At 41.7% G+C, this 72,089-nt stretch overlaps 1 long non-coding RNA gene across 1 annotated transcript; it reads left to right on the top strand.

The window, feature by feature from the left end:
* Positions 1–21,294: 21,294 nt before the first annotated feature.
* Positions 21,295–29,892, top strand: LOC115088830. The gene is made up of 3 exons (XR_003855919.1): positions 21,295–21,343; positions 25,482–25,858; positions 29,646–29,892. It is a non-coding gene; the product is annotated as an uncharacterized LOC115088830 (long non-coding RNA).
* Positions 29,893–72,089: the final 42,197 nt, after the last annotated feature.

The raw sequence follows: 72,089 nt of genomic DNA on the forward strand, positions 1-72,089 counted from the left end.
TTTACACTGTCTTTCATGTATCACAACTCAAGCCAATGGTACTCTAATACCCCTCTAGGGCTCCACCCAAAATGAAAAATGTGGCTATCAATGAAGATCCTATATAAGAAGTTAATGAGATGTTGGATTCCCTCTATCGGGGCAAAAATATTGAATATCTCCTTTCTTGGAAGAACAATGGCCCAGAAGAAAATTCTTGGGAACCACCCTTCAACATTTTAGATCTCAAACTCTTGAGAGACTTCCATCGTCGGTGCCCCAAGAAACCCAAAGCCTCAGAGAGGTGGCTTAAGAGAGGGAGAACTGTTATGATTGGCAGGCTGAGGACTAATCCCGTGAACCACCATTGCCTGGCTGAGCATTCTGTGTTGGCTTCTGATGTGGCACAGTCTCTCTGGGTTTCTTTGTGGTGGCTATCATGCTCCTACATGGCAAAACAACGCCAATAAACCAAGTGGCAGAAGGCTACAGATGCTTGTTGGTCCAGCTCCTCCTAAGGTACACATGCCCAACATCAGCATATTTAAAGGGCCCATAGTGGGAAAAGGCTCAAGGAGCCTCCTGATGGTATCACGTACTCAGGCCTATAAAAGGTCCTTGTTGACACTACTTCAGCGCTTCAGCAACAGGTACCACTATCCTGGTATAGAGCATGTTGCTACAGTGTCCTGTCCAACCTTATCCTCAGTGTCTTATCTTCAGCCCAGCCTTATTAATTTATTTAAAATGTATATACCACAAACCATAATTTCTAACCGGTGTTCATTAGACATTCATAAAATTGATTATACATAAATTATTAATACTAAAAACAAAACACATAAAACAGGACAATAAAACTAGACAAAATTCATTAGTACATATAATAAAACACCTTCTTTCTCTATAAATTTAGCCCATCGATTCCAACACACTCATGACTGTCTAATATCTTTGCCTTCATATTACTACTAAAACAAGATATTCACATTTTAATTTAAATGTGTCTACTTGTCAATAATTTTATGTGTTAAAAATTTTAAAACCGATTTAGTCCCAAATAAAAAATAATGTTAGTCGTACTTGTCTCTTCTTACTCATTCACATGTTATTCAGAAAAGGCTTGGGAAAACAGAAAACTTTTTACCATTTTTCAGAATTTAAAAGAAATTTCCTCCTTTAATCCATGAGGCAGCTTATTCCAGCGTTCAGGACCTTGAACATAATGAGATTCATCCAGCCTTACAAGAAGGCACATCCAATGAATTCTGGCTCAAAGACCTTACGGACCTGACTGGATGATAAAATTTTAAAGCAGCATTAAAACTTGCAGGTACAATGCCATTCAGGCCTTTAAATACCAGCAATATAATTTTAAATATGACCCTCCATTTAATTGGTAACCAATGATATTCCTTCAAGATTGGCATGATATACTGACAAATTAAGAGTCCCAGCCACAATTTTGGCTGCTGTGTTTTTGACAAATTTCAAGGATTTAATATAATTTGGAGGAAGCCCAAGATAAAGAGCATTACAGTAATCCAAGGATGTTAATACAAGTGAATGCATTTGTGTCTTTAGATCTGATTCACATCAAAAAGGACTTAGTCTCCTCAACATGTGAAGTTTAAAATAAGCTCCTTTTACCTCCTTACTAAAGTGTGGCTTCAAAGACAAAGTAGAATCCATAATAACCCAATGATTCTGCACCTGAGTGGCAATTGGAATTGACACACCATCTACAATCAAGGACTTAGGGACATCAGGCTCTGGATATCTAGATGAATAAAGAATTTCTGTCTTTGTCATATTCAATAATAGCTTGTTATTTGTCAACCACCCTTTTAAAGTAGCCAAACATTCAGCAATTCTATCAAGAGAAGAGTGAAAGGAATCCTTAATGGGGACAAAAAATTGAATATCGTCTGCAAAGAAACAATATCCCATATCCAAACTGGAAAGAATACGACAAATTGGAAACATATAAATATTAAATAATGAGGCCAATAGGGCTGATCCCTGTGGAACCCCTGTGATTAATTGAAAGCAAATATTTTTTTTTCCCTGAAAACTCTTTTAACTGCATTCAACCTTCTAAACAGGAAGAAAACCACTTCAAGATCATACTACTAATCTCAATGTCACTCAAGCGCTTTATAAGAATTGAGAGATAAATAGTATCAAATGCTGACAGTCACTCAGCAATGCAAGGCTCGGAGGGAGGTATCTTCGAAGAATACTAATGAAACATGAGAGTTAAGGCATCCCAACAGAGAGTTTCCAATAAAAGCAAAAGTAGTCCTTGTGCCTATAAGTAAAGAACCAACATAGTTAAAAGATTAAAAATTATCCCTGTCAATTCAAACAAAAAACATACTTTGAATTGTCTGTATGCCAATGCCAGAAGTCTAAAAAGTAAGATGGGAGAACTAGCGTGTATAGCACTGAATGAAAATAGGTATTGCAGCGACCTGATAATAGGAGGATAACCAATGGAACAGCACTATACCTGGTTATAAATTATACTGCCATAATAGGGTGGATCAACTTGGAGGTGGGGTGGCAAAAGATTAAATGCACAGTAGAATCTTTAAGGTAGAAATCCCATGTGTTGGGGAAGAGTACAGGGATAGGAGTACACTACTGTCCTCCTGGCCAAAATGATAAGATAGATGATGAAATGTTGAGAGAAATAAAGGAAGCTAACCAATTTGGCGATGCAGTAATAATGGGAGATTTCAATTACCCAACTAATAACAAAGAGAGTCAATCACTGTCCACCATAACCAAATACTGTCAAAAATCAAGGTGGGACCAAATCAAATTTCTTAATGATAGCTATAGAAAGTGTCAGCAAGCCTGACGTTGTGTGACTTTAACCAGGCACCAACCAGTCCTCTCAATCATTCACCTTCTTACTTTTTATTTTTGAAAAATATTTTTTGTTGAACTTTTTCTTTTTCTTAAAAATAAGTACTGCCTTTTCTACCTTCTATGTGCAAGATTTTACAAATGCTTTATTTATTGTCATTATAGGATAAAGACTCTGATATAGACATCTTTCATTTGCCCCTGAGGAAGCTTAAGGGTGAAACACTGGCCATGTTGGGCTATTATATGTTAAAGCAAAATTAATTAAGAGTCTACCTTTGATTGATGGAGGACTATTTTTAAGAAAAAGAAAAAATTCAACAAAAAATATTTTTCAAAAATAAAAAGTAAGAAGGTGAATGATTGAGAGGACCGGTTGGTGCCTGGTTAAAGTCACACAACATCAGGCTTGCTGACACCTTCTATAGCTATCATTAAGAAATTTGATTTGGTCCCACCTTGATTTTTGACAGATTTCAATTACCCCAATATTAACAGAGTAAATGTAACAACAAGAAATGCTAGAGAAATAAAGGTCTTGGATGGAATAAATAACTGCTTCATGAAGCAACTGGTTCAGGAACCAACAAGAGAGGGAGTTATTTTAGATCTAATTCTTAGTAGAATGCAGGATTTGGAGAGTGAGGTAATGGTGGTGGGTCCATTTGGCAATAGTGATCATAAATCTACAGATCTAGCACTAAACTTTCAAAAGGGAAACTTTGATAAAATGAGGAAGATAGTAAACAACTGAAAGGTGCAGTTACAATGGTTAACAGTGTCTGGAAAAATTCCAAGAAGGTGAACCCCATTCCTAGATAGAGGGGTTGGGGAATGGGGTAAAGGGTGAGAGAATGTAACTATTATGGTCCGATGAGATATCAGATGGGAGTTCCAACAGAGTTATGTGAAAAGGATGGAAGGCTGCCCCTAAAGCCTCATAAATGTAGCTATGGTGAATAAGATGTGATTCTGTTTGATTCCCATGGATTCTGAGATTTTCAGCAAATACCTTTTTTTACCCTATGCCTACCATTGAAAATAGTTGCTGGTTGGTTCACCCTGAAATAAAGTTAATAGTTTGAAGTTTAAAAGTGGTGTCTGCTACACTTTATTTATTTAAACAAATTTATAGCCCACCGATCTACAAATATAAGGGCTGGACTTTTAAACCTACACACACGGGATACATTTGTGTGCACTACCCGGTGTGCACAAATATACACCCGATTTTATAACAAGCGTACGCAGCCACACGCATGTTATAAAATCCGGGGTCGGCGCACGCAAGGAGGTGTACACTAGTGCACCTTGCGCGTGCCGAGCCCTAGGGGAGCCCCGATGGCTTTCCTCATTCCACCCCCCACCTTCCCCTACCTAACCCACCCCCCAGCCCTACCTAAAACCCCCCTAACCTTTATTTCATAAGTTGCGCCTGCCTCTGGGCAGGCGTAGGTTGCGCGCGCCGGCCAAGTGCCAGCACACGATTGCCCGGCATGGCCGCTGTGCCGGAGGCCTTGGTCCCACCCCACCCTGCCCCACCCCTTTCACAAATCGCTGGGACATACGTGTGTCCCAGACTTTGCGCGCGTTGCCGGGCCTATGCAAAATAGGCTCGGCGTGTGCAGGAGCATTTACGCACATAACCCTTTTAAAATCTGCCCCTAAGTGTTGCGGCCCCAGGCCGTGCCCCGGGTCCCCCACCTACCTCGAGGCCGGCCTGGGCTGCCGTGGACCCGATTAGGCCTGCTCGGGCCTCTGCCGTGGCTCTCCCTCCTCGAGGGAGACGCCGGCGTTTCGCCGTGGCTGGCCCCGCCCCCTAGGCGTGCGCACGCGCCTGGGGCTGGAGAATTAAAGAGGCCAGTGTGGGAAACCTCAGGACTGCCCCTGGATGACGTCAGACGCCTTAGCTTATTTAAGCCCAGCTTCTTGGTTCTTCCTTGCCTTGCAATGAGGTTCCTCAGGTGTTCCTGTCTTGCTAGTTGCTGTTTGCGCTTGGATTGCTTCTGTCTTTGACCTGGCTTGCTTCTGACCTGTCTCCTGCTTCCGTCCCTTGGTTTTGGCTTCGACGTCCGACTTCTGGCTTCTGACCCTGCTCCGTCCCACGACTTCGTCTTCGGCTTCTGTTCCTGGCTTGGCATTGTCTTCTGACTTTCTGGCTTCTGACCCGGCTCCGCTCCTGACTCCGTCTCCTGCTTCATCCCTGGCTCTGGTGTGGATCTCGGACTCCTGGCTCCTGACCCGGCTTCGCTCCTGGACTTCGACTTCAGCTTCTGCCTCATCTCAGGTATCCAGTACTTACTGGCCCAGAGGTTTTCTCCTAAGTCCCAGTGACTCGGGTTCTCACGGGCTCCTCCCGGGGGAGCTGCGGGCTTCCGAGGGTGAAGTCTCTTCATCTACCTGGGTCCAGTCATTGTCCGTCTCTTCAGCCGTTACCTGGGTCCTTGGTCGCATAGGACTCCACCTAAGTCCAAGAGGTCCGGGTCCCTACGGGCTCCTCCTGGGGGGGACCTTGGACTTCCGGTGGTGAAGCCTCCTCTGAGTCTCTTCCGAGCCACCTCCCGGCTGGGATGCTTGCTATGGCCTTCCATAGCATACCATCCTCTGTCCCAACCGGCCCAAGAGTCCACGACTGTAACACTAAGTGGGTTCAAGAAAGGTACATACATAGTTAAAACAGATACACAAAACAGCACATATACATGATGGGCCCAATATTCAAAGAGCATACAGCACTACTTAGCTGGATAAGTGGGATTTATTGAGCTAAGTAGCAGCTGCTGAATATGAATGTATGTTCAGCAGCCACTGCTTAGCTGTACAAGTCCCTTATATGGCTAAAATGTGCCCCTTCACTGTGGACCAATTTGAATGGGGATTATTTTCATCTTACCCAACTCCTCCATTCCTACTCCCTCAGAAGTCAAGTAAAAAGGTCTCTGATGAAACCAATTCCATCCCCACCTTACCTGATCCTTCTAGAAGACAAGTAAAGCATGTGGCAAAGTAATGTAAAAGGTCAGCCAGTGCCATTTTCAAAAGTGCAAACTGTGGAGCTCTCTCCTGCCCTATATGAGATAAATTAGGTTGGGGATATTTTCTGGGACTAAGTTGAGGGGATGTTGGGCCATAGAGGATCGTTACTTTCAGGCCTGAGTTGTGGAAAGAGAATCTGGGTTTAAGGCTTCTTACACTGTTTGTCTAGGGGTAGGGGAATCCCCATACTAACAGGCCTTTTCACTTTGGCATGTTCACATGAGGGATTTTGGCCATTAGATAGTATGCATGGCTTTTTTTTTTTTTTATTTCTGTGCATGCTACTACTGCTGCATTTGATTTACAACTAGTTAACATGCACAGGGTAAAATTTATTGTAATCTCATTAAGTGATGATTTACTGTGCTCTTGAAGTTTTACCAAGCTCTCTAGTTAACAAGTTGGCATGAGTTTCATTGCATATGCTTTTCAATCTTTGAAATTTACTCCATTCCTGTCATCTAAGTGTAGAGAACCCTATGAATTCCTAATAAGAGGAATTTTCCATTTTACCAGGGGGGACAGAAGTAACTTATTGTGGGTTTCAACTTCCCCATGTGGGAGCCTGGGATGGTGAGCCCTCAGAGTATATAAACCCCTGCTACCATCTTAGGTGTGGATTCCTTAGATATCCCTGGTAGGAGCAGTTTGCCACCATGCTGTCCCCTGTTTTTCTTAGTTTTATTAGGTTCTCTAGGGATGAGACCTGAACATGAAAAAATAGAAATGGTGCTTTTGCCTAAATTAACTTGCCCTTTTGGGAACTTTTTTTTTTCATAGAGGGAAGTTTATCCACCCTTCCTTTATCTATATTGTGCTTCCCTGTCTTAAGACTTTTTTTTCATCATGCCTGATTACTCTAGGGCCGAGAGGCTAGTGCGTGTCATGTAAAAGGAGTGTTGTCTCTCATCCAGAGCATGGGTGGACTGTGTTGTTAGTCCTTGTTGAGGAATGAACTCGGTTGGGTTCTTGGGTTCATTCTTTCTCCCCAGGAATGAACTTGGGAGAAGGAGGCAGTGAAGAAGCTTTGTGGCACCTATCCGGTGTTAACCATATCTATATCAACAGGATGTTGAAGAGAGGAGCATGAAGGTACCCTCCACATACCAACAAGGAAATAAAGAGAATGGCAAATGGATTAAGGTATGAAAAATGGGACTTAATTATACTTAAATAGGGAAAAAATGATCCTAGCCACCAAATTCTAGGAGGAAGCTCCAAAACTATCCCATTAATTGGAATGGATCAGGACTAAAACACATCCATTGGCATCAGTAACAAAAAAAAATAATTGGAAGTGTAAAGTCCCAAATTTATTATAAGAACAAGAGCTGTAAAATGGATTTCTAAATGACCCAATCTGTAATAAAACCTTTTTGTTAGTTTCCTTCTTTAATCAGTAAAAGTTACATTGGAAACCATTAATTGCTTTCAGTGTGATTATTAATGCTGCATACACAAGACTTTAATATTGGATTGACTGTTGACCAATGCTCAGGGTCTAGAAGATAATTTTCCCCCTGACTTTCAGAATATATTAACACTAGGAGAGGACTTTATCACTTTAACCCAAATTTGAGGTGTAGTCTTGGGGTCACATAAAATTAAACACCAAAATATAGTTTTAGACATACAACTTCATAGCTCTGAAAATGTTGACACCAGTATAAAATAATTTCTAACTATGTTGACATAATGACATGTTTTTCTTGATTAGTAGGAAGATGGAAGGCAATCTTAACATGAATGAGTTGTGTTTATATATGTGGAAAAAGCCATCATTCAGAATATCCACTTATCTTGACAGTAAGTAAAAATGTACTATACCTAATATACTGATCTACAACACACTAGAGGAAAAAGAACTGTGGGATACAATGTTTTTGCCAATCAAAAAATATGAATGAGTGTTTATAATTATTATAATTACTATAATAATTAACTGTTCTTATGGTAATAGATGTTCTCTTTAACATGTTTTGTCAAGTTATACTGATCTGTGATTATGCAAACCCTGCTATTTTTTTTAACTGATATAGACTTGAATATGCTGCATAAACTGGTCTCTGTGATTAACCCCTTGATACTGTGTGCTGAATCAGAATGGATCACCCTTGAAGTTTGGTATGGCACCATTTCATTTTTTAAATTCTTGGGTTGCTTTATCAGGGGGTTATTCATATTCTTAAAACTATGAAAACTTTCATTTTCAGTAACTCCATAATCTATCACAGCAGTCTCTTCACCTCCTCATGTGTAGTGTGCAACCACTGCAAGCCAAGTACCTAAAATATTAGGGTATGAAAGTATGTATGGTTTATTTTTCAACAGTTAAATAAAATGAAGTAGAATACCACATAAACCCATTGAAATTGTCACAAATATGTTTTATATCAAATGTATCCTTAACCACATTCATGAATTTACATAATACATTCTACTCGAATCACTAAAGAGGGCTTATTATACAAGGTTTTACCCATAAGTTTAAAACCAAATAAATCCCTCTGTGAATTATGCTATTTTTCCTGGAAAAAACAGTAAAACTAGATAGACAAGGTAGAAAGCAATATGACAAAGTATAGAATTTATTTGCCAAATGAGACCATATCTGACTAGCTAACACACAATATATAAGCTGAAATATAACCATAATAAAAGGAACAAGAGAAAAAGTGGAGTTTTGCATAATTGAGAACATAGAAAGAAGCAAGAAAAACAAATATACAATAAGAAAGATCAAAGGAAGAAGAATCACTAATAACATGAGCAACCTAAAAGATGATGCGATGAGGACAAAAAAAATGTGATATAAAAATATTTCTTGTGAAAAAAGAAACAAAAAAATGCAGAGTACAAAACTCTGTTTACCAAGGATAATCACATACTTGTATCTGAAATATTTTTAACACATAGATCTATAATCATTTTTCCCTAATGTGTTAGATACTGAAAATGTCCTTTCATGTTGCAAGCATCCAGTTTTAAAATATCAAAGTCCAAACTGTAAATGAGTGATTAAAAAACTGGGAGGGCAATATTCAAAGCCATTTTAGATATATAAGTAACAAATTATCCTTCTAAATGGCTAGTTTAGAATATTTCTCTTGCCTATCCGGTTAAAAGTTAGCCAGATAAATTGTTATCCAGTTAAGATTTAGCCAAATAAGAAATTACTATGTTGGGATTGTTCTGGGTCTGGGTTGAGTTAGTCAAATAACTTATCCAGCTAACTCTGATTTGAGTTAGCCTGAAAGTTCTATTGCTAACACTAGATGTGCCTAAGAGCAGGTGTAAAGTTATCTGGGAAAGTGTCCCCAGAAAACATTAGACTTAAACAGCTGGATTCAAAAGAATATAACTTTTTAAGTGGTAAGCTGTAGGGTACATAAAAAAACCAAGGGGGTTATTTTCTATCCGTATCGCAAGCGATAGCAAGCGGAGGATGGAGTTGGGGCAGGGAGGGGAGAAGTGTGGCGAGGAGGCGGAAGTGGCGGTATCTTCGCTGGTGGCAATAAGGTAAGTTACGTTATCATCGAAAGCCAGCAGTGATAACACCGTGGTGGTGTGATCGCTACCGGCTTTCGCAGGCCCATCCCCCCCCTTCGCTCCCTGCCCCCCGTTACCGCCGGGATTCACCATTCTCTGCGAGAATGGAAAATCCAGGCCCAATATTGCAGACCTAGTGCCCTATTAGAAGATCCCTCATACTCTCCGCTTGATCCAAATGATCAGTATTGCAGCATCAAACCTGCAGCCACCCTCCACCAAACTCCCTCCTTCTTCAGAAAATTAAAAATAAAAGGTGTCAGTCTGCTGTGCTTACAGCTTCCCCACCCCCCACCTGTCTGCTTCCAAGTCAAGCAATTTCTTTAAAAAAAAAAAGTTGCCTATGGATCCCCCCCTCCATCACCCAGTACCTTCTGGCTGAATGTTCTTCAGCCCAGATTATGGTAGCAGTCTACCATGACCTGAGCCCAGTGCTTGTACAATTGCTACAGGAAATACACTGGAAGCATACTATTCCAGCATATCGATCTAGCATGGGAATCAAATGAAGACCTCATAAAATTGGAGAAGAAACAGTGGAGTTCAGAATAAATGAAAGAGGAAGGACTTGGGACTGATTTAATAAAGCTGTTTTTCTCATTCTATATCTATGGGGAAAAACCTTAGTAAATTAGGTCCTAAGAAAGGATGCTCATTCAAAATGTTTGCTTTTATGCATTAGTCTAAGCAAGAATCAGAAGTGATATCAACAAAACTTATTGGGGTCTAAGAAGAGAAAATGATGTATTTGTGATAGGAAAAAATGAGAGATGACAATATTAATTTTTTAAAAAGCATAAGAACATAAGAGTTGCCATGCTGGGTCAGTCCAAGGTCCATTGAGCCCAGCATCCTATTTCCGACAGTGGCCAATCCAAGGGCCTCATTTTCCAAGCCGCTCGCACATGATACCAGGATGGGGGCGGAGTCGGGGCAGAGTCAGCCCCAGAAGAGGAGGAGTCGGGGCGTCACCGGTTCCGACTCTGCACCGACGCCGCGGACAGCAAAAAGGTAGGTGCCTTTTCGCTGCCTATTTTGCTCCCAATAGCTACACCTCCTATGGTGGCGCTATTGGGTGCGAAACCGGCAGCGATCGCACCACAACGGTGAGATCGCTGTCAGCTAGCGCAGGCCCGCCCCCCCCCCCCCCCCGTTTTGGCCCCCCGCCCCTCATCAGGTATAAAAACTTAGATTGTAAGCCCTCTGGGGATAGAGAAATACCTACAGTACCTGAATGTAAACCGGTGTGATATCTCAATTGAGATCAAAATGTCGGTATATAAAATAATAATAATAATAAAAAAAAAAAATAATAATAATAATAATAATAATAAATAATAATACATCTTCTAAAGTATAGCAGGCCTGCGATACTTTAGAAAATGAGGCCCCAAGTTTCAAGTACCTGGAATATCCCATAAAGCAGATCTAATTCCTATTACTCACTATCAGGGATAGAAAAGGCTTTTCTTTAGTCTACCTGGCTAATAATGTGTTAAGGACTTTTCTTCTACGAGCTTGTCTAAATATCTTTTAAACCCTGCTATGCTAGTTGCCTTGATCCCGTCCTCTGGCAACAGATTCAATTGTGAAAACGTACTTTCTATGATCTCTTTTGAATTTGTTGGTAGTTAGTTTCATGGAGTGTCCCTTGTTTTAGTATTATTTAAAAGGGTACATAACTGTCCATTATTATTTACCTGGTCTACCCCACTCATGATTTTATAAACTACTATCATGACCCCTTTATTATTAATACAAAGCTTGTTTCTAATGCTGCTCAAACTCAGATATATTTTCTTCCTTTTACCCTCTATTCTGTCATTCTGCTTTCTCAAGAAACCTTGACTCTGTAGCACTTTCCACTTCAGCTCACCTTTTGTGTGGTTTGCTTCATTAGAGCAAAATTTGCAGATTTTTCACTTTGGGGCAAAGATCGTGGAATCCTTTTCTTCATGGATGTTGCATCAATTTTTAAAGAGAAAGCAAATATATGCCTGTCCTTTGAAATTTACCATAAGTATGCATCTGCACTAGAGCACACCGTATACTTTTCTATCTGATTTTCGTGCAGGCACATGTTCTTTGGAAAATAATGTGCACAGATTTAAAAATACAATTTGCATGTGTTATTTTCCGACTCCATTCAAAGCATGGCCCTGGTAATGCTTCCCATGAATGTGAATAAACGTTATGCACTGTGAGAAGTATTGAGGGAGGATTCTTCTCAAACAGCAAAGTTTTGCATGTAAGTTGCTATTTACTCATGTAATACGTTTACAAATTGTCCTCTTGTTTTTTTGTATTTACACTAAAGAAACTATTGCTCCTCTTTGAAAAAAAAAAAAGGTTAAGGAGAAGATAGGAAGGAAACCAGTTTTTAATTGAAGGTTTCACAAGAGAGGGAATGATATTTCCAGTGATGGTTTATTTATTTATTTGAGGTTTTTTTATATACCGAGGTTTAGCAAAAAGCCTTCACCCCGGTTCACAATAGAACAACTTGTTACATAGAACGGTCAAAAAATTGTTGTATTAAGACTGCTAGAGGTAGAAAGTTGCTTAAAAGAATAAGGCAAGTGAAAAATTAGTAAGTGAAGAGATTAAAAATACTAGAGGCCAGATTTAAGTTTGTGGCAGATGTTAGCCAAAATATAGTGCTAACTTCAGTAAGTCATCTGTAAGTGTACATTTGTGAAATTACATTATGACCTTAAGCCCAGTAGGTGCAAGATGATCTGTGAGTATTTTGTAAACACTGACCTTGTACCTAATTTTCTAAGCAAAACCCACATGCAGAGTTTCCCTTTAAAAATTGCCCATAGCTGCATGACCCTATGGATTTTGCACCTGTTTTTGCTGCACCTAGATATTTATCTGCATTTATTTTCCAAACCCACCTTAACTCCTCCTCCATCCTACCTCCCCAGAAGCATCTCCCTTCAATCCGGTTGAAAGTACATGTGGTACAGAACCTTGTCTGTTACTCGTGGTATTATTTGCAGAGAGAAGAGAGCATATCAAAGAAGAAAGGAGCCAAGCACGTCTGGTGTTTTAGCTGTACCTCTGTTTTAGAAGATGATTTTAGAACCATTTACCCAGGTAAAACACCTCGGCAATGAATACGGATGGGCTTCCATAGTGCATGGATGTTTAGGCTGACAGTGAGGAGTCATTAACAGGGATTAGGGGGAGGAGAACAGCGCCAGTATTTGACATTTTCACAAGCAGAGATACGTGCTGTTTTCCCGCACAAAAGAGCAGGTGCAAAGTTCTCATCCATTTTTAACACACACACTTTACACTCATTTTTAAACTATCTGAGTGCTTCTCTGTGAAAATTATCCTAATGCACACTAAAAGCACTCAGACGCTTTACAGCTACATTCACAGTTTAAGTACCTTCTAGAAGAGGATCTACATTTTTTAGTCCCAGTGTTTCAGTTCCATAAATGGAATCTTCCTCGTGGATTCTCTGATACACAGATGACAGTGATAGTATATCATGTCCAGGGGAATAATCCCTGGCACTTTCCAGTTACAAACTGAGCAAAACATAACATGACGTGCCATGGTGACATCATTCCATTGCTAACAGAAAAGACAAACCATGAAACAACTTATGCAGCAAGATGGAAAAATTATAGCAATATACAGTCATATATATTTCTTTTATAATATGTCAAATTAGTTTTGGGTGAAATAACACAGCACAAGTCCCTGTCAACTCCTTTAGCTGTCATGATTTCTTGAAGCATAGCATAGCTGTGTGTAGATGTGCTATTTTGTCAGTTGTTGTTTGGTTTCTTGCATTTTTTTTTTTAAATCAGTATCACATGTTTTAAGGTATGGAGTGTAAAAATAGGATAGCAGTAGTTTGCCTTTGTATTAGTACTTCCTGAAGTATGAAATAATTATGTAACAGGCTCCCTTCCATCTAGTCTCAAATTTTTAACTGGCTTGTTAAATCTTTACCTGCTAATGAGACCTGCTCGGTTAATACGTTGGTGATATATTACTGTAGTACATTATATAATTGCAATTTTTATGAGTTATTTAAAGCTATGCTAAACTCACAGTACTTAATTTAGAATGAGAAAGAGCAGGAGAGAGGGAGAGGAGAAAAAAAAGACAAACCTTAGTAAACTGGACCCTGCAGGCTTTGAGGAGGCAAAAAGTGAAGAAAAAGAAATGAAAGGATAGAGATGCAATAAATAATTATCTAAAATTTCAGACCTTCTACCTTTGTTCCCAAGAAGCATGATTCCCATGTTCCTTCATTGCCATAAAATCCATAAGTCTAAGACTTCTGATTCTAGTCTAGCTAGAGGAGTTCTTCATTTTAATTTTCATCAAGAAAACCATTAGGCCACGAGATGCAGAAGAAACAGCAGGGTAAGCATGCTCTACCCACCCCTGTGGATCTACTGGAATGGGGTTAGCTCCATTTTTAAAAGGCTTAAGTAGAAACCTCTATTAGACACTCCTCCTCCCCCCTCACCACAAAAGGTACCTGAGAAAAGTGCCCTTTTTTCCCCATCCTTGCCATGGGAGAAAGGAAAAAAAAAAAATCTGTGTGTGGTAGTTTGGACCCTATGCATTTAGGGGTGGATTTTCAAAGGGTTACACGCGTAACCCTTTAAAACCCCTCCTGCGCACGCTGAGCCTATTTTGCACAGGCTCGGCAACGCATGCAAGCCCCGGGACGCGCGTATGTCCCAGGGCTTTGAAAAAGGGGCGAGAAGGGGGGGCGGGGTTAATGTCAGTAGGCTGTTTTAGGAAGCAGTGTGAGTCAAAGTAGATGTACAGGGCAGGAGTCCAGGTGGCTAATCATAGAAATCGGCACCAATAAGTCCCAGCATTCTGGTGGCATTAGCAAGGAATCTGGAAAGACTTGAGATTTAAAATTCTGGCCAATTGGGGATGGTTCTCCTGTTGGGCCAGTGGGAGCCTATACTTCCTTTTGCACCCGCAGGCTAAGCTACTGATCCCACTTCTACCACCTTCAGAAGTGTGGTGGCTTTTGGCTAAGTGCCCTGTCTCTGAACCTCTAGGATTGCCACTTCAAACCCAGACGGGCCTAATAGCAATATTCAGTGCTAACTAGATAAATTTGGCCAGACAAATGTAGATGTTACAGCAGCAGGCTTAAATCTGTCTTATCACCTTACTACTCTTCTAAAATAGAACATATTTGGCAGCTGATCCTTCCTCCTGAAAATAAAAAACTAAAGTGCTGGATACAGGGATGCTCCCTCTAGCTCTCAAAAAAAAAAGGTGTCAGATCTAAATCCCACCCCTCTGATATAGTGGCTTTCCTGCTTATGGTGGCTAAGGTGGCAATTCTGTATAATGGGGTTTCAGATGCTGCCAGCAGAGTCACTAAATTGAATAGTATCCCAGAGTGACGGCGAGAAAAAGAATTCTCCTTCCTGATGAGACTTCTGAGGGAAAAGGAGCCTGGAACCCACCTAGCCAGTCCCTCAGGGGTAGAGAGAGAAGGTAGAACCCATACATAGTAATAAGGTAGAATTAAAGTGATTAGAGTTCCAAAAATCAAAACATTCATATCTTTTTTCAATTTAGACAATTGCATATTTTTATTAACAAGTAATTATAAACACAATACCGTAAATATGATGCTAAACCAATACTTTAAAATGTTTTCCTTTCTTTCTAGAGGACCTTAAGTATCACAACCAGCTGCGAAACTGTGCTTATCAGATAAGTATAAAGTTTGGTAATTGAAAGTGATATAGAATGTGATGCCATTGGTCAGCGCTTTTAAGGAATTGATTGTTTAAACTTCTTTTCTACATATCTTCCTGGGTTGGCTGTTGAGGATGGCAGGCAAGTAGAAATTATTATTCTGTTGATGTATGACTTTATTCCTTTGTTTATTCTGTCTTTTTTTTGTTTTCTCTATTTGTCTCAGTGTATATTGGTCTTGTGTTGCAGTGGTGTGTGTCTAGCTAAAGCTTAACATTTTATTTTCTGTGTCTCAGTGAGTGTGCACACTTAGCTGTTATCAGACAATAGTGTAGTATTTTCCCTGTCGAGGTGTGCTGGTATAGATGGCTAGTATTCATGGCTAGTGCCTCTGGCAGACTTTCTGGAGATTTTCACTCTCTGTGCCTCTGACAGGCCAATGCAATGTTGGCACGTGTTAAAGGGGTGGTCTTGATTGAGTGTCCACCCCCTTAATGCGCACTGATCCACCTCTCCAGGGTGCCCAATGCAAATTGAAAATGGGCTGTCTCAGTAAAAAGGAGGCACTCGGGAAAATTGTGTGCCCCAGGTTAGGAATTGCAGCCATAGGTTAGGAAAATGGACACTCGTTAATTGAGTGTCCCTTTTCCAAACCTGACCTCCAGAACCCTTCTTTTTTTAATGTTTTTTTTCAGGACCTTATAATTTTCTGCTTTTTTGTACACATTTTGAGCTTCTTCAAAATTAATGCCTGCTCTGGGCAGGTGCTAATTTTGGAGGGTAAAAATGTGCACCTTGGGTGCCCATTTGTTTTTGCATGGAGGGGAATAGATATTTAATAGCCTCATCAACATGCATTTGCATGTGATGAACGCTATTACCTACGTGTGCGATTGGACACACATTTTAGATCCACCAATCCCTGTTTTGCATCAGGGGTTATGGATGTGCATCCAAAACGTGAGTCTAATCACAGGTTGAGCCATGCGCTGCAATCAGTTCACAGCATTGCATTGGCCTGTGATTGCACTATCTTCATCAGAGGTGGCCTTCTCCTCAAAAGAAATACTCCTTATCCTTTAAATAAAACAGCAGCGGGTATATCCTACACTGCATCCACTAGACTTCCAAATATTATACTATCTGGCTCAGTGTAGTCTTTGCTGGTTAATTGAATTTTCTTTATGTTTGTGAAAAAAAATATGATAATTATGGTAATCCCTAACTAAAATGTCACGAGGTATATGCGTAGGTTGGATACAGTGATGATCTAAAAGAAATTGACAGTGTCTCTTTTCTTTCATTCACTCTCTCTCTATTTTGGAGATGTTATACTCTTGCAGGCATAAATTAATGTTTTTCCTTTCAAAACAAACTTAAATACAATTTCATGCCAAGGTCCCTGGGTATAAGAATGAATGCTGTCACAGGCTTCTCTTATTGCAGCACAGCTCTCTTCTAAAATGATTGTTTCTTTTGTTCAGATTGCTGGGTTATTTCTTCTCCAATGTATTCATTAACAGTGGTAAAATATGTTAATAGATCTGAGTCCAACCCTATTGAAGACTCTTATTATTCACAGAAACTTTCAAAATCTTTCAATTGTTTCATAGTACTGAAATCTAATCCTGAATATGAGGTTACTCAATCAAGTTTAGCACAGTAATTGCAAGTAATTGTCCAAATTTAACTATAGCTCCGCTGTGAGTAGAGCTGTTCTCATTTAACTCAGATTCAGTGCAGAATCAATCTGGTACCATTCAATATTTTCCTTAATACTGTACAATTGTAGAAAAGTCCAGCAATATTATCATCTTCCTTTTAGAGGAAATATTTTTGGCTGACTTTAAGTCCAACTTCACAAAATTATATGTATCAATCACATATGCGCAACTTTTCCTTCATACTTTGCTATGCTGGGTCTAATCCTACATCTCACCAGTTTTTGTTAAACATTTGTCAGGATGCTGATAGCCCCTACTAATACTGGATCAGGATTTTACCAAGTGGTTTGGGGGTAGAAAGATTGATAGTTTGTTGGTGTTTGCAGCTCCCCTCCCTTGTGGCAGCTAGCAATGGTAGTGTCCTCGGTGCTTTCTAGATAGATCACCATTTTGCTCTCGTGGATCCTCTGCTTTTGAGGGGGTAGCATGTCCTATGCTGTGCTCTCATTTCTCTAACTCTTAACTTTAAGATCCATGGAGACTTTTATTTTGGATGAGAGTTTCTTTTCACCCTCTCATGCCACTTATAATTTATTTGAGTTTTGGAGTACCAAATCCTTTTGGACTCAAGTTAAGCTGTTTGGAGCTTTCTCTTCTAAAACAATGGAAGAGGTTCCCTTCTTTGAAGTAGAAGCTGAAATCATAGAATCCAAGAAGATGATGACTCCCCGCCACCCTGTGAGAAGGAGGAAGGAGACAAGGGGAGAGAAGGAGAGGAGATGGATCACATCCATGGCTCATGAATCTTTACTGACTCTGCTACCTCTTCATGGTTCCAAATCACTACTGACATAGCTCATAGACTCTGCCCTTCCCAAACTAAAGAAATCAACCTAGACAAAAATAATAAAAAACCATGGTATACAAATGATCTTAAAACCATGAAATTGGAACTCCGTAAAATAGAAAAAACCTGGCGAAGGAACCGTCTCCCAGCCACCCTATCTCTGTTTCGCACCCAATTACACAGCTACCGTAAGGCCACAGAGAAAGCAAAAAAAGATTTCTATGCCATAAGAATCCATCAATTCCAGTTCAACCCACAAGCCCTCTTCCAATATGTAACCAGCCTGATTACATTACCAGACAGATGCAACCCTGACAACGACGATGAAGCAAAATGTGAGAAACTAGCTTCATACTTCCTCTCCAAAGTGGAAACCATTATGGCACGCTTCACAGTTCACACTGACCCTACAAACCTATCAGCATCCAAAAATACTCCTATAGACTACACCACCCAGATCACGCAACTGTACCCTGCCACGCAAACCGCAAACACCTCTCTCTCGAACTTTGAAAACACATCTGCACTAGAAATTGAAACTACACTCAAAAAAATCAAACCTGCCTTCCACCCTTCAGACAATCTACCCACCAAAATGCTTCTCACAAGCCCCGCCACTATAGCCAAATACATCGCATACATCCTAAATAAATCCATAACACTAGGCCAGGTCCCAAAGCAACTTAAGCAGGCCATTATTAAACCTACCCTCAAAAAACCGAATTTAGATCCCAATGAACCAGCCAACTACCGCCCTGTATCTAACCTCCCTTTCCTCTCTAAAATACTTGAAAAGATTATCAACAGACAACTCACAGATTACATTGAAGAAAACAACATACTCTCCTCATCCCAATATGGTTTCCGTAAACACCATAGCACAGAAACGCTACTCATCACCCTCTCGGAAACTATACTTAAAGCTATGGACAAGGGACAATCCCACATACTTGCACTGCTGGATATCTCTGCAGCATTCGACACGGTCAACCATCTCACACTTATCAAACGACTCATGGAAATTGGCATCTCTGGCACCGCCCTACTTTGGTTCCAATCATACCTTAATGACAGGAGTTACAGTGTAAAAATTGGCTGTAACAAATCTAAACCTGTCAAACTATCACAAGGAGTACCACAAGGCTCATCCCTTTCTTCAACCCTTTTTAATATTTACCTCCTTCCCCTCTGCCAACTTCTTTCTAAACTGGGTATCCATCATTTCATATATGCTGACGACGTGCAGATACTCATCCCTATATCTGACTCCATCACAAATGCAATGAAGATCTGGAACTCTGCCCTTTCTGAAATAAACAAAGTACTCACTAACAATTTCCTAGCACTCAACACCAACAAAACAGAACTTCTCATTCTTTCTCCCCCTAACAACCCCTTGCACAATCTTCCCCCCACCCCCTCTCTACCCGGCCACCCTCCTACACAACAAGTCCGCAACCTTGGCATAATGATAGACAACCAATTCAACCTCAAAAATTCATCTCTGCCACTATAAAAAGCGGATTCTTTAAGCTCCACACCCTAAAGAGAATCAAACCTCTTCTCCACACCTCCGACTTCCGCACAGTGCTGCAAGCCATGATTCTGTCCAAACTCGACTACTGCAATTCCATCCTACTAGGCTTACCAAAAAGTACCTTACAACCGCTACAGTTACTACAAAACGCTGCTGCCCGCATCCTCACCAATACTCACCGTCATGAACATATTACTCCAGTTCTTCAGTCACTACACTGGCTCCCCGTAACCTCCAGGATAATATATAAATCACTCACACTCATACACAAAGCCATTCACAACCAAAACATGCAATGGTTCCCAGAATATTTCTCATTCCACATTCCGACTAGACCAACAAGAATGCAACACCAGGCCAAACTCCAAACACCCTCTCCTAAACTCATGAAGCATGTCACATTTAGAGAGCGCTCATTCATTATAGCAGGAACCTCCCACTGGAATAAAATGCCTCCCCATTTACGCCAGGAACCCTGCCACAAAAAATTCAAACACAATCTCAAAACCTGGCTGTTCAAACTAGCTTACCCTGACTAACTAACGGACTCCCCTCCAAAGCTACGATATGACCACCCGACTGATTAACGCCCAATTATATCATTTCTCCCTCCTCCCCACTTCTTGTGGGTCTCCCTCTCCTCCACCTTCTTACTCCTAATAACCCCCCCCCCCCGCCAATAACCTAACTGCTTTGATTAACTCTATTGTTTAAAAAAAAAAAAAATGTACATATGTATATAATCCATGTATTATTTCCTCCAGCCCCTGTTAACTGACTCCTTGTTAAAAAATTTATATTATTGTAAAGCTTGTTGCTAGGTTATGTTACATTGTGAACCGAGGTGATGTTTTGCAAACGTGCCTCGGTATATAAAAAACCCTTAAATAAATAAATAAATAAATAAATAAATACTGAAGATTGGGAGAAAGAGGAGAAAAAAAAAGGTATCACCCTTGATACTACAGGAGGAGGTAGGAGATAAAAGACTTAACACTTTAAAAGTACATTTTTTTGATACTTCACCTACATTGTGAAGGAAGTACCACACATGCTCTATATGCCAATGGGAGGAAAGAAATCAAGTAATTAAAAGAACTAATTCAATTGGAATTACATTTGAAATTAAGAAAAACTGTAAGAAGTCAAAAACTTGCTAAAAGCAAACATTTGTATCAACTTGAAACTGAAGTACACATCTGTAAAGACTTTAATTCATCATTGAATTATTCATCCTTGAAAAGTTGGAAACCACTAAACAATTCTCATGTGTTCTATTGAGTAGTGACTTCATTATTTTCTAGGCTGAGATTATCAGTGCTGTGTTCAAGAAACGTAACTATGGGAAAAGTAAAGAGCAATGTGAGATTCTTGAAAGGACACTTTCTCCCCATGCAGGAAGCCCTGGAGAGTAAATCTTATGAAATAGCTTCAGTGTCCATCTAACTAGAAATTTGAGATATAGCCTCTGGAATTGTTATCCGGGTTCAAGCATCATAGGTGTTATTCATTAATTGACACTATCATATGTCTCACTTTGGCAGATCCAATTTAAAAATGTAACACTTTAAAACACTTCACTTACACAACCACATTCACACATCAGTGTCCTAAAATGATCTCTCTGTGTTCTTAAGCTTTCAATTGGCACTAACAATCTCTGTGAAAGAGAAGCTGCCAAGCACATCTGTGGCTGAGCAGTCCCCAAGTGTGTGTCCCTCTCTAAACTCTTCTCAAACTGACTTTTTTTTTTCAAGAGATATCCCTACTCCCTAACTGACATCACTAGAAAATAGTCCAAGGGTGATGCTTCAGTCTGGTACTTAGGTTAAAATAAACTATTCAAAATCTTTCTGCTTTAGTTGGCAGTAAAGGATAATTAATTTTACTGGGTTTTAAACTAGTAGTTTGGGTCTCAAATGTTTTAATCTGGACTGTGAGGGAGTGTATAGTTGTCTCTCTCAATCTATCTTAAAGGACTGGACTCAGATATCCCGCCCAGTCCTCCTTAAGCTTAGGTTCCCCAAGGTATCCTGGCAGGAGGGAGGAGTCTAACCCCTGAGCTTAAAACCTGAAGGCCTAGACAGGGTAGAGGGCCCCAGGGAGTTGAAGGAGTCCCAGGGTACCGACTGTGGACTTATCTATAAGGTTGGTAAACTGCTTATACTTAAAGCTTAGAGACTGCCTGAGTTCAAGGAGTCTTCTATTGTCTGTTACCATTTGTGTGTCTGTAAGATTATTGTAAATAAAGAGCACTTTAAGCACAGACAGAGTTTCTATGTGCTTTTCTCTGACTAAACATGTCACTGTCTGCTAGAGTGCCACATATGGTGACCTATGTGGGATCCTATAAGTGGGGCACAGATGAAAAACCCAGGCTCTAGGGAGGACTATGAAGAGGAACAGTTTATTTGCTGTACTGCTTCTTAGCATCTAAAGAAAGGGTGTGGTTCTGCTGAGTACTAAAGAAAAAAAAATGTGCAGATTTTTTTTTTCTTATTCTCTTTTCCTGGGGCCCCTCCCAGCTCCAACCCAGCTTGTGTACAGGCCAAGGGGCCTATCCCAGTCTGGTTAGAGATGGGTCAAGCAGTAAGTAAGGGCCAGAGAGGCCAGCAGGTTTTTTTTGTTTGTTTGTTTGCTCTTCTACTCCTGGAAAATAATTTAAAATGGAGCAAGTGATACAAATTCTTGCTACTGGCTAACAGCAGCTGCAGAGTGCCCTGTAAGCACAAATTACACAGCAGGAAGTGTTACTAACACAGGTGATGGAGCAAATACCATGCTTATGCAGATAGCCCAGGTGGTACAAACTGCTGTGGCCTGTCCACCGCCAGTGTCACCAACCCTCCTCAAGATGATCCTGGGAGAGGATTCAGAGAGGTTCTTGAAGAACTCTGAGCATACTGCAAGGCTGGCAGGCTGGCCTGAAGATAGGTGGGCTATCTACCTGGGAAATGTACTTACCAGACTGTGTCCACGTGTTCTGGCTACATGGACTCCCTAAATACATTACCTCTGACCGTGGACCCTGTTGGGGATTTAAAGGAGCCGGGGTGGTAAAAGCTCCCGTGGCCCCTAATGATGATGTCAGCAGCTCTGGGTATATAAGGCAAGCTCTGGCAGTCAGAGAGGCCCACTTAAGACCAGCTGGCTTCGGCACCTAAGGGCTCAACCTGCGGGGAACATGGGCTGGTAGTGGCGAAGCTCCTGCTGGCCTCTGCTTCCTGTCTGGCCTCACCTCCTGACGGTGGGGGACCTGTGGGGGTTCTCCTTCCACAGTTAGCACCAATACCACCTCAGGCCAAGGGTCCATGCTCGCAACACTAAAGATGGAAAAAACCCTGGCGATAGTAGAAGTATCACAAACCTCTACCCTTTCACACACTGTATTCCAGCGTACCTTATATGTGAACCCACAAAACCAAAAACAATTGTTACACTGGTAATTAATTCATATGAATTAATCTCGCCAAATATATGTAGGCCCCTCACTCTAAGGGTCTGTCAAAGTCATACAGACTCCTAATTAGGTATAGGGCCACCTTGCTTTAATTGTAAACTATTTAAATTTTTGAACTTTTTTGCAGTTTTTTCTTTTTTTAAAATGTCAAGCAAAATGATCACTACTGGGCATTAAATCACCGCTGTTCATAGCACAAAAGATACGAGAGGAACCGCAATACTCATCTGTTGCCAAATTTTGGCTGGTCTCCAAAATTTGGCAACAGATGAGTATTGCGGTTCCTCTCGTATCTTTTGTGCTATGAACAGCGGTGATTTAATGCCCAGTAGTGATCATTTTGCTTGACATTTTAAAAAAAGAAAAAACTGCAAAAAAGTTCAAAAATTTAAATAGTTTACAATTAAAGCAAGGTGGCCCTATACCTAATTAGGAGTCTGTATGACTTTGACAGACCCTTAGAGTGAGGGGCCTACATATATTTGGCGAGATTAATTCATATGAATTAATTACCAGTGTAACAATTGTTTTTGGTTTTGATAGTAGAAGTATACCATCAGGCCCAGACTATGCCCGTACCACCATCCTGCTGAGAGAAACCCCTCAACAGAGAGGGAACAGCAGAGCCCGAAGCCTCCGGGTCAGGCCTGACTAAACTGGTCACTCCAGCGACAACCTTCAGTTGGGCTGACATGCTTCCATTGTGGGGAGCGAGGACACTTTGCAAGAGACTATTCCCACAGGGAACTGGAGACAATGGGCACTAATGTGGTAACTTCTTACTGTTACAGTTTAGTAGATGTCTCTAGCCAGGGAGCCTCTAAATGTGTGATACCAGTGGAGCTAAATGGGGTTCACACCCAAGTGTTAATGGACTCCAGTAGTGTAAAAACACTGGTGCAGATTAATTTGCTGAAACGGATCCATTTTGAAGTTGGAAAAGTAATGACATTGGCATGTGTTCATGGGGACCATCAATGATATCCCACTAGCCAGGTATACCTGAAGACCCTGGCCAGTCAAGGGATGATGGAAGTTGGAGTAATTCCCTGGTTACCTTACCTTGTGATTATTGGATGGGATTTCCCATGTTTCAAAGCCTATTTGGATTAGCATACAACAGTTCCACAAAGCTGTGACCTCGAAGAGCTGGCGGTTTAAGAGCCCTTTGCAAGGGAGGAACTGGAACTCGTTCATAAGGATGCTAAACCTCAAAAGCCACAGCGGTGACGCCATCAAGACAAATATATCCTGGGGAAGGGTAAGGTCCATTCACAGGTCTGGAGGGATGAGGTAATCACCCGGATACCACTCCCAACAAAGGGAGTCCAAACTACTCACAAGTCTATGACTGAAAAGTATGCTGGAGAAGATCTGAGGATCAGAAGAAGCCGAAAAGGTCATAATAACCCAGAAGAAATTTGGACAAAGATGTCCATTGACCGGGAGCTAATGCCACACGAGAGACAGTACTCTGCAGTTGATTCTCTGTCAAGGGAGGTTTCCCATGTACAAAGGGTTGCTCATCCCAGCAAGGCTGAGCTGAGAAGGGTGGGATATGTAAGGGAGTATATAGGCATCTCCCTAACTACCTTAAAGGACCAGGCTCAGATATCCTGCCTGGTCTTCCTTAAGCTTGTCTCCCCAAGATATCCTGGGAGGAGTCCAACCTAAGGACCTAGACAGGTTGGAGTGGCCTCAGGGAGCAGATGGAGTCCCAGCATACTGACTGAGGACATATCTGAAAGGTTGGTAAACTGCTTATACTCAAAGCTTAGAGACTACCTTAGTTCAAGGAGACTGTTCTATTGTCTTCTGCCACTTGTGGTCTTTAAGATCACTGTAAAAAAGTGCACCTTAAACTTCGCCAGATTTGCTGTATGCTTTTCACTGGCTGAACCACGCCACTGACTGCTCGAGTGCCTCATGGCAAATCACTGCTTGACTTGCAGTGTTCTTACCCATCCTCTTCACATTGTTTCCTCTCTCACCAGAACGCTTGGAAATCTGCCAACACTGCTTCAGAGTGGATCCTGGATTGGATTAGCAAAAATTACTGGAGTGGAGCCAAATTTTACAATAAATTTCAACTGACATTTTTCACACAGATTTGATAGAACAACTGTTTTTAAAGGCTTTTATGCAGCAATTCTGTTTAAAATTAAAATACAATTTTGGTTAAACTTTTTATCTTTCCTCTAACTCTAATCCCAGTTAGAATGACCCCCGTTTTATTGTAACTTTTTCTTCCATGCACTTGTTTTACTTTTTAATGTATACTCTTATGTTATTAGTTATTTACGTTATAATGTATTTCTCACCCCTTGTTTTATGTAAACCGACATGATACGAACTCCGTGAATGCCGGTATAGAAAAATACTAAATGAATAAATAAATAAATAAATAAATAAATAAATAAATAAATTTCACACAATTAAAGTTTACCATTTGGATTTTCAACTCTTCCATAGATGCCTTCTTGGCTCTTTAATCTTATTTTCCCTTTTTTTTTTATGATGTTTGAAACCTTTATTTAGGTGTTAAGGAATGCCACGAGTTTGAGCATTTAAATTCCCTAAAAACTCCATCTGATACCAGTCTTGGGGTTCAGAACACCCCCTTCCCCCCTCCCCAGATGTGTTTGGTTTATTTTGGTTTAGTGTATTTTTTTTTTTATGTGTAATCACTTTTATTGGTTCGGATGCCATTTTTAAAACTCAGCACTGAAATTTTCATGGTACCCTCCCAGGGATTCCCTGACCTCAGTTCAGGGTTTGCTTTTTTTTTTTAATTTAATTTTGACTTTCTTGATCTGTTTGTTTTAGACTTTTAATTTTGGCCATGACTGACACAAGGGAACTGGAAATGACCTCATCTGAGACAAGGGCAGCCTGGCCTTCACTTCCTGCAATTCCAGGGACTTGCGTGGGACCCCCAGCATTGGACATAACTCTCCCATAGCACCAGGAGCGCTTCCAGGGCGGCCTCTGCTAAAACTAGCACATCTACGGTAGTCTTTGTCTCTCCTGCAATCACGGTAGCAACAGCAAATTTTCCTCCAGTGCCGTGAGAGACAGCACAGATCCTGCAGCTATCCTGACCAGCACAGCACTGCTCACTGCTCTGTGGGGAAAAACATTCTTCAGCTTCCCATGTAGAACAGCAATTTCCCTGAGCTGAAGCAGAGCTGAAAACCACAGAGGTAACACCTTGCTTTTATTAAAATAAAATTTACTCTGAGGAGCCTCAAAAACACACAGCAAGCCAGGTAAACTAAGATATATTTTTAGAACTCCCTTTTTTACTGGTTAAACAGAAAGCACTTTTTTGACAGCTGAAGAGAGCAAGGGAGGGAGGTGAGATCTCTGTGGCTGGAACTTTTTTTTTTTTGCAGGAGGATTGGGAGGGAAGATTACTAGCTTGTGCAGGCTTTTTAATGAACTTAACCAGTTAGCACTGATTTTAAGCCCTAACCAGCTAAGGAGTCTATTTGCCAAATTGCACTAAGTGCATTAACATGTGTTGTTAGTCAATAGACCCAAATAATCTCACTGTGGCCTAATGGCTAATAATGTATGTTAATACATTGATTACATTTGATAATGTAAGGAGAGAAGAATGTAAATGGAGTCAGAAAAGGCTCATTTCCCCTGGTTTACAAAGGGGTTGGCAGAGATCAAAAGGAACCTTCAGCATTTGCAGCACCAGTGGAAAAAAATCAGGCAAGCCTGAGGATAGGCTAGGGTAGAGGAAAACTGCCAGTTTATTTTCCATATATTGAGGAAACTAAGAAAAAAAAATACAATTCTAGGGTGATACAAAAAGTGGATAATAATCTGAATGTATGTTTAAAGGGGTAGATATTCAAAACCCTGCAGGCTGAGTAACTTATCTGGATAACACTTCTCTGGCTAAGTTACACAGATATTTAGGGGCATGGCTATTAGGGATGTGAATCGTGTCTCGATCGTCTTAACGATCGATTTCGGCTGGGAGGGGGAGGGAATCGTATTGTTGCCGTTTGGGGGGTAAAATATCGTGAAAAATCGTGAAAAATCGTGAAAAATCGAAAAAATCGCAAAACCGGCACATTAAAACCCCCTAAAACCCACCCCCGACCCTTTAAATTAAATCCCCCACTCTCCCGACCCCCCCCCAAATGACTTAAATAACCTGCGGGTCCAGCGGCGGTCCGGAACGGCAGCGGTCCGGAACGGGCTCCTGCTCCTGAATCTTGTTGTCTTCAGCCGGCGCCATTTTCCAAAATGGCGCCGAAAAATGGCGGCGGCCATAGACGAACACGATTGGACGGCAGGAGGTCCTTCCGGACCCCCGCTGGACTTTTGGCAAGTCTCGTGGGGGTCAGGAGGCCCCCCACAAGCTGGCCAAAAGTTCCTGGAGGTCCAGCGGGGGTCAGGGAGCGATTTCCCGCCGCGAATCGTTTTCGTACGGAAAATGGCGCCGGCAGGAGATCGACTGCAGGAGGTCGTTCAGCGAGGGTTCCGGCGCCTTGCTGAACAACCTCCTGCAGTCGATCTCCTGCCGGCGCCATTTTCCGTACGAAAACGATTCGCGGCGGGAAATCGCTCCCTGACCCCCGCTGGACCTCCAGGAACTTTTGGCCAGCTTGTGGGGGGCCTCCTGACCCCCACGAGACTTGCCAAAAGTCCAGCGGGGGTCCGGAAGGACCTCCTGCCGTCCAATCGTGTTCGTCTATGGCCGCCGCCATTTTTCGGCGCCATTTTGGAAAATGGCGCCGGCTGAAGACAACAAGATTCAGGAGCAGGAGCCCGTTCCGGACCGCTGCCGTTCCGGACCGCCGCTGGACCCGCAGGTTATTTAAGTCATTTGGGGGGGGTTCGGGAGGGTGGGGGATTTAATTTAAAGGGTCGGGGGTGGGTTTTAGGGGGTTTTAGTGTGCCGGCTCACGATTCTAACGATTTATAACGATAAATCGTTAGAATCTCTATTGTATTGTGTTCCATAACGGTTTAAGACGATATTAAAATTATCGGACGATAATTTTAATCGTCCTAAAACGATTCACATCCCTAATGGCTATGCCACTGAATATCTGCATACAAAGCATTGCTTAGCCGGCTAAGTGTTATCAGGCTAAGTCTAGACATGATCAATTGCAGTTCTAGAATTGGCTGGTTAACTTATCGGGCTAAGCATCAATATCATTCCTTAGCTGGATAAATTATCCAGTAAGTAGCATTGCCCCGATCCGCCCATTGCCCACTCACTTTTCCTCCGGCTAAAAGATAGCAGGATAAATGACTTGTCTGGCTCACTAGCGGCTGCTGAGTTTACTCAGATATTCAGCAGCCACTAGATAGCTGGATAAATGCTACTTATCCAGCTATTTCCCATTTGAATATCGGGCCCAAAGTGGTTAAATCATTCTTAGGATGTGAAGTGGATGCTTCTATGAGTTTTGAAAATTTACCATACTAATAGATGATGGCTTCCTTCTTTGAAGAGAAGATTTAAGAGGAGGTATAGAGGAGGTGAAGATGCATGTGTTAGATGGGTTAAGACATGATATGATGGTGACATTTGACCTACCTTCCATGTTTGAACTCAAGCAAAATCTAACCCAGATTAAACCCTTTAAATTTTAGATTGGATTAAATAAAATGGGCATGGATCTAGACATTACCTGAAGAGGTTCTGCTGATCCTGTTAAGTTTGATCTTCTTTAAGTACAGGGGATATGCCAGCTATATTGAAGGAAACTGTAGTTTCACAAATTTTGAAAAGAAATAACTTGGATCCAGTGGTCTGCAGCAATTATAGACCAGTACCTAATTTACCTTTTGTTGCTAAATTGATAGAAAGGATCATGACTAAACAGGTATCCAGTTTTTGTGAGTCATATGATAAGTTGGACATGGCACAAGTGGGTTTCCTTTCAGGATGTAGAATGGAGATGGTTATTACTGCACTATTGATGACGTATTTCCACTTTTACATGTTGGGGAGACCTGTTATCTTGTATTATTGGACTTATCAAGTACATTTGACCTTGTGGACTACACTGTACTTGATTTCCAGAAGGGCCACTCCTGATCTTCACCTGCCTGTTTCCTATGTCCCAGAATGGAAACTCTGATTGGGGGTCTCTGGATGGTCTTCTTCTCCAATCTCCTCTTTGAAAGAATAGCTTGTGACCTTCCTGAAGGCACGGCCAGTTCCCGAACAGATATTACAGTCCAGATCTGGGCAAGGAAGAGGAAAGTAAAAATACTTCCTTCCCAAAGTTGGAAACTCAATTTTAGAAAATACTTAATCTAATTCACAGGTCTCTGCAACCTCCTCTTGAAGGGGCAAAGGGGTATACAGATTCCTTCCTGCACCTCTGAAGAGGGGTTTATAGCTGGATAGGTCAAAACCAGCAAAACTAGAAAAAAACTATCATCTCTCTAAATCCCTCTTCGCTCCAGTCTAATACCAAGACTGGTAGGACAGTGTCTCTCCTTTCATTTGCTAAGCTGAGGGCCAACTGTGGACAGCACACTGAGCACATGTCTTTTTTCTCTGAATTCAAAGCTACACTGCCTCCTTGTCACATGGTCTAATCCCTCCTAATTGCCTAACAGACTGCCTATTCCTCAGCCTCTGGGGGAGAGAAATTGAATGAAATAGCCTATAATATAGATGACTACAACATGAGGGATGGAGACTAGGGCCATCTGGTGAAGACCTCATAGTTTCTATACTCAACGTTACCAATTTAAGTGCTTGGTAATCACTTTTAAAATGCTGTGAAGTTACTGTGCCTCTGTTGAGGGGTTGGTTATGTTAGTATACAGTACTAGTGGATGTGTGGTAAGATCTAATCAGAAATTTCAGTTTCAGCTTTCTTCAACATAGGCATTTCATCATGTACATTTACAAAATAGAGCTTTTTCAGCAGCCACATTTGTGGAATTCTTTCCCAGTGGTGCTTAGTGTAGAACTCATTCTTTTGTGGTTTTTTATAGGATTAAAGACCTAGTTAATATCAAGATGATATTGAATAAGAAAAGTAGAGAAGAGAACTGAAATCAATAACAACTTATTCAACAGACGGCAACATAGTGTTTTATGTATGTATGTTTTTGTTTTATTTTAGTTGTGGATTGTTTTATTTTATTGTAATTTATTATGAATGGTTTTTATGTATTGTATAATTGCTAAGATTTGTACACTGCTTTGGGCTATTGTATCAGAGAAACAGTTTACAAATATAATAAATGAAATGAAAATTAAATAAATGGGCAACTAAGCAGGTCATTCATTAAGCCGCATTAGGGCGCACTAATTATCGAGTATGCAAAATCAAAATAATTTTGCAAATGAAGGACTCCCAATGCTTTTCATGGTAAAATATTGCATACTAACACTGGATTTAATGGGGGAAATAAAAATACTACTTTGATTTGTGATAGGGTGGCAAAAACGTTTTTATTGCTCCATAGCGGATGTTATCCAGGGATAGCAGGATTTAGCATGCACAATAAAATGAGGCCTTCTCTCTGACACACCTACCCAACAGCCCTGGTGAGCCAATAAAAACACTTTTTGTTACCTGCCCTGTCTTCCTAAAGTAAGAATGTTAGGCGGAGGTATACTATTAGTGGGACACTGGCTGCTTCAGAGTTCTTACCAATGACAACAATAACAACAACTATAACTCCTACAACAAGCAAGGGAGGTTCAAATACCTCCTAGGGAAGTACATGGACAAACGCTAGAGCTTCAAGGCCTGCTGTTGGAGCAGGATGGCCCACATCAGGCTTGCCATACATGAGGGTATGCAGGCGGCAGAGGTTTCATCCCCACACCATATTGCTGGGAATACCAGATGACCCCATGGTTATGAGATATCACCTGAGCTCCCAAGCTACCATGGAATTATATTGAAAATTCAGAGGGGACCTGGATCCAATCACAGAAAGATCCCACGCTATACCAGGCCTCACCAAGCTATTGTGCATCCTGAATGTTATGAAATTTGGTTCATTCCAAACAAATGTCGGGGGTCATCAGGGGAACTTTGCAAAAATCTTTTTCCTGCTGTCTGGGCCAGGTCATAAGAGCTCTATTAAGCTGCATTAATCATTATATAAGATTCCCTCATGAAAGACAAGACTTACTAGACTTGAAGAGAGGCATTTATGCCATAGCAAAATTTCCAAATGCACTCACATAGCCATGATCCCACCCCCTCACAGGGAAGAGATCTACATAAGTAGAAAGCTCTTCCACTACATCGATGTGCACGTGGTCTGTGACATTCGACTGCACATCCTTGATGCACTCGCCAGGTAGCTGGGAGCTATGGAGGATTCCTTTATATTTAGGAAATCTGGCCTGTTTGAATAATTTGAAGTTTGCCTTTATGGGGACAGGTGGCTAATAGATAAGAGCTGTACTTCTTTCTGTCATCCCTTTCCAGTTACAGAAAATGGCAGTGACTGGGGGGCTGTCAGGAATGTGACTGTATTGGTAACATGACAAGTGGCTTGCACATTTAGGTCAACAAGCCATGGTGGCAGGGCCCAGGTTTCTCTCTCCGTGCTGTAGAGGCCTGCTAATGTGGCATGCCTATAATATGTCCTTTCCACTAAGGTCAGTGTGTGACTGAGCATTACAGACTTTCAACTTGTCAGTTTTAAACAAGTGGCTGTTCAATTCCTCTCTCTTTGTGCTGTTGAAATGTCACTTGTCAACCAAACTCTTTTTGGGTCCACAGTGCAGAGACTCCCTAGATCAGGTGTAAGTTTACAAAGTGCTGGAGGAAGTCTATAAATAACAATTTCCTAACATATGTGCAGGGGATGATTGGCTTATCAGGGCTTCAGGCATACCCCAGTGGGCCAGTCAAGCCAGTCACGTGGTTATGGAGATAACTTGTGTTGGGCCGTATGGAGGAAAAGAAGAAGCCACTGTGGGCTGGGCTGTGTAAAAGGAGATCCCTGTCAGTGGGGCTGTGCGACAGAAAAGAAAGAGGCCCCTGTTGGCTGAGCCACCCAGCTGAAGAGAAGAGGCCCCTGTTGGCCAGGCCGCTTGGCTGAAGAGAAGAGGCCGCTGTCATTTGGGCTGTCTGGCCTTCTCTTTTTAGTCTCATGGCCCGGTGACAGGGGCCTCTTCTTTTCAGCCATGCGGCTCAGCTGACAGCGGCCTCTTTTCTTTAGCTGTGCAGCCCGGCTGACAGCAACCTCTTTTCTTTAGCCACACAACTGAAGTGAAGAGACCCCTGTCACAGGCTGATGTAATACTGGGATACAGCCTCTGCAAGAAGATGGCAGTGGCGGAATGGATTTATGATGCGTCCGTAGGGGTCCCAGGCCCCGCAGAAAAGAAGATACTGGTGACAGTTGAAATTATGATGTGCCCACAGGGATCAATGCCCCAAAAAGCAGATATATTTTATTTATTTATTTAGGTTCTTTTACTATACCGATGCTCAAGACCAAGTCTTATCGTACCAGTTTACAATGGAACAAGGGGAAACCATTTAACAACTGTATAGAAGATAAAGTTACATTAAACAGGGAGCAAAAAACATGGGCTTGGAAGACAGGAAAGATATTAAAATATTATAACTGTAGAGAACTGAAAGTAGCCATCAACAAAAACAGTTAAGTAGCGAGGCATTAGGGATGTGAATCGTTTTTTGACGATTTAAAATATCGTCCGATATATTTTAAATCGTCAAAAATCGTTAGGGCCACGATACAATACCAATTCCCCCGATTTATCGTTAAAAAATCGTAAATCGGGGGAAGGGGGAGGGCAGGAAAACCGGCACACTAAAACCCCCTAAAACCCACCCCCGACCCTTTAAATTAAATCCCCCACCCTCCCGAACCCCCCCCCCCAATGCTTTAAATTACCTGGGGATCCGGCGGTGGTCCAGAACGGCGGCGGTCCGGAACGGCCCCCTCAATAGAATCGTGTTGTCTTCAGCCGGCGCCATTTTTCAAAATGGCCGCCGCAAAATGGCGGCGGCCATAGACAAAAACGATTCGACGCAGGAGGTCATTCCGGACCCCCGCTGGACTTTTGGCAAGTCTTGTGGGGGTCAGGAGGCCCCCCCAAGCTGGCCAAAATTTTCCTGGGAGTCCAGCGGCGGTCCGGAACCCCCGCTGAACGACCTCCTGCAGTCGATCTCCTGCCGGCGCCATTTTCCGTACGAAAACGATTTGCGGCAAGAAATCGCTCCCGGAACCCCGCTGGACTCCCAGGAAAATTTTGGCCAGCTTGGGGGGGCCTCCTGACCCCCACAAGACTTGCCAAAAGTCCAGCGGGGGTCCGGAACGACCTCCTGCGTCGAATCATTTTTTTCTATGGCCGCCGCCATTTTGCGGCGGCCATTTTGAAAAATGGCGCCGGCTGAAGACAACACGATTCTATTGAGGGGGCCGTTCCGGACCGCCGCCGTTCTGGACCACCGCCGGATCCCCAGGTAATTTAAAGCATTGGGGGGGGGTTCGGGAGGGTGGGAGATTTAATTTAAAGGGTCGGGGTGGGTTTTAGGGGGGTTTAGTGTGCCGGCTCACGATTTTAACGATTTTTCACGATAGTTTACACACCCAAACGGCAACAATACGATTCCCTCCCCCTCCCAGCCGAAATCGATCGTTAAGACGATCGAGGACACGATTCACATCTCTACGAGGCATATAAAGGTTAACAAGGGTTAAAGAATTTGGCTGGTGATTTATCATAGGCACTTATTAGGAAAATATTTCCTGTGGAAGGGAGGAACAGGGGAGTTAAGCGGGGGGGGGGGGGGGGGGGGGGGGAGGGGGCAGGGCAGGGAACGGGGCGGGGGGGAGGGAGGAGATAGGGAATGGGTAGGAAGGTGAAAGAGACAATATTGGTTGATAGAGGCTCTATCAACCGTAAGCTTGGACGAACAGTCAGGTTTTCAGTTTCTTTCTGAAAGATAGGTGGCATTGTTCCTGACGTATGTCTGGGGGGAGAGAATTCCAATGGAGCGGACCCGCTGTCGAAAGTGCTCGTTTATGGATGGAGTTGTGGACCAAGAATTTGCTTGGGGGAGCCTGGAGAGAGCCTTTGTATGCGGATCTGATCGGCCTTATGGAAGCATGAAGTTCGAGGGGGATGGAGAGTTGGAGTGAGGATTGCTGGTAGACAGATTTGTGAATGATAGTGAGAGTCTTGAAGAGTATTCTATAGTGGATTGGTAGCCAGTGTAGGATTTTTAGAATTGGTGTGATATGGTCTTTGCGGCGCGAGTTAGTAAGAGTCCTAGCTGCTGTGTTTTGCAGCATCTGTAGAGGTTTAGTAGAAGAGGCGAGTAGACTGAGTAGTAATGCGTTGCAGTAGTCTATCTTTGAAAACAGTATGGCTTGAAGAACTGAACGGAAATCATGGAAGTAGAGTGGTCTTAGCTGTTTTAGGACCTGTAGCTTAAAGAAACATTCTTTTGTTGTGGTATTGATGAACTTTTTGAAGTTCAATCTGGAGTCTAGGGTGGCTCCAAGGTTTCTCACCTGGCTGGCTAGTGGTATAGTGGCGTTGTTGGCTACGGGGTTATTGTCACTGGGGGCGATGACGAGGAGTTCTGTTTTGGACGTATTGAGAACCAAGTTGAGACTCGATAGAAGGAGATTGATGGAATGCAGACAATTGTTCCAAAAGTTTAGAGTAGTGGAGATGGGGTCCGAGATTGGGATTAGTATCTGCACATCATCAGCATATATGTAGTGGGTGAGGTTGAGGGTATTGAGTAATTGGCATAACGGAAGTAGATAAATATTAAACAGGGTAGGAGAGAGTGAAGAGCCTTGTGGTACTCCTTGATTAGAAGGGTCTGGGTGGGATTCTTTGTCATTTATTTTAACTTTGTAGTGCCTGTTGGAAAGAGAGGATTTGAACCAGAGAAGTGCAGAGCCTGAAATGCCTATTTCCTTTAGACGGTTGATGAGAATTGAATGATTTACAGTGTCAAATGCAGCTGAGATGTCGAGGAGAGCTAAAAGGTAAGATTGGCCTTTGTCAAGGCCCATCAGGATGTTGTCTGTTAATGAAAGAAGGAGAGATTCTGTGTTTAGTCGTTTCCTGAATCCGAATTGAGAAGGGTAGAGAATATTGTGAGAGTCAAGGTGGTCTGTGAGTCTGATGTTAACTAGCTTTTCCATTAGCTTGGCTATGAAAGGTAAGTTTGCGATGGGGCGGAAATTTCCGGGGTTGGCTGGGTCCAGGTTGGGTTTCTTCAATAGAGGCTTCAGGGAAGCAATTTTTAATGAGTCAGGGACAGTACCATGAATGAGGGAGCAATAGGAATAGCCTAGTGGTTAGAGCAGTGGACTATGAACCAGGAGACCAAGGTTTAAGTCCCGCTGTCGCTCCTTGTGACCTTGGGCAAGTCACTTTACCCTACATTGCCTCAGGTACAAAAACTTAGATTGTAAGCCCTCTGGGGATAGAGAAATACCTACAGTACCTGAATATAAACCGGTGTGATATCTCAATTGAGATGAATGTCAGTATATAAAAAAATAATAAAATTAATGATGTTGGCCAGAGGTTTAGCAATGGTATTGGGAACAGTGAGAAGGAGTTTGGTGGGTATTTGGTCCAATGGGTGTGATGAAGACTTCATATTCTTGATTATCGATTTGATTTCCAAGGATGATGTGGGTTCGAAGGATTCTAGTTTCTGTATGTGGATAGTAGGGGAGTAATTAAGGCTAGGTGGTGGTAGGGTATTTGAAGAAGGGTTGGAAGTTGCCAGTGAAGCCAGTAAATTTTTAATTTTGTTATCGAAGAAGATTGCCAGTTCTGTTGATTTGTTTTGGGCTTCCTCTTCCGGGATTGAGGGGAGCAGGGGTGGTAAGAGAAGCAACGTATGAGAAAAGAGTTTTTGGGTCATAAAGGAAGCCGTGTATTTTTTTGGCGTAGAAGTCCCATTAAGTGCGAAGAATGGCGGTCCTATAATAGTTCATAGTGGATTTGTAGGAAGCAAGTGAGGTGGGGGAGGGATCCTTCTGCCATCGTTGTTCTTTGTGTTGCAAGTCTAGTTTGTTTTCTTAATTCTGTTGAATACCAGGGTTTTTTGTTAGAGCGGGCTGAATTGATGACTTTGGAGGACGTGGGACAGATTTTGTTTGCTATAGATTGTGTGATATTTTGCCAAGATTTAATGGCAGAGTCTGCATCGGAGAGGTCCAGGTTAGTTAGGTCCTTGGTAAGGCTATTGCTGAGGGTCTCCATGGAACAAGGTTTCCTGAATTGGATAGAGGATTTGGAGACGATGGGAGACTGTTTTTGTTTTATTGATAGTTCTGAAACTATCAGAGCGTGATCTGACCAGGGGATGGAGGTACAGGTAGGTGGGGAGAGGGGCGAGATGGTTTCGTTTATGAATATAAGGTCAAGCGTTTGGCCTGCCTTGTGCGTGGGATTGTTTATAATTTGTTTGAACCCCATGGCCTGGAATGAGGAGAGAAGAGCTTCACAATTAGATGAGGGAGAAGGGGAGTCAACATGGATGTTGAAGTCTCCTAGAATGATAGCTGGGGAGTTAGTGTTGATGTATTTGGCAATTATTTCGATGACCGGAGAGGGGTCTGATTCTAAGAGCCCGGGGTGGGGGGGGGGGGGGCGGCGTATATAAGGCAGATTTGAATCTGGGTGGATTTGAATATAGCAGTGAAGATAGCAGTGGTGGCAGCACAGATTTATGACATGCCCGCTCATCCCAGGCCCCATAGGCAAGAAGACGACTGCAACAGCAGCAGCGAGACATGCCTGTGGGGATCCCGGGCCGGCATTGGATTTTGACGTGACTGTGGGAATCCTACATCCCGTGGGCAGAAAAAAAGAAGAGACCTGGTGTGTGGGTTTAAGGGAAGGGGGCAGGTGAGTGTGAGTGAGAGGGAATGGAAGGGAAAAGATTGAGTGAAAAAAGTGGAGGGAGGGAAGAAGGAGGTAAGGAGTGTTTAAGAAGAGGGAGAGAAGGAAAGAAAAGGGGGCTGAGAGAGTTAGAGGATGAAAGGGGAAAAAGGGGGTAAGTGAGAAGGAAGAGAAAGGGCAGCATATGGAGAATAAGCACGTAAGTGAGCTTGTGTGAGAAAGTTTATATGAGTGAGTGAGTGTGTGTGTATGTGAGAGTGTGAGCAAGTTTGGTGTGAAAGAGCATGTGAGTGTGTGTGAGAGCATATGGGAATGTGAGTGAGTGTTTCAGAGCATGTGAGAGTGAGTGTGTGTGTGTATGAAAGCATGTGTAAATGTGAGCGAACTTATATGTGAAAATGAGTATATATGTGCTAGAAAGTGTGTGTATATGAGAGAGCATGGACAAAGTTTTGTGTAGCCCTCACTCCTTCCCCTGCTAATCCAGGACAGTTTCAGGGGTGACTGGAAATCAAAGCTCCCAGGTATGGAAAGCTGGAAATATTTTTATTCTTATTCATTTTAATTATTTTTGGATGTTACTTGAAGTGTCTGCTGTTTTGACATTTTATTGGTGTTTGGAAACTTTTAAACTTTAACATTCACATTCACAGACTGATATGACAAATCCTGGTTTATCCCACTTCTTGATTTCTGTAACAAGCCTTTTTCTATTTATTTAAGTTACATATTGCTTACTGATAACTTGTTCTACTCTGCCTTTTGCCGAGATGTTATATTTATTATCTGTAATTATCCTTAACATATAACTCGTTCTCTGTATGAAGTTGTATAACTCGTTCTCTGTATGAAGTTGTTTCAACTGTAAACCGGGGTAAAGGCACTCAGCTATACTTCGGTATATAAAAGAATATAAATAAATAAAATAAATAACTAAATAATGAATTAATATGAAATTAATTTTATAATGTTATTCTGTTCATAAGCTGTCTATAAATATTTTTATTAGTATTATTTTTATTATTATGAATGATGTTTTATATTTCATGATTTTATTGTTTTATGAGGAATGGAGATATTTCTGTTTTTCCATTACTGCGCTGCATACAGAGTCTGGCTTTTTTGCAATTTCCAATTCAGTTTTTGTCTGCATATTTCTATTTTTACTTTATGGTCACTTTATTCTGTATTTGGTGAATATCTGTGGTCTAATGTGTGATATAAGTGTATTCTGCTATTGTGTAATTTTTATTTAGGGATCTATAACAACCTGTCTTGTTCTGTTTTTTTAATAGGGGCCTGGTGTAAAACTTGGCATTTTCATGGGTAGGGTTCTTACTTTTAGAGTGCTGGATGTTAGAGCAATTTTGGTAAGGGAGGATTACTATATTATAACTGCAATTCAGTTTATTCATGGCTTTCTTGAGGACTAAGCCCAAACCAAACACATTTTTACTATAGGCCTAATACCATATGGGCTCCACGTATCTTTTTTTGCTGCATCTCCTCACTGGCATCACAGCAGTGCCATGTTGTTGTAAGTGATATTTTTATATAAGAAGACTGTACTTTGAAAATCCTTTTTCATTTAAATCTGTTGTTGTTATGCAAAGATTTTAATAACACAGGTACTCGAGACCGGTCGTTCCGGCATACCCTTAACTTCACTCCCCCTCTTTATACAAAATAGACAATACAACTGGATGGTATAAACAATTAAGGCCGCAGTTTATTAACCTAACCCGAGCCACAATTTAACATAATTCCAAAATAACTCCCCCACCTCCACCTCTTCTGCCGCATGCCTTCTTCGCTTACCACCGCGGCCCAATGGCAAGCAGCTTGGAGCCCCCCCCCCCCCCCGTCACTTACCCCGCCACGTCACCGGCGAGGGTAAGCTTGCGGCCTGAGCATTGCCCCCCCCCCCTTGCTCTTTAGGCCTTCCCGTGCAGCAGCCCCAAGCTGCACGAGCATTACCCCCCCCTCCAACGTGTCCTTCACAATTCCAAATAATACAATACCAAAATATGGCTCGGGTTTCCGCCTACTGCGACATTCCAACCACAGATACAAGTGCATGACATGGCATCAGGGAGGGAGGGAGGGAAGCAAAACCCTGCTATCTGCCTCACTGCCGAATTCCCAACTGCCTACTCCTGTCTCACCCTCCTCCTTTCTGGCTATCTGCTGTCCAATAGCAGCGCTGCCTTTCAAACTGCAGCGCTGCCATTGAGTCCTCATCCCTCGCTCGCTTTCCCTCTGCCGATCCTCCCCCCCACTCCCCCCCCTCCAGACCTACCCTCCCGCTCGATCCCGCGTTATCTTCGGCGTCCCGGGACAAGCCCGGTTCGCCTCCACTTGTGTGTGTGGTGAGAGTTTGGGGTGGGGCAGAGCAAGGCTGTAAGGTTCACCAAGCACCTAATACCCTTGCATTGGCCGTAAGACAGTGCACCATGCACAGACACACCATTCGTCCATCTCCCACTTCCCCAGGGTGCAAATGCTGGGGAATGGTAGGATGTAGATGGTAGGTTTAAGAAGTGTGGCAGGACTGCTAGTTTCTTAGAAATATCCCTGACACTCTTATCTGCTACACCTCTGGGAATTCTCATCCCTGCCTGTGCACTTCTCCACCATTTAAAATCATCGAGAGGACCAGACTCCAAGGGGGACACCACCTCCTTGCTATCTCAGTGATTTGACGTACACTGCACTGTGCCTCGGGGTGGGGGCAGTGCCATCTCTTCCCTTACCTCAGCCAGCAGATTGCCTTGAGCCACCCATGGTTGCACCTAAAGGGCTGCATGGCCAAAAGAGGCTTTTGTGTTCACAAGCTGTGCAGCAATGAGGCTATTGTGTCAGTGGAGACACACGGCTGAGGAAAGAAGGCTGTTGTTCCTTGGAAAGAGAGAGAGTATGAGTAAACTGAATGTAAGACAGAATGTGTATGTATATATGTGCGAGAGGCATTGCACAGGCCCAAGGAGCAGGTTTCTGTTATTGGTATGTTCTGGGGAGTGGAGAAAGCAAGAGTTTCTATGTGTGTGAGAAGATATGGGTGTGTGAGAGCATAAGTGTGAGCAAATAGCATGTAAGAGAGCTTGCTGGGTGAACATGTATAGAAGCTGCTTGTTGCCCAGGTAGAGTGTCCATCAAGCTAGGTGGAGAGAACTTTGCCCAAATCTCATCTTGGAGTGAGTTTCCTCACTCCAAAGGCCATCAAATCTTCACAAGAGACCACTGTTCTGTTCGTACGTCTCATGTTGAATGTGAAAGTGGCCCCCAACCCCCTACACGCCTACCTAATCCCCACCTCGAGTTACTAGGTGGGCCTCCCATAGGGATACAAATACCTGTCTAGGGAGGAGGCACTATAGCAAGTCTCTCTCTCTCTCATTAATTGGTCTTTTTCTGCCATTGTCTATTATGTTAAATGAAACATTTCAAACTCCATGATTCATGTTCCTTTGTATAGTAACCACTAGCTTTAAAGCAGAAATATAAGGCTGCAATGAGGTCCAATTATTCTTGATTTATTGAGTCAATAAATCTTAAATTTGAAGCCCCCTTTGATGTAGTAGCTAAGAATTGTTAGTTCCAGAGATGCTTAAAAATTAGCATACACAAAATATTTAATTCACTGGATAAGTCAAGATAAAGGACCCAAGTAATGCTCCACCCATACAGCACACCACCCCACTTTGCTAGAAAGTATACATCTAATATTTTCTTTCTAGCTGAATCAAAGTTGTCATGTAGCCATATTTGGTATATATATTTTTAGTTCTTACATCTTCCCTTGCTGTAAGTATTCAAACAGAGATCACTGAGATATAACACAAAGTAAATCCAACTCAGCATGAAATTGTCAGCTAATGTGACTGATCTGGTTTGCATGGTTCTCTGTATTGAGATGTTAGAAAAATACACTGTATCCCTTAAGGTTTACATATCAAATGATAAACATCAATAGCACAACATTAACAGTATCCTCTTAGCTCAAAACCACTGGTGTGCCTTTAGCTTTGCCTTTATTGCTTTTTCATTCAACAAAACTATGTAACAGTGATGTATTTTAAACTGTTCTGTCACCAAGTTCCTGAAGCAAAAACTCTTGTTTCATGAAGCATTGTTGATTCGATTAGTAAATACCTACTTGGCACTACTTATGTTATAGGTTTTCATGTTAGAAATTCACATTGTTCCATCAAAACATCTAAATAAACATCTGCTCTATCTCTTTCTAAAATATGGATGGATGGATAAGTGTGTACAATAACCAATGAATTGTATGAGTAGCCATATTGCTTTTGAATCTGAATCTATCAATTCTTGGAAACTAAATATGTTTTTTTGGTCACTGTATTTATGGAAAGCTTTTAAACAATCTCATGTGCTTTCAAGAAATAATGTGTGACTTTTTACCTTAATTAAATTATATTTATAGGTAGGAAGTTAAGCTTTTTGGAATTTTATTGTAGGATATGTTATTATATTTAGGACCTGATTTTCAAGGCAAGTTATGTGCATAAAATCTTGTTTTATGAGCCTAAGTGGTGCTTATACATAGGGGGGGAAAGTACCTGTGAAAGAGACTGTAAAAATAGGTGTTCCAGGGGCAGGGGTTGGTGGGGAAAGGATTTATAGCCATACTTTTAAGTCTCAAAATTGTGCACATGAATCGTCATGCACAAAGTTAAGGCTTCTTGGGAGCAGAGTGGTATGCAGATTGGGGACACCCACAAATTTTTAAAGTGGAGTTATGTGACAGGTTGGGCTAAAGTCAACAAGTAGAAAGCACCCATAGTCAAGCAGTTATAAAATAAACTTCCCTATTTTTGAACTAATTTTAGGTTTTACTTGTATGTGCTCCTATACTTTGAATTCTTTTTTTCTCTGTATTTTATAATCTCTTTCTTGTTGTAATCCACCTCAAGCTGAATATGGAAAGGCAGAATATATTTATTTTCTGCTTTTTGGCACTTCAAAGCAGATTACATTCAGGTACTGTAGTTATTTTCCTATCCCCAGAGGGCTCATTATCTAATGCCTAGATTCATGAAAATGCTATAAATATAGCAGAAATAGTGCCTGAAATAAAAAATTGGGTGTGGTTAGGCTAATTTCCTATCTTCTGTATTGCATAGGCAATTTCTGCAAAGTGTGATATGGTATCACAGTGCATGTCATTTTACACAGCATGCATTGATTTATGCATTGCATGCTATTTGGTTTATATATATACCAGCTGCCAAGAGAGAGAGAGAGAGAGGAAGGAAAGAAAGAGAGAGAGAGCACTGTAATATGGAGAATAGGACTCTATATATACTCAGGGTGGGTTTGGGGGGTGGTGTTACATACACAGTCAGAGGAATTAACTGCAAATTTGAAATCACTGAAGAATTTATATCATTTCAATCGATGAAAGGTAGAACAAGAGGAGTTGATATGTAAAATGCAGTCTCTGTGTATGAAACACCACCCCTCACCACACCGCTAAACCCACCCTGAGTTGAATGTGCCCATCTACAGTGCTACTTATATAGAGATAGAGAGTCCTATTCTCCCTCTTTTAGTGTTCTCTCTCTCTCTCTCTCTCTCTCTCCCTCCTGTGATAATGGCTGTGGAGCACCAATGGGATATGAACACTGGTATCGCTGGTTCATAGCCCACTGCTCTATCTACTAGGCTACTCCTTAATAGCATAAATAAGTCCTTATTTTCCAGATGGATCGCATGCAATAAAGGACCTTTCGCATGCAAAAAGTCTCTTATCGCGTGGGATACCAAGATGGGGGGCAGAGTCGGGGCCGACGCCGCGGACAATGAAAAGGTAAGGTCCTAGTTCACGCCCAATAGCTGCACTTTCTATGGTGGCATTATTGGGTGCGAAACCGGCAGCGATCACACCGCGGCGGTGCGATCGCTGCCAGCTAGTGCAGGACCACCCCCCGTTTCAAACCCCCGCCCCTCATTACCTAAAGTATCACAGGCCTGCAATACTTTAGAAAATGAGGCCCATAGATAGATATTTTATTTATTTATTTAAAGATTTTTATATACCGACATACACTTTGAATATCACATTGGTTTCCATAAAACATGAACTTGGCATATAAGTATATATATAAATATACAGAGAGAGAGAAAGCTACTGATATAAAGATCTAGATAGATAAATATAAAAAGCAGTAAGGCTAGAGATGAGCCAAAAAAAGTGGTCTATGACCTTGAAAAATGTCCACAATCTGATTATTAACCAGAGGCACATTTATACAACTGTAGCTCAAGATCAATATTTAAAGGAGAAAGAAAATCAGGAAAACCTGTCAAAGTCCTTGAGATGTTGACATCTTTTAAGACCTTTCTGGGATTGCATATTTGATAAGCAGCTGTCCTGCAGCATGCATTCAAGTGCAATTCAGTTACGCTCATGGAGAATGATTTTTCAGTCCATCTCTGGACAGAGCATGCTTTATCAGTATTGACCCCATACCAGTTTATTAATTCATAGTTGTATGTTTTCCCATTTGAAATCTTCAGATGAATTTCTGGCAAAAGTTGTGGAAGAACACTTATGCTCCGAACAACAGCTTTCTATCATTTTTACTGGCACAACAATTTGCATGTGTTGCTATCCATCTTTCCTTAATGGTTTAAAATATCTCATTCACTCAATGCCAATTAAAAATCATTTTAGAGTGTTGTTCTCAGAAATCTTGTGGCAAGAAAGAAATCATGTTAAACAGATTTTTAAGTTTAAAAAAATGTCCTTTTTCCCAAAGAGAAAATTTAAAACAAGACAGTAGACATTATTAGCTCAATAATAATTTAATAATGCTCTCCTGATTATTGCCTATCTCTACAATGTTCTATTTCTTTCAATTTAACTTTAACAATCACATTACAATTTATAGAAATGTTTGGAACAATGATTCTGCACTATATCATATAAGGTCTGAACTGACACTAAATGCTATGAGAGTTAAATACTACCCATCCCCAGCAGATCATTCTCTGACTTCTAGATCTCAGCTGTTTCAAATCAATTTTCTTTTTTTCAGAATGTTAACTGCAAAATGTCTGCTTCTGGGACTACAGCTGAATGAAAAATTCATTTGTTTAAAAGGATGTCTTTATTATTTTCCTTCAAAGTTTCCAAAAAGGCATCTGAAATCAATATAGAAAGCATTTTGAATTAAAATCCCAACCTGTTTAATGTACAAAAAATTGTATTATTTGGAGTTTACTAGTTGTGGGCCAAGTTTTTGAGTTGTGAGACAGCTGCCTTGCCTTATATGATCTACAGATAGAAAGTTGGTTATAAGCAGGTAGCAATCCTTTTTCTTTGGATAAATTCACAGGTGACCTAGGACTGAGTTTTTTGGCACTTGTAATCAAGTTTGGTTTCATTGAGATTCATCTTAAGTTATGTTCATGTATTGATTTTTTCATTAAATCTAATGATGTTTTACTATTAAATTACCAACTTTGATGTGTTTCTACTTTAGGAATTTGATTATAGGGACTATGCAATAAAACTCATGCAAAAATGGTTTTAGCATGAGATTACAAAAAAACATTAACATGCACACAAAAATTCTACTTAATGTGTTATGCAAAGTATTTTTGTATCAGCATGTTAAATTTTGTCCACAGTACTGTGTGGGCCCAGCAGTGTTGTACATGGTAAATACCCAATGCAGCTACTGTTTGAAATGCCCTATGTACCGTGCATGCTGCTCTCTGGCTAAAAGTGAATAGTTTGATTAGCAATGGGGATCACTTCCCTCCCACAGCAAGAAGATCCCCCTGCATTATTTGGGGTAGCCCCATCCTTCCTGAGGCAGTATCTCTTCCACTACATCAAACCCCTCCATACATAGTAGAGGATATTCCCCATGTCAAGGGTGGCCAACTCTGGTCCTCAAGAGCCACAAACATGCCAGGTTTTCAGGATATCCACAATGGATATACATGAGATAAATTTGCATACATTGTCTCAATTGTATGCAAATTTATCTCATGTATATTCATTGTGGATATCCTTAAAATCTAGCTTGTTTGTGGCTCTCATGGACTGGAGTAGGCCACCCCTGCCTTATCTGGTAGAGGAACCCCTATCCCCCTCAAAATTCACATAAACACCTCCAAGTCACAGGCCCACCCAATTCACTTTAACATCTCCCTCAATAACTACCCTACCTCCCACATTCACAATAAGATTCAGTTCCCTGAGTCACCTACCTCTCCACAGTACCCTAATCTCCCCAGCAATCCTCTGGAAGGTAAACTCACTTCTCTAAAATTGTAGGTCTTCACAGGCATGAGGAAAGACATTACAAACTGCCAGGAGGGAATTGGGGGAAGGAGGCAGTGAATCAGAGGAATTTTTATCTGTATCGCTCCAAGGTGAGACCGCACCTTGAATACTGTGTACAATTCTGGTCGCCGAATCTCAAAAAAGATATAATTGTGATGGAGAAGGTACAGAGAAGGGCTAACAAAATGATAAGGGGAATGGAACAGCTCCCCTATGAGGAAAGACTAAAGAGGTTAGGACTTTTCAGCTTGGAGAAGAGATGGCTGAGGGGGGATATGATAGAGGTGTTTAAAATCATGAGAGGTCTAGAACAGGTAGATGTGAATCAGTTATTTACTCTTATTTATTTATTTATGAACTTTTATATACTGACATTCGTAGGACACATCACGCCGGTTTACAATAAACTGAAGAAAACGTAAAGTTACAATGAACAGGGAGGGGGAGAGGGGAGCAGGCAAGAAAAGGGGGAAGAAGGGGGGAAGGGAGAGAGAAATGCTAAGGGAGAAAAAAAGGAGCAAAGATAAGAAGAAAGGTGGAGAAAAACCATGTTAAGAGACTAAAAAACATCATAAACTGAGTACATCAGAAACTATGTACATATAATAACTGTAGTGACCGAATGCAAATATACAAATGTACAAAATTACAAAGGCGAGTTCTAGGGGGAGAGGAGGGGGGGGTAGGGCTACAGTAGGGGGTGCAGGAAAGGCGAAGTGGCTAGGGGCAGGCAGATAGATGCAGGTCAGGGAAACTGGCTAGGTTTGGTTTGCATCGGGGTAGGCCTGCTTGAAGAGCCATGTCTTGATTCCTTTCTTAAAATTGTGTAAGGATGGCTCTAGATGGAGATCAGTAGGAAGGGAATTCCAGAGGGAAGTGCCAGCGATAGAAAAGGCTCTTTCTCTAGTGAGTGCAAAGTGTGCGGTTTTGAGGGACGGGGTGTGAAGGGTGCCTGCAAGGGCAATTCTGGTGGGGCGATTAGTGGAACGGAATCGTGGCATTTCCTCGAGCCAAGGAAGATTGTATTTGTACAAAGTATTGTGTAGGATGGTAAGGGTTTTGTATTGAATGTGGAAGGTAACGGGCAGCCAGTGCAGATCCTTTAATATGGGGGTGATGTGGTCCTTTTTACGATGTTGGTTATGATCCTGGACATGGCGTTTTGCAAGATTTGGAGGGGTTTAATAGTGGAGACAGGAAGGCCCAGGAGGATGGAGTTGCAGTAGTCCAGTTTAGTGAGAATGTTCGTCTGAAGTATTGTACGGAAATCTTGAGTGTGGAGAGGGGTTTGAGTGATTTAAGGATGTGTAATTTGTAGAAGCCTCCCTTTAGAAGAGACTTGATGTGGGGTTTGAAGTTTCGGATAATAGAAAGACTAGGGGGCACTCCATGAAGTTAGCATGTGGCACATTTAAAACTAATCGGAGAAAGTTCTTTTTTACTCAACGCACAATTAAACTCTGGAATCTGTTGCCAGAGGATGTGGTTAGTGCAGTTAGTATTAGGGGTGTGAATCGTGTGATCGATCGTCTTAACGATCGATTTTGGCTGGGGGGGGGAGGGAAATCTGATCGTCGTGTTTTTTATTTTTAAAAAATCGTTAAAAATCATAAATCGGGGGAGGGCAGGAAAACTGGCACACCAAAAAAACCCTAAAACCCACCCCGAACCTTTAAAACAAATCCCCCACCCTCCCGAACCCCCCGTATGACATAGTGAGGGCAAAGGTAGCGCCGGCGCCATTTTGAAGATTGGCAATACGGCCCGCGTGCAGGAGGTCGCTCCCGGACCCCTGCTGGACTTTTGGCAAGTCTTGTGGGGGTCAGGAGGCCCCCCCCCAAGCTGGCCAAAGGTCCCTGGGGGTCCAGCGGGGGTCCGGGGGCGATCTCCTGCACGCGTGACGTCGGGAGCCAGGAATCAAAATGGCGCCGGCGCTACCTTTGCCCTGTCACATGATAAGGGCAAAGGGCCACCGGCGCCATTTCTCAATGCAGCCGTGGCCAGAGAGAGAGGGATATCGTGCCGGGAGCCCCCCACTGGACCCCAGGTAATTTAAAACATTTTGGGGGGTTTTGGGAGGGTGGGGGATTTGTTTTAAAGGTTCGGGGTGGGTTTTAGGGTTTTTTTGGTGTGCCGGTTTTCCCGCGTCCTATTTAACGATACAATACAAATGCCTCTGACGATAAATCGGGGGCATTTGTATTGTATTGTGCACTCAAACGATTTTGGACGATTTTAAAATTATCTGATGATAATTTTAATCATTCAAAAACGATTCACATCCCTAGTTAGTTCAGCTGTGTTTAAAAAAGGATTGGATAAGTTCATGGAGAAGTCCATTACCTGCTATTAATTAAGTTGACTTAGAAAATAGCCACTGCTATTACTAGCAACAGTAACATGGGATAGACTTAGTTTTTGGGTACTTGCCAGGTTCTTATGGCCTGGATTGGCCACTGTTGGAAACAGGATGCTGGGCTTGATGGACCCTTGGTCTGACCCAGTATGGCATGTTCTTATGTTCTTATGTTCTTATGTGAATAGGGGATTCCTGTGCCAGAGGGGTGGAGAGGTGCCCTCTATTGTGAAGGTGGGTAATATCTTCTGCCTTGGGGAGGTGGGATGTTGCTGCAGAAGGGATAAGGATGCCCTAAAAGGGGCTTTACCTTGCCAAGCAAGGGAGGAAGGAATGGGGGTGCCCTGCATGGGACCTCTTGCCACTTTAGGCTAGTTAGAAGTAGAAATTTCAACTGGTACTGTGGACAGTAGCTCTTTATACTAGGTCTTAGCAGGTGATACTAGCAATCATTTATCAAGCACACAGGAAGTAGTATGGAGCCTGAGCACACCATAAGCATGCTATTAACTCACTATAGAGTAACCCCTCATTTACATATGGTATTCTTTCATTTGCATGCATGGGCTGGAAAAGTTTTGTGTGCTAGCGGTAACACCTTCTACTTTATTGTGCATTTTATGGCCATCCTGCATTGCATGTTATTTTTTGTGTGCACAAGGTGACCTTATTGTGCACATTAAAGTTTATTACTCAGGCCCCTACATCTTCTATAAGCTCTTGAGTTCTCATAGTTATTAGTTAATTGACATTAGGGTTAAAATTTCAAATTTGACCATAAGCAAATGCTATATATACTCAGATTCTTGGGAGTAAGCACAAAACAGGATGTGGATGGGGTAAATTAAAGCATAATATTTCAGCAGTTCCAGACCTACAGAATTTAATGACTGGAGCTGAAACAATGAAAAACACCCTCAATCCCCTTTTCCACATACTGAAAAAGAAGGGAACAATAACAGTTCTGTCCTGTGTCTCATCTCTGATCACCAAATCTCCATCTTTTTTAAATGTACCCTCTGTGCCTCCATTCTGTTCACATCCTCTATGCCCCTGCTTTTCAGGTCAGCTTGAAAAAAGATCCAATTATGCTGGTTTCATTTTGTGATAAATTGAACCAATGTAATGATGGGGAGAGGAAGAAGAAGATTTAATCTGAAACAGCTCGCCCTTTTCTGGTGTTCGTACAAGTCTGTGAAAATCAAGACTTCCAAAAGTAATAGCAGCTCCACCTTAGCTGTAGTGGTGCTGCATGCCTCGGAAAAGCCATCCTTACATCACACACCTTGACCTACATGACAGGTACCGTTTTTGCTCTGAGCACTTGCTTCAAATTATTGGCAGGTAATCTAAACTGGAAATAGTATCAGGAAAAAGATTATAGTAATTTCAGACACAAAGGAGACACCTTCAAGCTGTACAATGGGAGTGACATTTCAGTAGAGCATCCTGCTTGTTACACCATATCCAGTAATTATTTTGGAAAGGATGTCTCTTATTAAAATAATGATAGGGGTTATCAAATTATTCCAAGTACCATTTACCTGTATAAATGACCTTAAGCAATAGATGTACAGTTAAAACTCAGCAGCATTATAATTAATTTCCAAAAATGGTATTGTTCATGTGTGTGTGTGCATGCATTTATGTGTGTGCGTGTGTGTGTGTGTGTGTGTGTGTGTGTGTGTGGTATTCTTCCAGAATGAAAAGCTGCTGTATTTTCCCAGCTAGAAAAGAAGGAGATATCATGGGAATTTGTTGCATTTTATATTTTACCATATTGCTATATGCACATAGTGAAAGGCTTTCATCAGGCTAAGATAGTTTCAGAATCTTATGAGGCAAATCTGTGACCATATCTAGCAAATTAGGAGATGGCTGTTTTTGAAGCTATTTGGTATAAAGTAAAAAAATAAAATATAAACCTCCCCTGCTGCTCTAATGCCTGCTCACAGCACACTGCTGCTACTAAATCAAAACTATATCCAGAGGTGTTATAATAATTCAATGATATTTAATTCTTTACTAATCTGGGCATAAAGGATTTACCCAAATTAAGATGAAAAAAAAGTGATCTCCAGTGAGGGAGAATAGGGGACTTTATTTCCTTTCAATCAACAAACCAAAATTGAACTAATATTCCCAGTTTCAATCAAGTATTAAATAAAATAAAGATTGATGAAAGCATTAGTTCTGTTTTTGGCTATTATTTGGATGAAATGTTCCTGTTATTTGCAGCTAACAACAAACCAGCATCACACACTAATAAACTTGAATCTTCTGCATTCCTATCCAAGACCTAGAGCAGGGCTTCCCAAACCTGTCCTGGGGGCCTCCACAGCCATTCAGGTTTTCAGGATATGCACAATGAATATGCATGAGATGAATTTGCATACAGTACAATGAGACATGCAAAACCAGGTGCAGATTTCAGTGGATCAGCAGTTCCACTTTGGATTTCTGTGAATCCAGGTTGGATGGATATCCCTCCAGATTTGCAGGAAAAATCCAACTTATTTCCCTAGCAGTATTCAAAGAGATCCATGGATTTTTTTTTTGAAATCTAAAACCAGTCTGAAATCCATCTGCTTTGAGTTTTACTTTGGAAAGCCTGCAGATCCCTAGTCCTTGGCTAGGCTGCTAGGAAATTATCAATAGTGACAATCACTGGCAACCTCAAAACCACCACTGCAGAAATGTTCCTAGTTTATCACCAAATCAAAAGTTTGTAACAAGTCAGTCTTAAGTGGTTTATGTTTAAATTGTTACATTTCCTTTGGATGTGCAGTCATAATGTAAATAGCAAGATCTATGTATAATTTATCAGTATGTGCAGTCCAAGTGATCAGGAGGCATAGTCAAAAGTGTTTTAGAGTTTTATTGGGGGAGTTGAAGAAACAATAACTATTGTTTTGTTTTGCCTGCCTTTGACTCTCTTCTCTTTTAACTCCTGTGCTTTTCAGAAATAGCCAAGACTCAGGGCACCATTTCTGTTGAGCAACTCTGTGGAAAATATGACTGATTTTCAAATCATTAATGGTTCACACAGAAAAACTCTGGTATCCTAGAGAAAACCAAATTCCAACAAACTAAGAGAAAAAGGGTTTTCCAGTAAGTCCTACATTTTGAAATTTATGAGAAAAGAAAAGCAACTGACAATGAAGAAGTCCATATTGAGCCATGGGTTATCTTGTTATGGCTGTAAAATGGAAGGGCCGGAGGAGCGCAGTCTGGGAGGCCCGCGGTAATGTGGGCGCCAGGCTGTCTCCTCCGACCAGCGTGCACGATCGGGCATGGTGGTGGTGGTGGGGGGGGTCCGAGGCAGGACGGTTGGTCTTGCCTCTGCCCCCCCCCCCCCCCCCACGCCTCCTCCCTCTTCGTGGGGGCCGGCAATTTGATTTGATTGGTGCCCGAGGCCAACCCTGCAAGATCCTCTGATCAGGTTGGCCGGCCCTGGTGCACCAGAGGAAGTTACATCGTCATAGGGGGAGGGAAATAAAAAGGGGTGGCACTTTCTTCCCTACCTCTTTCCTCGGTGCTGCTGGCAATCGGTTCGTCCCCTTGCTGATCGGGTCCTCCTTCATTTCGGCTGAGTGCTCTCTTCCTTGCTGATTTAGTTGGTTGGTCTTTCAAAAAAAAATAAAAATTGTAGGAGAGCTTTCTCCTTTGCCTGCTGTGTTAGCATGCCTGCTCAGGGAAAAAGAGGAAAGCGGGCAGGCTTCCAGTTACCAGCCTTCTCATGCTCCTCCCCTTTCTCAAAGTTTTGCTGGTGTTCCCAGCCCCTCTGTTGTGAGAGCCTCTGCACCGATGGTTCCTGGGAGCAATCGTGTTCCTGGCTCTATTTTGCCTGTGGACTCCCTGGTCGACAGGAGGGTCTGAGTTTCTTTGCCTCCTGCCTCCCTCCCTCCTCCTTCCTCTTTTCATTCTGTTTCCAGTTTCCAACCCCCCCCCCCCCCCCCCCGTGCCTGCATATGATGGCAGCTTACTCCTTACATCTAAAACAAATTTTTTGTATTCTTCCATGCCACCTTCTGAGGTGGGTAGGGAGTACAACGTGCACAGCGGGTTAATGTCAGGGGTGCGGGTGCTTTCTGGCTGGTCTTCCCAGGCAGCGGACTCATTGCCTGTATCTCAAGCATGTGTTAATTCTATTATTTCCCCTCTTCCTTCTGATGTTTTTCCTCAACCTGCTAATTTGTCACAGGTGTATTCTACTGATTCCAGAGTGGGGTCTGTTGCAATTGTTAATCCTAGATACCTGAGGCCGTGTTGGATCCATTCAGAAGTTTTGAGTGTTCCCATAGTAGCTGCTGGCAATGTTCTGTCGGCCACCACGACTGCAATTCCAGTTTCAACAGCGGCATCAAGGAGTGCTGCACAAGGGGCTCAGGCAGCAATTTTACCTGGTCTCGATGTTTTGGGGCAGGCTCAAGTTTTCAGTGGTACAAGTGGGCTGGTGAGGAGGCCTTCGGTGGGATTGTCTTCTTTTTTGCAGCCTGGAGCATGGAGCGGATAGGAGTGGACACCAGTGACAAACCTGGCCCTTCCAGTCTTGAGAGTTGGAGGAATCAGCAAGCTTCTGCTAGCCTCGTCACTGGATCCATCTATCCAGGCTACAGCGCAGGGACTGGGATTGTGAAACCCTTCCATAGTGGTCCAGGCTCTTCACCCTGACCCTCTGGTTTCGCAGCCCATGGCTGTCCCTGGTGAGTTGGTGAATAGACCTAATTCTATGTGTCATGCCGTGGAGGTTGAGGGTCTTGGGTCTGTTAATACTCATGTTATTGATCTGTCTCTGTCCGCTAACGAGTTTATATCTCCCGGAGTATCAGCAGGTACGGTTGGGCAGAGCAATAGTTTGGAGATGCCTTGTACAAACCCCCCTGGGGTGAATGCAATGGATTCTTTGGAAATGGCAGTATTGGCAGTGCCCGGTGCGGTAAAGGATGGAGGTATTTCGGAGTCTGTTTCAGTGACTAAGGTCAGTGATAGTAAAGAGGGTGGTAAGCCAAAGAAACATAAACAGCATGGTTCAAGGCGGAGGTATAGCTCCTCTGACTCCAATTCCTCATCTGGATCTTCCTATTCCTCTTCGTCCGGTGATTCAGTGAGTGCAGGAGGTCAGTCTTCCCGAAAGGATGACAGAGGTGCGCCAGCATTAGTGGCTCTCATGGAACTGTGGGAGGAGGTTTCCCTCTCTAGGAGGAGGCAAATCAGAAAAAGGAAGTATATTAACATATTTAGTCTGTTGGAAGGTAGGCGGGATAAGCGTTCAAAAGGTAAGAGTAGAAAATCTGAAATCTGATTCAGTTGGTGGGGAGTGGAAGATTCCAAAAAATATTTTCAATTGGGTAAGGGCGTTTCTCAGAATGGCCAGTGTCATAGAGCATTATGATGCTTCCCAATATGGTCCATTGTTGACTTATGCTGACACTATCATTGGTGCGCATGAAGGTTATGAAGGTTGGGCGTGGCTTAATTATGATGAGCGCTTTCGGGATAGAATAGCGGGCAATAGGGCTATGGGCTGGGGCACTCAGGATGTGAGCCTCTGGCTTAAACAGATGACAAATAAGGCTGTTCCTGCTGGGTCTTTGGCTTCCAGTCTTCCCGGGAGGTCAGTCACTGGGACCCCTTCCCAGGGTTACCCGGCCCTGTGTTGGGCAAAGTAAGTCAGCTCCCGGACTTGAAGTTTGTTGGCGTTTCAACCAATTGGGGTGTCTCTTCCCGGACTGCAAATTCAAACACATTTGTTCCACATGTGCTGCCAGACACCCTGCTACAAAATGTCCCTGCAAGCCGAGTATGGGTGGACCCTCTGCTCCCAAGTAACCTTTCACTTGACAGGGCACCTACTCCTATTTCAGTGTTATGTATGGTCCCTTGGTTAAAGTTGTATCCTATGTGTCAGGTGGCAGTTACGATACGAGACAGCTTTACATATTGTTTTCGTATCCCGTGTGTTGGTACTGTGGAGGATTCAAGTTCTAATTCTTCCTTGGTTGGACGGTTGGAGTCTGTTGTTTGCCAGAAGCTGGTGGATGGGTTGGAGCTGGGAAGGATTGCCAGGTCTTTCCAGGAACCTCCTTTGGCAAACTTGATTCTTTCCCCCATTGGCAGTGGTCCCTAAGAAGGAAGCTGGAAAGTATCGCTTAATACACAACTTATCTTTTCCAGCTGGTTCCTCGGTCAATGATTTTATTCCTCGGGAATATTGTTCAGTGCGGTATGCCTCTTTTGATTTGGCTGTACAATTGTTGAAGTGGTGTGGGGCGGGGGCCTGGATGGCCAAGGTGGATATTGAATCCACTTTTCGTCTGCTCCCAGTACATCCTGATAGTTTTCCGTTGTTGGGCTTTAAGTTCAGAGGTCAATATTTCTTTGACAAATGTATGCCCATGGGTTGTTCAGTCTCTTTGTGTATTTTGAACTTTTTAGTTCCTTCATCCATTGGGTGATGGAGTGTTATGCAGGTGTGCGTGGAGTGGTGCATTATTTGGATGATTTCCTGTTTGTCGGTCCTTTGGACTCTAGTTCATGTTCCAGGCTTTTGCACTCCTTCTTTGCAATTGCTGGTCATTTTGGGATTCCAATTGCTGCAGGCAAGACTGAGGGTCCTGCCACTACTTTGGTATTTTTGGGGATAGAATTGGATTCCATGGAGATGGTGTCTCGGTTACCTGTGGTGAAGGTACAACATTTGTGTTTGCTCATTTCTCAGGTGCTGCAGGCTAGGAAACTCACTCTGCGACAGATGCAGGCTCTGGTGGGTAGCTTAAGTGTTGCTTGTCGGGTGATTCCTATTGGCATAATCTTTTTGCGACACTTATCTGTAGCGATGGCGGGGGTGAAGAAGTGTCATTATCGCATTCGGGTTACACGTCGTATTCGAGAGGATCTTAGAGTATGGAATACGTTTTTGAAAGGTTTTAATGGCGTATCTGTTTGGCAAACTGAGTTGTTCTCAAATCACGAATTAGAATTATTTTCTTGAGGGTGCATTGTATTGGTGGACATAACAGCAGGAAACCATTTTATATTCCATGTGAAAGTAACTACCATCTCTTCCTTATAGCAGTAAGACTTTAATCATTCCATATAAATGTGGCCTACTGTCTTTGTTACCTATTCGTTGTAGCTATGATCATCCAGTACAATAATCAGTACCATATACATACATACAAAACCAAAAAATATAATAATCTATGGGTGGCCACTGGCATTACCTGTCCTTCATCCCCCTCCTCCCAGTGCTCCCTTCTGTGGTAGTTTACATAACTGTAAACACATTCAACTTACAGCATGGCAGTGGGAGGCACGTTCATTGAATTTCCTCTGCAACTTGTGCCAGGCTGTCCCTAGCACATGAAAATGTGATTTTCTGCCCACAGTGGGGAACAGGTGGTGCTCATCATCCACCACAAGGGATGCCAGAAGAGCAATGTCCCTGGTGGTGAAATTGGACTGTCTCCCTCTCACAGCCATCTTACACGCATGCAGTGAAGAGGAACAGGAAGTCTTGCCCTTGATTTTCCATGCATGTACAAAAGCTCAGCACATACAGGGGCGCACTCAAGGCTGTGCACTATGCACAAGGGCCGCATGCAACTCACGGCCAAAATATACACATATTTTGCATTGCTCTTGTGCATATGCATGAGCATTGCAAAATACGTACACCTTTCGATGTGATGCACCATTCGCGTGTTTATGGCCATGTGTGTACATGTTTTAAAAACTGCCTTTAAGTTTCCCCCAATGCCTTCTGCAATGCTGAGTATTTCCTGCAAAAGTGATGCATGTTGTAAGCAATTTTCTCCATTATCAACTTTAGAGAAGCAGCAAATCATAGCCAGACTAAATTTATTTTACTGTATCTTTAATCCTATCTTGGCTAGTATCTTAAAAATACTAAAGTTGGAGAAATCACATTATTTGACCAATTTATCACTAAAAGGTAGACTTTAAAAGCTTTGCTCTTCCTGCCAAGAATAAGGAGATGGGGGCCAAAATTTGCATGTGTAACCCTGAATTTTTCAAAGGCTGATCATGGTGAGCGTTACTTTACTGCTGGTCCTGATGAGAAGCAAGTCTGGAGATTTTGGAGCTCAAGTGTGGGGCTTGTAAGATGAGGAACCAGAGGGGTCCTCAGAAAGAAAGAGAAAGTTAGAGAAAGAGAGAACTACTGTTAAATAGACCATATGAAACTCAATATATATCCCACTGTAAGAGGGGCACTTTCAACACAGGGCGGGTTTTGGGGTCTGCCTAGGGCACAAGTGTCTGAACATCCTTGTAACACTGCCTCCCCTCCCAAAAAACACCCAGAGTTGAAAGTGCCCCTCTTACAATAAAAGATATATAGAGTGTCATATTGTCTCTCTAACTGAGGCGTTCTCTCTCTCTCTCTGAGCATGTTATTAAAATATGCACATAAAGACTGCACACATATGTGCAGCATCTATATTTTAAATGATGTACGTATGCTTGCATGCACGATATAAAATTGTGTATCTCTGCTTGCATGCCAATATAAGAACATAAGAACATAAGAAAATGCCATACTGGGTCAGACCAAGGGTCCATCAAGCCCAGCATCCTGTTTCCAACAGTGGCCAATCCAGGCCATAAGAACCTGGCAAGTACCCAAAAACTAAGTCTATTCCATGTAACCATTACTAATGGCAGTGGCTATTCTCTAAGTGAACTTAATAGCAGGTAATGGACTTCTCCTCCAAAGAACTTATCCAATCCTTTTTTAAACACAGCTATACTAACTGCACGAACCACATTCTCTGGCAACAAATTCCAGAGTTTAATTGTGCGTTGAGTAAAAAAGAACTTTCTCCGATTAGTTTTAAATGTGCCCCATGCTAACTTCATGGAGTGCCCCCTAGTCTTTCTACTATCCGAAAGAGTAAATTACCGATTCACATCTACCAGTTCTAGACCTCTCATGATTTTAAACACCTCTATCATATCCCCCCTCAGTCGTCTCTTCTCCAAGCTGAAAAGTCCTAACCTCTTTAGTCTTTCCTCATAGGGGAGTTGTTCCATTCCCCTTATCATTTTGGTAGCCCTTCTCTGTACCTTCTCCATCGCAATTATATCTTTTTTGAGATGCGGCGACCAGAATTGTACACAGTATTCAAGGTGCGGTCTCACCATGGAGCGATACAGAGGCATTATGGCATTTTCCGTTTTATTCATCATTCCTTTTCTAATAATTCCCAACATTCTGTTTGCTTTTTTGACTACTGCAGCACACTGCACCGACAATTTCAATGTGTTATCCACCATGACACCTAGATCTCTTTCTTGGGTTGTAGCACCTAATATGGAACCCAACATTGTGTAAGTATAGCATGGGTTATTTTTCCCTATATGCATCACCTTGCACTTATCCACATTGAATTTCATCTGCCATTTGGATGCCCAATTTTCCAGTCTCACAAGGTCTTCCTGCAATTTATCACAATCTGCTTGTGATTTAACTACTCTGAACAATTTTGTGTCATCTGCAAATTTGATTATCTCACTCGTCGTATTTCTTTCCAGATCATTTATAAATATATTGAACAGTAAGGGTCCCAATACAGATCCCTGAGGCACTCCACTGTCCACTCCCTTCCACTGAGAAAATTGCCCATTCAATCCTACTCTCTGTTTCCTGTCTTTTAGCCAGTTTGCAATCCACGAAAGGACATCGCCACCTATCCCATAACTTTTTACTTTTCCTAGAAGCCTCTCATGAGGAACTTTGTCAAACGCCTTCTGAAAATCCAAGTATACTATATCTACCGGTTCACCTTTATCCACATGTTTATTAACTCCTTCAAAAAAGTGAAGCAGATTTGTGAGGCAAGACTTGCCCTGGGTAAAGCCATGCTGACTTTGTTCCATTAAACCATGTCTTTCTATATGTTCTGTGATTTTGATGTTTAGAACATTTTCCACTATTTTTCCTGGCACTGAGGTCAGGCTAACCGGTCTGTAGTTTCCCGGATCGCCCCTGGAGCCCTTTTTAAATATTGGGGTTACATTTGCTATCCTCCAGTCTTCAGGTACAATGGATGATTTTAATGATAAGTTACAAATTTTTACTAATAGGTCTGAAATTTCATTTTTTAGTTCCTTCAGAAGTCTGGGGTGTATACCATCCAGTCCAGGTGATTTGCTACTCTTCAGTTTGTCAATCAGGCCTACCACATCTTCTAGGTTCACCGTTCCTTTTAAAATGTACCTTTAAGTCAAGGCATGATACCAGATTCCATTAAAACAACCTCACTCCAACCAATACTTAAACATTTTTCCAAATGCTTTAGAAAGTTACAACCCGATACCTTCTGTACCATTTTTGGCCAAAGTTGTAGAAAATGCAGTCAATAAACAACTAAGTAACTGCTCGAAAGATAATATTTTATTAAATCTGTATTATGTTTTTCAGAGAAAAACATAGTACAGAAACACTACTCCTTTCCATAACAACCACTATCTGGCATAGATTTGATAGTGGGCATTCTGGTATTTCTAGACATATCCACCATTTTTGAAACGATCAATCATAAAATGTTAGCTACACTCCTGGAGGAGTTTGGTATTGCTGATTCAGTTATGAAATAGTTCAACTCATTCTTAACTGGTCAAACACAACAAGTACCGATAGGTAATAACACCTCAGAATGGGCATCAAATAAAATGGGTATCCCACAAGATCCTTCACTGTTGATCTCACTATTTAATATTTATTTATCCCCTTTGTGTAAGTTACTAGGTGTGATGGGATTGAATTTCTGCTTATACGCTGATGACATCCAATTATTTATCCCTGCCAGCTATCCTATTGCTAGCACATTCAAATATTTGAACATTTATCTTTCAGTGATACAAAGATGCCTATTTTACAATAGATTAACATTAAACATTTCAAAAACTGAAAGAATCTATCTAACTAGACAGACTGTCATGGATGAAGTAGCTCAATTTGAATTCAATGGAAACAAAATTGGTATTTCTTCATGCATCCATGATCTTGGAGCATTCCTGGATTTCAGGTTTAACATGAAAACACACATCCGTAATCTAATTAAGACTGAATACTACAAACTGTGGATATTCAAATGCCTAAAGCTGTTACTGGATCCTGAGGACTTTACACAGTGCTTCAGATTCCCTTATTTTCTGGAATTGATTACTGCAACTCTCTGTTACTTGATTTACCCACTTCAGCTATTTCAGAACTCTGCTGCCAGGGTGTTAACTGGGTCTGTAAAGTACAATAAAATTTCTCCCATACTATCATTGTTACATTAGCTACCAGTTCAATTTCAAGTTCAATACTAAGTCCTTACGTTGATACAAAACGTAATTAATAATAATGATGCCTGGTGCCTAGGGACAGTCATACACTGCAATCTGCAAATAAAAGTATTCTTTTGTTTCCAACTGTACCCCAGGCACACCTGGGGGAAGTAAGAAACTGTGCAATATTTGTTGCCAGTCCAATAATTTGGAACACCATGCCAGAGCGCCTCAGTCTTAACTGATTGAAAATCATTTAAAAAGCACTAAAAACTTGGTTGATTCAACAGGCCTTCAGGGAAATAACTGTCTAGAAAGATGGACCACAACGTTAGAGTACCCAATATATAGTGACTGGAATGACTGTTAAAAAGTAGTTTTAGGTAGCTTTGTTTTTTGTTATGCTTTTAAACTAATTATGTATGTTAACTTTGTAAATTGCCTTGATACTTGGAGTGGCAGTTGAGGAATAATTTTACATTTCATTTAATAAAAGGTGAAAGTGATATACAATAAAATGTACATATAATGATAAAATCACACAAAACTAAAACAAAACAATATACATAAGTGTAACCCCAATATTTACAAAAGGGCTCCAGGGGCAATCTGGGAAATGACAGATCAGTTAGCCTGACTTCAATGCCAAGAAAAATAGTGGAAAGTGTTCTAAAGATCAAAATCACAGAACATACAGAAAGATATGGTTTCATGGAGCAAAGACAGCATGGCTTTACTCAAGGCAAGTCTTGCCTCACATATCTGCTTCATTTTTTTTAAGGGGTTAATAGACATGTAGGTATAGGTGAACTGGTGGATGTAGTGTATTTGTATTTTCAGAAGGCATTTCCTTCCTCATGAGAGGCTTCTAAGAAAAGTAAAAATCCATAGAATAGGTGGCGATGTCCTTTCATGATTACAAACTAAAAGACAGGAAACAGAGAGTAGGATTAAATGGACAATTTTCTCAGTGGAAAAAGGTATACAGTGGAGTGCCTCAAGGATCCGTACTAGGATCCATGCTTTTCAATATATTTTTTAATGATCTGGAAAGGAATACGACGAGTGAGGTAATCAAATTTGCAGATGATTCAAAATTATTCAGAGTAAAATCACAAGTGAATTGTAATAAATTGCAGGAGGACCTTGTGAAAATGGAAAATTGAACATCCAAATGACAGATGAAATTTAATGTGAAAAAGTGCAAGTTGACGCATAAAGAGAAAAATAACCCATGCTGTAGTTACACGATGTTAGGTTCCATATTAGAAGCTACCCCCCAGGAAAGTGATCTAGGCATCATAGTGGATAATACTTTGAAATCATCGGCTCAGTGTTCTTTGGCATTCAAAAAAGCAAACAGAGGGGCAGATTTTCAAAGAGTTATGCGCGTAAGATAAGCGTGTAACCCCCGAAAAGCTGCCCCTTCCACCCCCTGCGCACGCCGAGCCTACTGTGCATAGGTTCGGTGGCACGCACAAGCCCCGGGACACGCGTAAGTCCCGGGGCTTTCCTGGGGGGGGGCGTGTCAGGGGGCGTGTCACGGCTGGCATGTCATCGGGGCATTCCGGGGTGGGGCTGGGGGCATGGTTCTGGCCCAGGGGCATTCTGGGGGCATGGCCATGGCCTCCAGACCAGCCCCCGGACCGGAACTTGGCGGCTGGCAGCTGGCCGATGCACGCAAGTTACGCCTGCCTTGGGCAGTCATAACTTGTAAAATAAAGGTGGGGATGAATTAGTTAGGGCTGGGGGGTGGGTTAGATAGGGGAAGGGAGGGGAAGGTGGGGGGGGGGCCGGAAGGAAAGTTCCCTCCAAGGCCGCTCTGATTTTGGAGTGGCCTCGGAGGGAACAGAGGATGGCTGCGCGGCTCGGCGCGCGCAGGCTGCCGATTTTCCGCAGCCTTGAGTGCACCGACCCTGTATTTTATAACATGCCGCGTGCATGTTATACAATCGGGAGTAGATTTGTTCATGCTGGGTTGCGCGAACAAATCTACTCCTGCGCACACCTTTTAAAATCTATCCCAGAATGTTAGGAATTATTAGGTATGGAATGGTGAATAAAAACAGAGGATGTTACAATGCCTCTGTATTGCTCCATGGTGAGACTGGTCGCCGCATCTCAAGAAAAATATAGTTGCGATGGAGAAGGTACAGAGAAGGGTGACAAAATGATAAGAGGATGGAACTGCTCCCCTATGAGGAAAGACTAAAGAGGTTAGGGCTGTTCAGCTTGGAAAAGAGATGGCTGAGGGGGAAAATGATAGAGGTTTTTAAAATCATAAGAAGTCTAGAACAGGTAAAGGTGAATCAGTTATTAACTCTTTAAGATAATTGAAAGACTAGGAGGCACTCCACGAAGTTAGCAAGTAGCACATTTAAAACTAATCAGAGAAAATTCTTATTCACTCAACACACAATTAAACTCTGGAATTTGTTGCCAGGGGATGTGGTTAATGCAGTTAGTGTAGCTGGATTTAAAAAAGTTGACTTGGATAAGTTGACTTAGAAAATAACTACTCCTTTACTAGCATCAGTAGTGTGGGATATACTTAGTTTTGGGGTACTTGCCAGGTACTTGTAGCCTGGATTAGCCACTGTTGGAAACAAGATGCTGGGCTTGATGGACCTTTCATCTGACTCAGTATGGCAATTTCTTATGTTCTTAGATTCTTATGTTGTAGAAGATAAATGAGCAGAATTGACTGAGGGTATGTCAAGCAACCCTCATTGAAATGATCGCAATTGATGTGAAGGTTGATGAATTTTCAATAAAGCATTAGCCCAAGGACAACTGTTTGGATTTAACAATTTACAGTCATGCCTACTTTATAAGCAATTCGTTGTTCAATTGGAAGCCATTTTAAGTTTGCCAGTTCTGGAGTTATATGTTGATTTTGCGTAGTGTTAGAAATTAAATAAGCAGCACCATTTAACAATAATGGTAATGGCTGTAGAGATGAAGATGGTAAACCAAGATAAAGACTATTACAGTAGTCAATAATAGGCAAAATTACTGCTTGAACAACTATTCTAAAGTAAGAAGCAAATAATAGATGCTTTAGGCCAGCGACAACACGAATCTTAAAAATCCAGATTTAACTACAAATTTAATCTGGGGTTTAAAAGAAAGATGAGAATTAATCAATATTCCCAAACTTTTGATTGATTCTGAAATACTGAATGAGCAATGTCTAAAATAAATAGGAGGATACATTTGAGTGAATGTGGTTATTTAATCACCAAAAATTATGTTTTGGACATATTCAATGACAATTTATTGAAATGTAAACATTGTTGAACAGAGGACAGACAAATATGTAGATGTTCCATGGTCTTGTTCCAAATATGGCATACACGAATAAAAAATTGTATATCGTCAGCATATATTTTGTAACCGTCACAAATAGTAGCTAGCAGTTTAGAGATCGGAGCCAAAATGATATTGAACAAGACTGCTGATAAGCCAGAGCCCTGTGGCACTCCAGTATTCATAGAAATCATCTGTGAAAATGTGTTTTATTTTACTTGAAAAGATTGATTTTTTGTAAAGGATATGAGGCAATCAAATACTTTCCCAGTAATACCATATTCCTGACGGCAAAATAAAAGTATATCATGGCTGACTGTGTCAAATATGGCAGAGATATCAAGTGATATAAGGAGATATTCACTTCTAAATGAATCCATAAGAGATAACAATAACAACTCAGTACTAATCAATTTCCTGAAACCAAATTGATGAGGATCTAAAATCTCATTCTTCTCAAGATGTTGAGTTAGCTATTCTAAAACTGCATTTTCAATTATTTTTTAAACAAAAGGAAGAGAGAAATAGGTCTGTAACTACTCTGATCTGAACTATCAAGAATATATTTTTTTCAAAATAGGCTTAACTGATGCCTTTTTGAGGATGTCTGGAAGGTAACTTTAGTCAAAAGATTTATTAATAATCTAAGTCAAAACTGGAGTCAAACAATCTTTTGTTGTCTTGAATAAAGTGACAGAGCAATTACTTAATGGACAAAATACATTATTCATAGTAGAAATGAAATTTCTTACCTCAGTTTGGGAAGTTTCAGAGAAAGATGACCAAGAGATCTCAATTTGGGACAAGGGTAAAGAATACCATGTAGGCACATTCTGAAAATTGTGACAAACCTTTTCAACTTTTAACTTAAAAAAACCTTTAAAAACATTGTGCAGAAGGAGAGTCATTAATCAAACAATTCGATGAGGTGTTAGAGGTAAGATTTGTTTGCAAACTGAAATAATATCTTTATATCATAACCGATGTTACTGATTTTATTAGAGTAAAAACATTTTTTAGCCTCTGAAGTTTTATTTTGGTATTGAGAGAGCATCAGTCTATAGTTATTAGCAGAATCAACCGAAGGCGATTTCCACCAAAGCCATTTGGATTTTCTCAAAGCTAGCCATGATAGAGTCAATTCAGGAGAGAGCCAAGAATATATTTTTTTCTGTGGATGTTTCAAAGGTTTAAGTGAAGCTATAACATCAAGTATAGACTTCACACATTATTATTCCAACAATAGACCAAATTGTTTAAAGTATCATGAAAACACACTTTTAACTTTGTTTTAACTTTGTAAGTTGCCTTGATCCTTGGAGCGGTGGTTGAGAAACAATTTTAAATTATTATTATTATTTATTAAACTTGATATACCACATGTAAAAACAAATTATCCAAGTGGTTTACAAACCAAATAGATAAATTATACAAAACCTTAAAAATCACATAAAACAAGATGAATGCAACATGGGTAAAATCCAAATCAACTAGCAATATACAATTTAAATAACATGAATTATCATCAGACCCACAGTAAAATTATACAAATATTTAACAAGGTCACCCATCCAAAACAGATATGAAACCAACATTAGGATGTGACTAAAAGATCTTGTCTCTGCCATATCAGATGTCATATGCTTGGTTAAAAAAAACAGGATTTCACCGTTTTATAAAATTTAAAATAATTGCACTCTTCATGGATGTCAAGAGGCAGACTATTCCATAAATTGGAGCTTGTTAAGAAAAGGAGGAATCTCTAGTGTGATCCAATCTTATAATAGAGAAAGAGAGAATGTGCAAACAACCTTGCTGGGAGGAGCATATGATACAGGATGGGGAATATGGCATAAGAAGATTAGGGCCAAATTCATTAAGGCTTTTCTCCCATTTTGGGTCTATGGGAAAAATCCTTAATGAATCAGGTAGTTAGAGAAGTATAAAGGGAAACCAGAATGGAGGGTGCAAAAATTAAAACAGAGGATCTTGAAACTGATGCAATATAAAACACGAGGCCAGTGCAAGGTTTGATGAGACATGGTCACATTTCTTAAGACCAAACATTTTGCAACAATTGCAGCTGCTTAAACTGACACTGAAGAAAACCGATGAAGAGAGAATTACAGTAATCGATTTTGGGGATAAATGGCGTTTGAGGTTGAAAACACGCTAATGGAACTTAAAGATTTAATCAAGGACATCTCTAAAAAGGAAGGATCATTTTTCAATACAAGTGGAGGCATTGAAAAATGATAATGTATGTCTTAAGGAAAAGATAGAAGACCAAGTGAATCTGGGGAAAAGAAACAACCTTTATATATATAGGGGTAGATTTTTAAAAAGAGTGTGATCGCGTACTTTTGTTTGCGTAGCAGGCGCAAACAAAAGTATGCTGGATTTTATAAGATATGCACATAGCCACGCGTATCTTATAAAATCCTGGATCGGCGCGCGCAAGACTGCCAATTTTGAGCAGCCTGCGCGCGCCGAGCCGCGCAGCCTGCCTCCGTTCCCTCCGAGGCCGCTCCGAAATCGGAGCGGCCTCGGAGGGAACTTTCTTTCGCCCTCCCCTCACCTTCCCCTCCTTTCCCCTAACTAACCCACCCCCCGGCCCTATCTAAACCCCCCCCTTACCTTTGTCCCTCGATTTACACCTGCTAGAAGCAGACGTAAATCTACGCGCACCAGTGGACTGCTGGCGCGCCATCATCCGACCCGGGGACTAGTCCGGAGGCCTCGACCATGCCCCCGGGCTGGCGCCACGCCCCCGGTCCTGTCCCCGAAATGCCGCATCCCGCCCCCGAAACCCCGCGTCATTCGGCCCCGCCCCAACACGCCCCCTTTAAAAAAACCCGGGACTTAAGCGCGTCCCGGGGCTCTGCGTGCGCCGGCGGCCTATGCAAAATAGGCGTGCCGGCGTGCGAGGGCCCTGCTCGCGTAAATCCGGGCGGATTTACGCGAGCAGGGCATTTAAAATCCGCCCGATAGTGATTTACCTGAATCAGTGAAAGACCTGACTTTTTTTCCAATTAGCACAAGTCTGGCCTCGAAATTCTGGGCCTTTCCATAGTAACTGAGTCTGTCATAGTGGAACATGTACATTGGCTCAGCACAGTAAAAGCGAAGGTGTCACAGCTTAGACCTATTAAAATAACAACTGCTTTCAAGAAGAAAGATAATCTTGAATATCATAGCAGTAATTTATTACTATTTAATGACTATTCAGCCACAAGCTGAAAAGCTCTGGTTCCTGTACATTCATAACTCTACTATAAAGGAGTCAAATTGTCCCTCTTGTTTCCTGCAAGACTCAGAGAGATCTGGGATGATAAGGTGGTGATTCTGCAAACAAAGGATCAAATTGCGCAGTTCATGGCAAATGTGTTAAAAACTTGTGGCGTTCTTAGGTTCAGTGAATGCCTGCAGCTCTGTTGAGTATTTTCCTGCAGCATTACTTGAACAAATGGATTCTAAACAATGCAATTCCAGAATCTATGCTATGTATTTTTGTTTAATTTTCTTTTTAATTTTTATGTTAACTAGATTGTTTTTACTTTATGGTTTAACATTCCTTTATCTTCAGCTGCCTGGAACATTAGTTCAAACCTTTAAAATGCAGCTGGTTTTCTGATGGCGATTTGGTATTCTTACACAGTATATTTAAACTGACCATTGTTTGTACAGTTTGCTGTGCCATTCTGATTGAGACCCTGGATTCATGTCTCTAAGGCTTGTTTTTTTTTTCCTCTGAACTGTTTGTTATATAGATAAAATTAGCAGTGCTCTCTTTTCTGATATCCTTTAGGGATGTGCATTTCTTTGAAATAAATCAGTAAAACATAATGAATGAATTTATTTTCATTTCATTTGTATTCCTCCCAAATGAATGGATGAATCCCATGAATTGGAACAAACATTTTTGTCTCTTTTGTTTATGTTTCCCATTTAAGTCTATGGCACATTCAAGTCTATGGCTGTGTACTGCTGAGCAAAAAAAACAACTGGTACTACAACAATTGACTCTTTCCTGAGTGACATCACTGCCTCATCAGTGCTGAGGCAGGATCAAACATAATAGCATAGTAACTTAGTTCATCCAGTCTGCCCAGCAATCTTTTTTTCTTATTCTTAGGGTAACTGTTGCTTTGTGCAGGTTAACCCAGTCAACACGAGTTACCCTTTCTTCATCTCCATTATTTAGCCACTAGGAATCCTCTGTTTATCCCATGCCGTTTTGAATTCCATTACATCCTTGTCCTCACTTCCTCTTCAGGAAGGGCATTCCATGCATCCACTATACTTTCTGTGAAGAAATACTTCCTTATGTTGGTTCTGATTTAACCTCCTTGAAGCGTTATATTATGATTTCTTATTTTACACTTTTCTTTCCATAAAAAAGTTTGGTTCCTGTACATTATTTATACCTTTCAAGAATTTAAAATTCTGTATCATATTTCCCCTGTCTCTCCTCTCCTCTACTGTACACATATTTAGTTCCTTCAGTCTCATCTTATAAATCTTTTGGTAGAGGCCTCACACTCTTATGGTTGCCCTTCTCTAGACTGCTTTTTGTCTAACTGTATCACTTTTGAGATAGTCTTCAAAACTGAATACAGTACTTCAGATGAGGCCTTACAAATGACCTGTACAGAGGACTTTATTATATCCTTTTCCCTGCTGGTTATGTTTCTCTGTTTACAGCCCAGCATTCCTTAGTCCTTCACCACATCATTGCTTTGATGCCTTTAGATCGTCAGACACTATCACCCCCATGGTCTCTCTCCCAGACCATGCAAATTAGACTTTTGCCCCATCTCATACAGCTTCTTTGTATTTCTTCACCCCAAATACACGATCTGCATTTCTTGACATTGGATCTAAACTGCCAGATCTTCAAAAAACCCTCAGGTTTTCTTAGATCACGTTTTATTTTCTCTACTCCTTCAGGTGTGTCCACTCTTTTTCAGATCTTAATGTCATTTGCAAAAAGATATACTTTTCCTGCTAACCCTTTCACAATATCATTCATAAAGATTTTATTCAGAACTGGTCCCAGAACCAATTCCTGAGGCACTTCACATCACTCTCCCCTCCTTAGAGTAGGTTCCATTTATGACTATTTATTTATTTATTTTTTATTTTTATATACCGATGTTCCTGTATAATATACATATCACACCGGTTCTCTGTCATCTGTCAGTCAACCAATTTTTAATCCATTCCACCTTCTTGTAACCCATTCCCAGGGCTTTTCATTTTGTTCATGAGTCTTCTATGCAGAACAGTATCAAAAGTTTTGCTGAAATTTATAAATCACATCAAGTGCTTTTTCTTGATCTAATTGTCTAGTCACCCAATTAGAAAACTCAATTAGATTTGACTGACATGATCTTCTTCTGGTAAAAGAATATTGTCTTGGATCATGCAACCCACTTCATTGCAGATAGTTCACTATCTTCACCTTTAGAAGTGTCTCCATTAGTATTCCCACCACCAAGGTAAGGCTAACCTGACTGTGGTTTCCAGGTTCCTCTCTGCCACCATTTTTGTAGAGTAGGGCTCTACTCTTATGGCACTATTCCCATTTCTAAGCATCTATTCAACAGATCTTTCAATGTACTGGCTAGATTCTCTCTGAGCTCCTTCAGTTTATTGGGATGTATCTCATCTGATCCCATGCCCTTGTTAATTTCCAGTTTCCCTAGATCAACTCAAATACTTTCTTTCATAAATGGAATGGTATCTACCCCACTCCCATCTGTACTCTTATCAACCAACAACAGTCCTTCGACATGTTCTTCTTTAGTGAACACCAAAATGAAGTGTTTGTTTAATGTTTCTGCTTTTTCCTCATCTTTCTCCACACAAATACCCTTATCTCCTTTCATTCTTACAATACCACCTCTGGCCTTTGTCCTTTCTCTGATATATTTGAAAAATGTTTTGTCACCTCACTTTACCTCTTTGGCAATCCTTTCTTCCACTTGACTTTTTGCCATCCTGATTTCTTTTCTCATCTCTTTCCAGGCTCACCAGATATTCTTCTATGTGTGCCTCTTTTTGTATTCCTTTGTACTTTTTGAATGCTGATCTTGTTATGGACCGGAGAGTGGACCCCTGTCTGAGGTAGAGTCAGCGCAGCCGAGAAGGGAGAATACCTTCGTCGGTCTCTACAGTCAGATGGCAAGGCCGGCTGAAGAGGTGGAGAAGATGGCTTCACCCTGGAAGCTCGTGATCCCCCCAGGAGGAACCCGTAGGGACACGGCCGCTGGGCCTTAGGAGACTACCTGAAGATGGTCTGGACGCAGGCGCCTCCTGCAGGTCATGGATTCCAGATGGCTGGCGCCTCCAGCTGGTCGTAGGTAGTCCAAGTAGAGAAGTCGAAGAAAACCCAAAGCCAGTCCAGGAGTCGGAGTCCAAGGAGCGGTCCAAAGCCAGTCCAGGGGTCGGAGTCCAGAGGGCGGTCCAAAGCCAGTCCAGAGAGCGGTCCAAAGCCGGTCCAGGGGTCGGAGTCCAGAGAGTGATCCAAAGCCAGTCCAGGGGTCGGAGTCCAGAAGAGTCAATCCAGCAAGGAGGGAAGAGCAGAAGCGGGATGAAGAACCAGGATACCAGTAACACAGGAACAGGAACCAAGCAAAGCCTCAATACCAAGGCAAGGTCTGGCTCTCAGACCTTGCCTTAAATGCAGGAGCCAGGAGGTGGGGTCCCAGGAGGAGCCATGACAATATCTGGTCATGGCTCCTTTAAATCTTGCTTCAGCCACGCACGCGGCTCCTAGAGGGCTGAGGGGGAGGAGTCAGACCAACGAGAACCAGGCGGCCATGCGGAACTGCAGCAGCCCCCGCAAACACCCGAACAGGCCCTTCCTGCACCGCGGGAGCCTCCAGCGCTCCCGGTGAGTACAGCTAATGTGACCGCCGACCTGACTCTGGTCGCGGCCCGCTGCAGCCGGCGGCCATGACGCCCAGTCACAGGGCACTGCAGCCGGGGTTCTTAACAGATCTTTTTGCCTTTATTTGTTTCAGTCCTCTTTAGAGCATCATATCGGTTTTCTTTTCCTCTTACTTTTATTTTATTTTCTTGCATAAAGATTTGTAAGAAAGTTTGGACCACTCTCATCTTCCCCCAGCCTTCTAGCTCCTTCTCAGATTACTTTCCCATTATAACAAAGTCTGTATTTCTGAGACTCATGACTTTTGTGTATCTTTACTGTGTCTTAGCCACAATATCAAACCATACCATCTGATGATCACTGGTATCCAGATGGGCACCTACTCGGACATCAGAGGTACTATCTCTGTTTGTGAGCACCAGATCCAGTATAGCTTCTCTCCTCATGGGTTCCATCACCATTTGTTTAAGCAGAGCTGCTTGAAAGGCATCAACAGTCTCCATATCACATCAGATTCTGCAGCAGGGATACTCTAGTCCATATCCAGCAGATTAAAATCTTAAATGAGCAACACTTCTCCTTTTAGATGTCTTTGGCCAAATCTCTGTCTGGTTCTTCTTTCTGAAAAGTAGACCACACCAGTGTAAATGTAAGTGCATTCAAATTTTTTAAGACAGTCCACAGTACTTCTTCCTTCTCCCTTCTCCCACATCCCATGCATTTCAATTACTAGGATATTTTTTGCCCTTTCTGTCATTCCTCAACAGGATATAGCCTGGGATGACTGTATTCCAGTCATGAGATTCACTGAATTGTGTCTACAATATCCAAGTCAGCCTCCTCTATTAGGACCCGCACATCTGGAACTTCATTGCTTAGACCGCAAGCTTAGTGTACATAGATTTCCAGCTGTTTTTCCGTTGGCTTGCTGCTATTCCCAGACACTTATTCTGTGCTTTTGCCTAAAAGACTAATTTTGTTTTATTCTCCAATCACTTCCTGTATTTGTGTGCACAGGGGTGACATTTTAATTCCATGGACTTCCTTCTGGCTCCCCATCCTATAGTTTAAACACCTCATGACATATGTTATGCATTTATCACTTAGGATCGTTTTTCCTGCCCTGACAGATGCAGGCTATCTTTGTTATATTGACTTTTATTATTATTCAATACATTGCCCCAATTTATCCTTCTTATTCACTGCAGGCTTTGAGCCCTCTATAGAAGTTATCTATATTACCTAACCTTTCCCTTTCCTTTCCTTGAACAGGTAACACTTCTGAAAAGGTTATCTTTGCTGTGTGCCCAAGCTTTTTCCTCAGATTCTGGAAATCTCTCTTTACTTCTTGGATACTGCTTCTAATTCTATTTTATTTATTTAGTAAAATTTATGAATTGTTTTACAATAAAATCTTTCAAAGCGATAAAGTCATTCTAATGAAGTCATTGGTCCACAGATAGATGATAACATCAGTTTTATATTCCTTACTTTCTTCCTTAATGGTATTTGCAATCTGGTTTGTATTTCTGCCACCTGAGGGACCTGGAAAGCATTTTATTATTGTGTGACCCTCAAAGTGAGTCCCCAAGTTAGTGCCTTTGATGACAGAGCCTTCCAGCATAAGAGGCTTTCCGTTATGGTGTTTGCTAGCATTTTTTGGTTTCTGTTGGACTCTGCTGAAATAGTCTCCAGAAGGTGGGGAGGCTTTCTGTTTTGATGCATGATGGCATTTGGTGGTTTCAACATGCCTTGGATGTCTCTTTTTTTCAGATACTATTTCAGTGTTCATTTTAAAGCATCTTCATATTCTAGAACAGAAAATCTGTTTTCTATGGGTATCATTTGGGATGATGGGTGTCTCTTTGTCACAGGTCTTATTCTTTCAGAACCCACTGGAATCCATTTATTCATGGGTTTCTGAGTCTTCTATGAGAGCAGGGAAGAGAGGCAGTTAGTCTGGATGCCACACAGTTGGGGAGAATTATTTTTTAACATAGAAAAAGTCCTCTTTCAGTTTATTCAACTTCTTTTTTTTATTGTTTTATTGCAAAGTGTGAAGGAAAATGGGACAAGCCCTGAACTTCCATATGGTCTGCCATAAGGCAAGACACCACAGTTACTATATAAAATAGCAGCCATTTGTAGATTTGTTTTACTTCAGAACACCAGTTTCTAAATACCTTTAAACACTAGGGATGTGAATCATTTTTGAACGATTAAAATTATCATCAGATAATTTTAAAATCGTCCTAAATCGTTAGAGTGCACGATACAATTCAAATGCCCCCGATTTATCATCAGGGGCATTTGTATTGTATCGTTAAATAGGGCACGGGAATTATTTGGGGGAGGGCGGGAAAACTGGCACACCAAATCAACCCCTAAACCCACCCCAACCCTTCAAAACCAATTCCTTACCCTCCCTCACCCTCCCTCACCCCCCCAAAATGTTAAATTACCTGGTGGTCCAGTGGAGGGGGTCCCGGTGAGATCTCCCGCTCTCGGGCCATCGGCGCCATTTTGGCTGCCACTAATTAAAATGGCGCCGATGGCCCAATAAAAAAAAAACCCACCCGACCCTTTAAATCGACCCCCCTTAGCCTCCCCCACCCTCCCGACCCTTTTTTTTTTAGGGAGGCCCGCGCCGCTAAAAAAAAAACAACACCCGACCCTTTAAATCGACACCCCCCCCCCCCCCCAAACCTTTTAAAATTACCTGGTGGTCCAGGTAATTAGCGATGTGAATTGGAATCGGAAACGATTCCAATTCACATATCTTAACGATCAGATTCCACTCCCCCCCCCCCCCCCCAGCCGAATCTGATCAAGATGATCTGGCACACGATTCACATCTCTATTAAACACACAATTTTAATTACTCTTGTACATGTGACCTAAGGCTATATAAGAAAAACAAGGTCAAGGGTGGGTGGGAGATAGGGTAGGATGGGAGGAATGACTTTAAAGTATCTGGGCACATTAAATCCTAAACTAAATTTCTTAAATGCTATTTGAAAGCTCTGTTTCCAGAAGAGTAAAAGATAACAAAACCTTTGTTTCCCCTAAAAAGAGATTCTATAAGAAAGATATATTCCCTTTTCTAACACACTTATTTAAAATATAAACAGGGAAAAATGCACAATTTTTCAAAAGCACTCCATTAACAGTTAAAGGGAAAAGCAACCCAAATTACCAAATTTCTAACTCTTCTATTACTGAGCTTCAAATTAGTAAAGAAAGCAAGACAATATGAAATCAGCAGCCTTAGTTCAAATAAAATTACTAATAGATTAAGAAACTCTTTTTCTGTAAACAGGTAGAAATGAAGACAATTATTAAATATAAAAGCAGGACAAATAAGAACATAA

This window comes from Rhinatrema bivittatum, chromosome 3, assembly GCF_901001135.1.
Source record: "Rhinatrema bivittatum chromosome 3, aRhiBiv1.1, whole genome shotgun sequence".
Taxonomy (NCBI): domain Eukaryota; kingdom Metazoa; phylum Chordata; class Amphibia; order Gymnophiona; family Rhinatrematidae; genus Rhinatrema; species Rhinatrema bivittatum.